Source organism: Muntiacus reevesi, chromosome 1, assembly GCF_963930625.1.
Source record: "Muntiacus reevesi chromosome 1, mMunRee1.1, whole genome shotgun sequence".
In the NCBI taxonomy this organism is placed as follows: Eukaryota; Metazoa; Chordata; class Mammalia; order Artiodactyla; family Cervidae; genus Muntiacus; species Muntiacus reevesi.
In genome coordinates this window covers 89,180,864-89,252,417 of record NC_089249.1, presented here as the reverse complement: position 1 = coordinate 89,252,417, position 71,554 = coordinate 89,180,864, and the positions used below count along the sequence as shown (strand labels likewise).

The following is a 71,554-nucleotide window of genomic DNA, read 5'->3' as shown; positions in this document are numbered from 1 at the left end:
AAAGATCCCAAGTGCACCTGGGAAGAATATGTATTCTGTGTTTTGTTGGATGGTGTGCTCTTTAGAAATCTGTTAAATTTGTTTCAAACCATGTTTATCAGCACTTGGTACTGTCAGACTTTAGAGTTTTTGCCAGTCTGATGATATGACGTAACATCTCAGTGATGCTCTATATATCTGATTCTTCTCTGATTGCTGGTCAGGTTGAACATTTATCTCCTCATATTGTTATTAGTGACTCAGGATTCCTCTTATGGGACACATGCATATCCATTGCCCTTTTTTTCTATCTTTTTATTTCTGACTTGCACTAATTCCATTAAATTCAAACAATATCCTATTTAAATTTAACCAAAAAATTTTATGGTTTCATGTGCAAAATTATTTTTCTCCCATTGCCTAACACTCTCTTCCTCTAGTTGTCAATGTGCAAAGATGTTTAGAATGATATTCCCCAAGTGTTGATCATGGTTATTCTAGATGATGGAATTTGGGAGATTTTTGTTTATGTTTTATTTCTTATTGTTTTTTTATTTTATTTTCTTATGTTTTATGTTCCTAGAGTTTGTATGTTTTTGTCTTTTTCCATGAACTTACTGAGATGTAATTATATACCATAAAGTTCACTCATTTCAAGTATATACTTCAATGCATTTTAGCCTATTGACAGAAGTGTAAACTATCACAATCTAACTTTAGAACATTTCCATCATCCTAAAAAGAAATCTTGAGCCCAATTTCCCTCTCCCACTCTGTGCAAACACCAATCTACTTTCTGTCTTTATATATTTTCATTTTTGGACTTCTCATGTAAGTGAAATCATACAATATGTAGTATTCTGTGTGTATCTTCTTTCACTGAACATGTTTTTGAGGTTCATTTATGTATGTAGCATGTACTGGTACTGGTACTTTGACTTTCTTTTTTATTTCCAAATAGTACTTCATTGTGTGGGTAGATACTGCACTATTTATCTGTTCACAAGTTCTTTAAATTAATATTTCAGATTTAATGAGGTATACTTGGCAAATAAAATAATATATACTTAAGGTGTACAATATGATGATTTAATATACATATATAGTTTACAAAATGATGGTCACAGGTTAATTAATACATTCATCATCTCACATAGTTGCCTTTTTATAAAAAAAAAATCCATTCATCAGTTGATGGACATTAGTTTGTTTCCATTTTCTGAGTATTGTTGCTATGTGTATCTTTGTAAATGATTTTTTGTGTGAAAAGATATTTTTATTTCTCTTGGATAAACTCTTAAGAGTCAAATTGCTGGGTTATATAAGTCTATTTTAAGAAACTGTCAAAATGTTTTCTCAAAGTAAGTATACATTTTTACACTTTCACCAGCAATTTATAAATGTTTAATTTTCTCTGCATTCTTAGCAACACTTGTAACTGTCTATCATTTTTATTATACCCATTCTAATGGTTTGAAGTAGTATTTCATAATTACTTTGATTTGCATTTCTTAATGACTGATGATATGGAGTCTTCTCGTGTGATTATTGGATATTTGTAAATCTTTATTTCAGTATGTATTATCTTTACAGCAAAACAAATCTTTAAAAAGATTTTGGTATCTAGCATTGAACATAATCATCCAGATAATATCTGACCAGCATAAAGTACAGTAAGTGTTGATGCCTACAGCTTACCAGTTGCACTTTGACTAAAGTAGGCAAAATGTTGGGTAACTTGTGTATAAGACACATCATATTATAGCCTTAGAGAAAGCCTGCGGTTAATGAAATACCCCAGATCCTATTCTCATTGATTACTGTAGAGCTAGATCTTTCCCACTCTCTATTTGAGTAATTGATTTTATTGAGTTTAAATGCTAGAGCTAACATTTATCACTATTGAATTTTACCTTGTCACAGTAGATCCAATGTTGCCATCTGTAAAAATTTATCTTAAGTCTGTCATCTTACTTTACCTACCTGGCAACTTCATTTCTTATGTCAAAATATCTAAAAGGAGGATTTAAAAAATCATTACATTTTTATCTTTTCAGAACCTTCCATAAGCAATACAAAGACTCAGTTACAGTGCATGAAATTTGTTTAAAAAAATAAGTACCCCCAAAATAAAACTAATATAGGAGATTAATAAAAGTCTACATTTTTGTTTTTTATAATCAATACAGGGAAATATCTCTAATATATGAAAAGCTGTTAAGAGTAAGCACTGATGTTCACCTTTGCTTCACAGTAACAGCCACTTTTAATGAATTTATGTTTTTAAAAATAAGATTGATGAGAAAGGAAAGGTATACAATGTCAGTGACATGCAAGCATTTCACTATATAGGGTATTCTATTATATTTTGAGTCTTTCTGATTTCACTCCTAGAGAGAATTTTTTTTTTTTTTTTTTTGGAAAAACTGTAAGTAATTCATTGTCATTTTATGCACTAATTACTTTACCCATGATTCATTCACATCCCACCTTTTTTTTGAAAAGTCTTTTGGGTCTTCCCAAACCACTCTAATCTTTGACTTCTCTGCACTTCCTATGCAGAACTGAATTCCTCGCTCTCCTCAGTCCAAAGTTTATCCTCCACGGATTATTTTTGCTTTATTTTCTGTGTTTCATGCTCTTCTTCATTTCTCATTTCCTCCCCTTCTCCAGTATCCACTCCGGTGCATTTAGTGTATGCCCTTCCAGTTCAACCTGCATATGTATGTTTAGGTTACTGTGTATCCATAAAACGCTGTTTATATGTCTATATCTTTAAATTACACAAATAATAGCATACTATGAATCTTTTTTTAAAGAAAAAAAGAATGTGAACTATTCTTAAAGTCTTTATTGAAATTTTATAATATTGCTTCTGTTTTATGTTTTGACTTTTGGCTGTGAGGCATGTGGGATCTTACCTCCTGGACCAGGGATTAAAATACCCCCTGCATTGGAAGGTGAAGCCTTAGCCACTGGACTACTGGGGAAGTCCCCATATTGTGCTATAAATTTTATTTTAGTTCTCACTTTAATCTTCCAACATATTTTTGAGATATAGCCATGTGTTACATGGAAATCCAGTATAACACTCCTGTCTGTTGCACACTATTCTATCAAATGCACATACAAAGTATACTTACCTGTATTCTTCATGATAGACCCTCAGGTTGCCTCCAAAATACTTGGACCTTTAATACAGCTCAATTTTTTTCCAATTAGGTCCTTTAAATTCTTTATTAGGGTAATACTGAATACTCTTTATGCTTTTATAGATTATATCATAGACATAATTTTATAAATTAATATTGTATTTTCTATTTATACTCCTGTGGTCTCTTCAAAGTTGTATTTGAGGAGATGCAGCCAATAGCTGAGGGGTGGCTCAGATGTTAAAAAATCTGCCTGCAATGTCAGAGACCTGAGTTCAATCCCTGGTTTGGGAAGATCCCCTGGAGAAGGGAATGGCAATCCACTCCAGTATTCTTGCCTGGGAAATCCCATGGACAGAAAAGCCTGGAAGTCTACAGTCCATGGGGTCAAAGAGTCAGACACGACTGAGCAACAAGCACTTTCACTTTCAACCTACTGCTTCATTGGTAACTCGTGGCCCCAGTGAGATCATAATCGTCATTGAGATAGCTACTTGCTCATTATATTTCACATTACTTTCCTCAAGATTTAGCTCAGTGCTATCCAGGTCAGGAAGTAACAGTTAAAATTGGACATGGAACAACAGACTGGTTCAAATAGGAAAAGGAGTATGTCAAGGCTGTATATTGTCACCCTGCTTATTTAAAGTCTATGCAGAGTACATCATGAGAAATGCTGGGCTGGAAGAAGCACAAGCTGGAATCAAGATTGCCAGGAGAAATATCAATAACTTCAGATATGCAGATGACACCACCCTTATGGCAGAAAGTGAAGAGGAACTAAAAAGCCTCTTGGTGAAAGTGAAAGAGGAGAGTGAAAAAGTTGACTTAAAGCTCAACATTCAGAAAACTAAGATCATGGCATCTGGTCCCATCACTTCATGGGAAATAGATGGTGAAACAGTGGAAAGTGTCTTTATTTTTATTTTAGACTTTATTTTTTTGAGCTCCAAAATCACTGCAGATGGTGACTGCAGCCATGAAATTAAAAGACACTTACTCCTTGGAAGGAAAGTTATGACCAACCTAGATAGCATATTTAAAAGAGAGACATTACTTTGCCAAGAAAGGTCCATCTAGTCAAGGCTATGGTTTTTCCAGTGGTCATGTATGGATGTGAGAGTCGGACTGGGAAGAAAGCTGAGTGCCGAAGAATTGATGCTTTTGAACTGTGGTGTTGGAGAAGACTCTTGAGAGTCCCTTGGACTGCAAGGAGATCCAACCAGTCCATCCTAAAGGAGATCAGTCCTGGGTGTTCATTGGAAGGACTGATGCTGAAGCTGAAACTCCAGTACTTTGGCTACCTCATACGAAGAGTTGACTCATTGGAAAAGACCCTGATGCTGGGAGGGATTGGGGGCAGGAGGAGAAGGGGACGACTAAGGATGAGATGGCTGGATGGCATCACCAACTTGATGGACATGAGTTTGAGTAAACTCTGGGAGTTAGTGATGGACAGGGAGGCCTGGTGTGCTGCAATTCATAGGGTCGCAAAGAGTCAGACACGACTGAGCGACTGAACTAAACTGAATGTATGTGCACATAGACAGAAGGACACATTTTCAGTCTCAGGGGCGCACTGTGGGATTGGAATTCAAAAGCTTCACTGTAGTCCTTCCTCTCTCTCTGACTTTGTACTAGTCCCTAATCCCTGAGTCTCTTCCTTCTCATTCCTAGCACATGACTAATGAAGTTATTACAAAAATTCAAAGAGGAAATAGATATAGCTTGCATAGAATATGTAGAGACAATATCTATTCTTTGAATCTAAAGGCAAAAATACTTAAATCAGCTGTAACTGAAAGAAGAGCCATGACAGGAAAGAATTGCAAACTCTAAAAACTTTACCAATGATTAACAATTCCTACCACATTTAAGCCAGACAAGGACATCAAAGACAATTTATAATCATATCTCCAGAAACCAAATGCTTTCATCAAAGTTTTTAAAATCTGTGGCTAAAAGGAGAAGCTCCCACGCCATGAAGACCACCACTGGCCCTGGGATTTCAAAAGCAGTCCAGGAAACATTAACTCTGAACATCTGGTCTTTGGAGTCTAGGAAGAAGCTGCTGTGGGTGATGAGATACTCTTCTGCAAAGAGATAGCTTGAGCAAAATCCTGTAGTTGTGCTGTGTGTGCTGTGTTTAGTCACTCAGTCATGTCCAGTTCTTTGTGACCCCATGGACTGTAGCCCTCCAGGCTCCTCTGTCCATGGGGATTCTCCAAGTAAGAATACTGGAGTGGGTTGCCGTGCCCTCCTCCAGAGAATCTTCCCAACCAGGGATTGAACCCAGGTCTCTCACATTTCAGGCAGATTCTTTACCATCTGAGCCCCCAGAGAAGCCGATGGATACTGGGGTGGGTAGCCTATCCCTTCTCTAGGGGATCTTCCCAACCCAGGAATTGAACTGGGGTCTCTTGCATTGTAGGCAGATTCTTTACTGCCTGAGCTACCAAGGTGACGTTACATGTATTTAAAGCAGAGTTGAAATGAATAAGAATCCCTCTTTGGCTTTGCTATTGTTTATCTTTTCCGTTAGGCTAGAAACCACACACCAACCGGGACTTGGTCTGTCTCGCTTGTGTGCTTAGACCAGTGCTATGCACAGAGTGGACTCTCAATGAACACTTTTTGAGTGAATGAAGGGAGCCCAGATCTATCAGAAAAGGAGCGACAGATCCTTCTTGTTTCCTCGCATCACACTTGGGCATCAGCTGACCTTTGTGGCGGAAGTGGAGTTGCTAGATGGAACTTGCTATAATAAGCAACTACTCACTGAAGTGCTATCTCAAGGAGCACTTTGAATTGATCTGCCTGGAATTCCAGTGTTAAGAAGGATGAACACAGTGGTTGGGGCTGCCCTGACTTAACCCCTTAGTTCCAGTGAATCCACACATTCCTGAGTTTATCTTTCAGATAGACTAAGTAATATGAACTATAGAGCCCAAGGCCATGGTCTTGAATAAATGAGTAATGCAACAAGTTACAAAGTCCTTAAAAGAAACTTTGAATATTTCCTTATTCTCTTGGGTTTTTCCAGCTTCTTTATTCATTGCATATGGTGGGTAACATTGGGGAGGGAGGAGGGTTAATATAAAATAATAATCAGTTGTTCTGTTTTTCCTTTGCTCCTACCCCTCTCACTTTATTTTTCAAGAGAAAGAATGAAGAAGATAGGACTGGAAAGGTGGCAGATTTCTAATTAAATCACAACTTTTTTTTTAAACGAAATGATAACACTGAAATCTTAAGTCAAACGAGTAGGGGGTATTAAAGATAAAATTACCACTCACAAGTCAATGGAAATGTAGTTAGAGGCAATTATTGCATGTTCTCTGTGTCCTTTGTGAGTGAGATGACCTTTAAAAATAAAATTGTTCTCGATTGTATTTTTTAAATCTTGTTTTCCATGATTCTGAGATTGTTTCCAATTGTTATCTGTATATTTTGTATTTTTTAAAGTGAAAGTATTGGTTGCTCAGTCGTGTCCTACTCTTTGCGACTCCGTGGACTGTAGCCTGCCAGGCTCCTCTGTCCATGGGATTTCCCAGGCAAGCATATAAGAGTGAGTTGCCATTTCCTTCTCCATCTATATTTTTTAAATCTTGAAATATACTGTTACAAATAATAGTAACCAAAATTTCTTGGATTATTAACCTTTCCTTATATTTTAAAAATATTCATATTGTATATTTCACCATGAATAAACAAATCATGCCATAAAATGGAATATTATATAGCCACTAAATAGTATTTTTTAAGGAAACTTTAAGATAAAACGGTAATGTTCATTATGAAATCTATAAAAAAAAAAAGGATAGAAAACTGTATACAGAGAATGTTCTTCATTTGTGTTTTGTTTAAAATGATTGTGAGGTTATAAGTGATACTATGGTTGAGTTTTATTTTCTTGATTATATAACTCTGTAATTTCCATATTCAGCTCAATAAATGTCACTCTTATAATCAGAAAAAATATTAAAATGCTCAGATAGCTTTTCAATAGAATTTGATTTCTCTCTAAAGTATCTTTAGAGGTAGATAGGGAATAGATGTAACTTTTCTATTTTAAAATGGATAAACTGCGAGGTGTCATGAAGTGCCTGCTTCTAATCTCATAACTCATGACAGAGAATTGGAATCTAAAAGAGAAGCCACCCTCTTGGACTTGTATAAGCTCCAGGGCTGGTCTCTCCTTGGAGCCTCTGGGTGGCTGTTCTCTCAGGGACCAGCTTCCTCACTGCACCTGGACGAGACCCTGAGGCCAAGGCAAGGCTCCACCTCCCTGCGTCACAGCCATCACCAGCCTTTTGCCAAGGGAAGGGAAAAATCCTTAAATGTATCTCTGGATTACCACAATTTCCAAATAACTGGATCTTCTGGTTGCAATCACCTTAGATACAAATGCTATCATCAGCAAAGGCCACTGTTCCATGTTTTAAATTACTTGTCTAATTTTAGAATCATTGTACTCTTTTTACCTTGAACACCTCTTAAGAACAGGTACTGCAAAAATTCTTTTCCAGAGGCTCCAAGGCAAATTCCTCATACAGAGATATAATACTCATTAACTCATCAGCCATCTGCCTTAGGACATTGTACCTTGAGGGCACTAGTTCACATTCAGACAGTAGATGCAATATGCATTGTCTTATTACCATGTGAGATGACTCACTCACCCCTGTGGGATCTCTACAGAAGCAATAAATCTTATGGTTTGCTTTTCAAGTCGTTCTTGGTTCTTTTAATTTTTTTTTTAAGTCCCAAATGACAGCTGTTTCTTTCTTTTTGTCATAGCTCTTGTTTAAAAAATAATAATAATTACCTGACCTCACCTATGAAGACTTGGCTTTGGACTTACCTGGTGGTCCAGTGGTTAAGAATTCACCTACCAATGCAGAGGAAACAGGTTCTATCCCTGGTCAGGGAAGATTCCACATGCCAAGGGTCAACTAATCCTATGAGCCACAACTACTGAGCCCACTCACCGTAAGGAATGAAGTACCACATACTCTAGAGCCTGAGTGCTGCAACTACTGAAGCCCAAGCCCTGGGGCCCATGCTATGCAACAAGTGAAGCCACTGCAATGAGAAGCCTGCATCCACAACTACAGAAAGGTCAATAATGAAGACCCAGTACAGTCATAAATACATTTTTTTAAAATGTCTATATATATATTTGGCTTTAACTTGTTACCAGTGAGATCCAGGCACTGATTTGCTTATTTTTTTAATTTTGTTTGCTAATTCTAATGCTCAGCCAGGGTTGAGAGCAACTAATTGAACATCTGAATCTTTGCTTCTATGACATATTTAGCATCTCTGATTTATCTGAGGCCAAGGCTTTGGTCAAGAATGTAACATCCAGGACTTCCTTGGTGGTCCAGTTGTTGAGACTCTGTTTCCATTTCAGGGGGCATGGGTTTGATCCCTGGTTGGAGAACTAAGATCCCTCAGGCACACTGTGTGGCTAATAAAAAAATAAAATTAAATAAAAATACTTTAAAAAAGCAACATCCAATTAAAACACAGATCCCATGGGTAAAATTAGATTTAGAATTTTCCACATGGTTTCCAGAAACATACTGCAGCAACAATCAACTATTTTTGGATATTTTATAGTTATCTAATGCCACTTAGGAGAGGCCTGTTTTCTTAAATCTATAGCTCAGTTTAGAGAGAATGACTTCTTTGCAATAGTGAGTCTTCCCAGTCCATGAACATTATTTATTCTTGCATTTATTTCAGTCTGGTATCAGTCAGGGTTCAATGGAGAGATAAAAACCAGACCAGACTTTGAATGGAAAAATTCTAATATAAAAAATTTTTTACAACTAGTAAAAAGGTGAACATTCAGAATCTTGGATATGCCTCTAGGGGGTACAGAAGGAGCCACTGTAGAAAGGACCTATGACCTCTGGGGCAGAGGAATAGTAAATGTGAAGGTACTTGGAAACTTTTTATTTTTTATTTATTTGTTTATTTTTGGCTGGGCTGGGTCTCTGTTGCTGCGTGCAAGCTTTCCCTAGCTGTGGAAAGTAGTGGCTCACTCTCTAGCTGTGGTGTGTGGACTTCTCATTGCAGTGGCTTTTTTTGTTGAAGAGCATACGCTCTAGGGTGCATAGGCTTCAGTAGATGTGGCACATGGGCTCAGCAGTTGTGTACAGGTTTAGTCACCCCGTGTCATCCTGGACCAGAGATTGAGCTTGAGTCCTCTGCATTGGCAGGCTGATTCTTAACCACTGAACCAGAGGGGAAGCCCAGATGCATGGAAACTTAAAAGAATCCCCTGAAAGGGAATGGAGATTCAGACTTCTTTGGAGGTCTGGCTGCCATAGAAACATGCAGTCCACTAGTGATGGAGAAACAGGAGGGTGTGGACCACAGCTGAGTTGTAGGAAGGAGGCGGCAGTTGCTAGAGGCACGGCTGAGCAGCTGGTCTCAGGACTTCTGTTAATGGTGGTAGAAGTGGTGGTAATGGGTAACAATCACTCATTCCCAACTTTAGGGTGAAAATGTTCAATATTTTACCAGACTTGTTTTCTTAATGTTTTTAGAGGCTGTAGGCAATGCCTAGAAAAAGCATAATGTAGTTCTTCCCCAAAAAGGCAGCATTTTATTACCAGCGGGGTATGATTTATGGTAAGAGGGGCAGCCTTAAAAAGGAAAATGAGGTTACCAAAGAAATCTCTGATCCCTGTGTTGAAAAAGGTAGGAACTTTGCCATTAACCCAGAAGCTCTTATCTCGAGGGCACTGGGGCTTATGGGTCCTCCGAGCCCTCCAGCAGAAGGATCTAGAATCGGTACTACACCGCCCACCACCACTATTCCAAAGTGTGGGGATCTGATTTTCTGTACATTAAACATGATCCAGATTCGGGCAGATGGAGTTCTTCTGATTAGAATTTTCAGAGGAGCCAGGAGAGGCTGCTCTGTGTTAAGGCATGGCTGTGGATAGATGGATGTTGCGGCAGCAGAGAGAGAAACAAGAGTGGGCGAAGGAACGAGGAGATTTGAGACACTGTCCATTTGGCAAGAAAGAGGAGAGTAATGAGACAGTAATGCTTCAGAGGCCATAATATATTACTGATTGTAGATCAATACTGAAAGAGCCGTATCAGACAGAAATTAGTTTTGAAGAGGAAATTGGAACTTAACTGCTTCTGGACAGGATATGGTGGATAAAATAATTTTATGGCACCTTTTCAAATTTAGGCAAGTGCCCCTTTATTGGATTAAGAAACGAGATCTGAGCCAGGCTGAGGGAGCAGAAGAGAGCCTGCTGGGAGTTGGACCAGGCAACTGGAGGCTACTCCAACTGCCTCAGACTCTCCCCTCCCCTGGCCCTGTTATCCGCCCAAGCCTTGCCCCAGCTCTGCTTCCAGTCCCGGCCCCCATGCTACTGCCCTCTGTGCTCTTTTTCAAATGCTCCACCATCAGCTGGCAGAAGGAAGAGAAACGTGAGGATATTGGAGCCAAGATGGCCATGGACTGAAACTGCGCACTGTCACCTAGCAGCTTGAGGAAGCCCCATACAGGTGTGATGCCAGGTCCAGGAGACGGTCCCTGAACAGAGAACAGGCTTCCCAGGAAAGAAGTGAAGGAGACTTGTCCAAAGCCTGGGACCCTTGCAAGAGATTTTAATTGAATTTTACACTGACACCATCCAAGGCTTCCTTGAATTCTCTCAAACTCAAAATAATAGTATGTGTTTTGTCTATGTGTGTGTATCTTTGTCTGTGTGAGGATTCAGATATAGCTCCCTTGATGTGAAAAGAGGTCAAGATTTTTAAGATGAACCTATGTGAGTACCCAGTGCATCATGGAAAATTCTATTTTCAAAAAGCTGGCTCTTTAAATTACATGTTTTGGATAACCCTCAGTTTTTGGTTTGGAAGCAAAACAGCTCTGTCCTTGCGTAGATGTTTTCAAGCAGTCCTAAAGCAGAGGAAACAGCATAGCGTGCTGGAATGATAAGTAACTGGGGTCTCATTTTGACATTAAGCAGGTGGTCGGTCATACTAGGAAAAGCATATGCAGACTTGATTCCTCTGTAAAGGAGGAGAACAGACCAGGTTATCTGTGCTGTAGAAGTCTCATTCCACAAGCTCAGTGTCCCTTGTAAAACATAACTGCCTGTGAGCAAGATTTCTGTCCAGTGCAGAGCTCTACTCCCAACTCTAGTATGCCATGTTGCCTGAACATGGCTCCTAATTGTACTCAGTTCTGTTATACACATTTCAGATTCAGGGAAACAGGCTTGAAGAAAAGTGTAAGAACTTACTCAAGACCACCCAAGTTCCCAGCATTCTGTATTTTTTTTATATCTCTGTCCTAGCCAACCCTCCTGCTTGACACCAGCTCTGCTGTGCTTGTAAACAGGAGGCGGGGTTACGAGTTGCATAAAAGGTACTGACTTTTCCTGGTGTGTGGGCGTCTCAGGTCAGGAAACAGGACTGCAACCCCATTCACGCTGCTTGATGGTTGCCTCCCTTTGAGGCACAGGGGTGGCAACTGAGAAGCCTGCTAAGAAAGGCAAAGCATGGCATCCGGCCCATAGACACCTGATATTCCTCCCAGGCTGCCCACCCCTCTTTCCACCATCCAAGGAACTGGAAACACTCAGCCTCCCGAAACCTCTAAGAAAGCAAGGTGATTTCACTCACACATATTTCTATGACATGGATGTCCAAACAGGGAGCCAAAGAAAACCAGCTTTTCAGTTTTTGTGTGTGTGTGTGTTTTTTTTTTTTTAAGGCAGCGTGTGACCAGGAATGGCTGAGACCAACACAACTGCTTTAATTCTAAATGTCTGCAGTCTGAGAAATCTACCATGCCTTGAGGTAACCTGATAGAACACCACTTTCGCTACTCAGAAATTAAGGTTTCTGCACTGTGCATGGACCGCGAGCCTGCATTTAGAAGTCAATGCAAGACCTCGGCTGACACTTCCATACCTGCCAGGAGCTGCTGATGAAAACCAGGTGGCCTGTTTTAAGCAGAATTCAATTACCCAGATGGCAGCTGTTTCTTAATTCAAAACTTTAACATCACCTTTTTTAATTCCCATTATGAAAAAACCAAAGGGGGAAGAGAATACATTGAGTTTGAGCACTTCTGGTTGATGAGTTTAAAGGCATGACAAGGAAGTGGATTCTTGCCCCCGCCACCCCCCACACCCCCTCTGCCTACCCCCTCACTCCCCCACCCTAAGCTCCCTGCAGCTCTAGCTGGCAGCACCGTGCCTGGCAGACTTTTACCAGGAATGGGAGTGATGGTCCTGAAACCCAGCATTCTCTTGGGTCATTCTTAGGAAGAGAAAGAACTCTGGCTTGCCAATTAGAGACTGCATTAGCAGGTGGTATCTTTCTTCCTCTCTTTCTCTTCCTCTCTCTCTTTCTCCCTGTGTGTGAAGGGGGAGGGAGGCTGTAAAAAGGAAAAAAAAAAAGAAAAACCTGTAATGGTTTTAAGTTACACTTGGACACAATGCTCTCTCTCTCCCCCTTCCCGTCCTCTGCCCACACGCCCTGACCACCCCCCCCCAACACCCCCCCCCAACCAGAGAGGTTACCCTGTATCAGCCCCTGCACTCCAGAACATGGATAATCAAGCTTCTTATTCTGAAGGTGACAATTTCTCAGTGGGGCCAGTGCTGCTGTTTCACTGCAGGGTTCATTTCCCTAGTCCTCACCTGCAGTTTGGTGATAACTAGACCAGTTCAGACAGGTGGAGTGTTACCCAACCCTTTCTCATCTAGCTCCTGCATTCTGTACTGTGGTTTCTGCTACAAAGCTGGTTTCATATACCTAGACAGGCCCGCTGTTGGATTCGGGAGGTTGCTTGGGCAAGAGAAAAACCAGCACAAAGCAGGTTCTGTTCTTAATCCCTTCTCTAGACAAATTTTTGTGGATGTCTTCATCCTTCTTTGAGCCTTGTTTCTTGCAGGCCCAGTAGGATCTTGAAATCAACAAGATCATTCCTATACTGTTTGAACAGTTACAATGTGACAGGCGATATTTCCCTAAGAGTAGCATGTCAACTGATTCTCACAGCAGCAGCCCTGGTGGTATGGTTACAGATAAAATAGGCTCAAAAGTTTGAGGAAGGAAGACTCAAATTGAGCCACCTTTTAAGGTCAGGGATTTGTATCCTAACAGATGGCTAAAATTATGTCCAAATCCCAATCTTCCACCACATCTAGCAACTTGAAAGCTTCTGTTTGGGGGAAGGAGTAGATAATCAGGATCATGACCAGGAACAAGACATACATGTAAATACACAAAAAAGGAAGAAAAAAATTAACATGCCATCTCAAGAGCTAAACATGGATATACTGAGATTCTGAATCCAATAATATGACCAGAAGAGCTTTGGTAAATGCACTGATTGTGAAAGTTTATCCCATGGGCTCTAGTTGTTGTTGTTGTTATTGTTGTTCAGTTGCTAAGTTGTGTCTGATTCTTTATGACCCCATGGACTGCAGCATGCCAGGCTTCCCTGTCTTTCACTATCTCCTGGAGTTTGCTCAAACTCATCTCCATTGAGTTGGTGATGCCATCCAAACATCTCATCCTCTGTCGTCCACTTCTCCTCCTGCCTTCAATCTTTCCCAGCATCAGGGTCTTTTCCAATGAGTCAGCTCTTCACATGAGGTTGCCAAGGTACTGGAGCTTCAGCTTCAACATCAGTCCTTATAATGAATATTCAGGTATGATTTCCTTTAGGATTGACTGGTTTGATCTCCTTGCTGTCCAAGGGACTCTCAAGAGTCTTCTCTAGGACCACAATTTAAAAGCATCTGTTCTTCAGCACTCAGCCTTCTTTGTGGTCCAACTCTCACATCTGTACATGACTACTGGAAAAACCATAGCTTTGACTACGGTTTTTTTATGAACCTTTGTCAGCAAAATGATGTGTGTTTTTTAATATGCTGTCTATCTTTCTCATAGCTTTTCTTCCAAGGAGCAAGCAAATACTACCACAGAAATCTTTCCAAAGCACAAATCTGATCATGACACCTCCCTGCTTAAAACCCTGCAGTGTCTCCCTATGGCCTACAGGATAAAGTCCAAGCCCTTAGAATGGTATCCAAGTCCTGCACAATCGACCCTGCTCACCTCTCCAGGCTTATCTCCTACTGAGTTCTTTCTCTCTGTCACACACACACAACCTATGCTGTAGTGATTTTAAACTCCTGGCCAGTCCTCCGCAACAGATTAAGTTTATTTAGGTGCCAAGGGTCTTACTCATGTGGCTGCTTTTGCTTACAACCACCCCACAGTACATAAGCAGACACGCGTGCATGCGCGCGCAAGCACACACACACACGCACCCACAAGAGGCTTCACTTCATGAACTCCCATCTATCTTTCAAGATCCAGCCAGGGAAGCCCTTTCAGCTCCACAGGCAGAATTGACCACTTCTTCCTTCATGTCCCATGATATGCTACATAGATATAGCACCTCTCACTGTGTTACTAATATCTCTTTGCCTATTTTACTTTATGCCAGATGGTGAACTATTTGAGGGTAGGTGTCTTAGTTGTCGTCATATGCCAGCATCAAGCATGATGTTAGGCTCAGAGTAGATCCCCAGTGATGGCTATTTTGGGTTTTGGGGTTTGCTTGTTTGGGTTTTTTAATTTAATTTTTGTTTGTTTGTTTTGGCATGAGCTAGCTCTTCTGTTAAACAGTGGAGAGTGCCAGAGGTAGGGGTGGGAGAAGGGATGAAAGAGAGAGAACTTCTCTAGGGGGCTATCAGTAAGAGTCCACATGTAGAGGTTACCCATCAACCACATGGCAGCCTCCAGAGTAAAACCTAAGCTGTTAAAAATGAATTGAGCTGGTTACTATTTTTGTACCTGACCTACTTTGGGGATACTTTCTTCAAAAACTCCCAGACTTTTGTAAATGGACCAAACCACTTTTTGATGATTCTGTATTCTCTCCTATTATGGTGATTTCTCACTTCAGTGAGGGGAAAATCTGCAAAGTCTCTGAAACCTCATTTTAGTGCAAAGGGATCTAAGGAAGAGTGCTGTTCTCAGTGGAACCAGCCTTCACAGAACTTTCTCAATTGTTTTTCCATGGAAGATTTAAAGGCCAAGAATAGCAGATCTATCCACCCCAATGGCAGCACTCATTTCCTCAGTGCTTATGGCTGTATTCCCCTGAGAACAAGGTGGGATTCCATGACAGCTGTCTCCTGCTTCCTCTTCTCTGCCTCCAGCTTGCCGGTGGTGGCTTGTAAGCCTGCTTGAAGCCCTGTCTCTGCTGCCTGGGTGCAGATAGGACTCTGGCAGTAGAATACTTTTAGTTCCAGACCCTTTGTTTGTTGCCATTTAATTTTTGTTTGCAATGCCCCATGGTGGTTGATTTGTAGAGAACAAAATATGCATTTTTACATGCCAGGATATTGTAACATTTAATAATGTTTTGATACTATTATCACAATAATAATCCCTGGGGTGAGGGGAGTAGCAGTGTGTTGGAAAGTGCTAGAAAAGAAGACCAGCCTGACTCTGAATTTGAGAACACAGTGTAAAACACTTGTGGGGGACAACTAAAGAGTCCTTTATCGTTGTTTTCTTTACAAAGACTGCTATTAATAAGAGCACATTGTTTAAGTGGCCGTTGTAATAACGGAGGGCTTCCCAGGTGGCTCAGATGGTAAAGAATCTGCCTGCAGTGTAGGAGACCGGGGTTTGATCCCTAGGTCGGGAAGATCCCCTGGAGAAGGGAATGGCAACCCACTCCAGAACTCTTGCCTGGAGGATTCCATGGACAGAGGAGCCTGGTGGGTTACGGTCCATGGGGTTGCAAAGAGTTGGACATGACTGAGCAACAAACACTTTATTATAAAGTGTTTATAATAAAGGAATGCTGAGGAAAAACCTGAGAAGTTGATTCTGTATGACTGATAACAGCCTCCAGGACAGGTACCAAGTAAATGTTGACTTTTCTAAATTTCCAGAGGCAAAACCTGAGGGCTTCAAAAATCATTAACAGAAGAAAATATGTTTGCAAGCATACTAAAGAGTTTTTATAGAAAAAAGAGGTGAGTGGAAAATGGAATCAGGGAGAGAAAGTTTCAGGGGTCAGAATTCTTTGGCTGACAGATTTCTGATGGTCAGTGGTCTGCCTAGAACTGTGCTTTAACAACAACAACAACAATTATTTATTTATTCATTTGGCTGTGCCATGTCTTAGTTGTGGCTTGCAGGATCTTTAGTGGAGGTATGTTGGATCTAGTTCCCTAACCAGGGATCAAACGCAGGCCCCCTGCATTAGGAGCATGGAGACTTAGCCCTGGACTACCAGGGAAGTTCCTAGAACTGTGCTTTTAAAGCAATGGGTAATAGGTCTGCTGCTAGATGGGGACAAGCAGATTTGCAGTGGTGGGATAGATATTGGCTAGGAGAAACTGAAATTGTGAGAACAACTGGCTTTAATACAGTAAATACGGTAACAGTGGCAGCTAAGTGGCTTCCTGGAGTACCAAGGAAATGGTAAAAAATAAAGATGCATGCCTAAGATTGTTTCCATGATACCTCTAGTGCAAGCTGGACCAAAGAGACTTCTATCTTTCCAGTTTCCGAGCTCATTGATCTCCCAAGTGTTTGCTTCCAATGGAAAATGCTAACTTTATTGTAGGTTCCAACTCTTTTTCTAAAGCCCTTAATTGCAATGGCATGTTTATTCATTTCAGCAAGTACTTACTCAAAGTGCTAGCACTCTTGGCTCAAAATACTGACTTGCATCATGTTTTTCAGACGTCTGCTGACTATTCACAATGACTCGGCCAACACTCCGTGGTTGTGTCAAATCCTCCTCGAAGCCATCCACATTTGGCAGCCTTGGGGCTATAAATGCTGAGTCTCTGGTTCCACCAGTTTAATTGTTTCCCAAGCTAGATGCTTAATAAGAACTGATAGTATATGAGGTAGATAGAATAGAGAGACGGAATTTGTTCCCACATTCTCTTCTGGAAGTTTCTTTATCCTCAGCACTGCTCTGGGAGTTTGAAAAGATGCCCAATAGTTTTGCCAATGTTCAGGGACTGTCCAATTCCAACCACTCCCTGAGCCTCAGTTTCTTCACATAAAATGAGGGGAATGTTTGCTTTCCAAGATTCCATTCAGAAAGCTCTCCCAAGAGGGGAAAGAGGCCTGTCCCCCCAAAATGGTATTTCCCTCTTTGGTCACCCACATCCCAAGGTATCTGTGACTTCTGCACCTCAGGTCCGTCCACAATGTATCTGTCTTAATTTTATAGGCATGCTCAGGGCTCCATTGTACAATCCAGCAGGGATTCTTTTCATCTCTCTTTCCCATAAAAAGTTTTCAGCTCTAGCTTCCTTACCATATTTTTTTTCCCTTCACCTCTTTTGTCCTCAACACCTAATGATAAACTTTATCCCTAAAAACACTCCTGAGAACTGCCCAGAAGTGCCTGGACCATATAACACTTGGCTGAGCACTTATAGAAACATCAACATTAGAGGAACAGTAGCAACAACATAACTTGTCTGATATTCTGAAATGTTTTTGTCAAATTATGTGTCTTTCAACAGGACTGAAATTAAAAAATGGATTATCAAATGACTTGAAAATGGAATGGGATACACCTTGAGAAGTGGGATTAGGTGGGTGAAAACAGGGGTAAGGGAGTGTTTGTTGATCTATAGCAAACATTTTTATAAAATGTTCTCAGCCTCATGATGATGCACACGGTAGACTGATGAAGAGTAGAAATAGGCAAAAGAGGCTCTCACCAGGGTCTTCTTGGTTATAAAAGAGGAGAGGCACATGGAAACCCTCTGTATTTGTGAGGACAGCACCATTGAAAGCAATTAGTATCCTTCTACCAAAAATTCCCTGGTGCCATATGCTCAGAGACCAAATTTTACAAGTAGGAAGATGGTTCCCATCTTGCGATTTTGACACCAGGCTCAACCATCACTAGCTGAGTGGCCTTGTTTTGAGAAAATCCTCAAACCTCCCGTCTCCCACTCTGTAAAATGCAGCTAACGCCCTTTGCCTTCCAGACTTGTGAGAATCCCAGGGAGGATTTTATATGTAAAAGTACTATGTGGAGGCAAAAGTAAATTTCAGATTTTAATACTTCTTCCTTTTATGCCTTTTCCCCAGTCTGGAATATAGCTAGAACTTTGAGGTCCTCTTGAAAGGACCTTCAGCAATCTTCAGCTGCCAAATAAACAGCAGAAAAGGCCAAGGGAAATAAATGCCTGATCTTTCAGTGTTATGTTGTTAAATGAAAATTTTAAAAGTGATAATTTTAGTTAGGGTGGAAAAGGTGATCCACCAGCAGGAGAAACCTACATCGTTTAGACTTTTGCTTTCTACATTTTGTTGTTCCTGCTGTGCTTTTTCCCGCTCAGAACAGGGCCCAAGGGATAATTAATCTCAAACAAGCTGAGAAATCTTTAGTAAGCAAAATCCTCCTACAGGTTAGCAGTAATGGGGGATATAGTGCATGAAAATAAAGCATTTTGTAGACCTTTGGAGGCAGAGCCCTGATAACACTTCATAAATTCCTTCTGTTGAATTAGCAGCATTGGGACCTCTGTTCTGGATTTGGGGGTTCTTTCCCCAGCAGGCATGAATTTGAATTTACAATTCCTCTGCTCTTCAGGGCCTGCGCTGATTTAACCAAAGCCTGAAGGTCGCTGGAGGAGGCACCAGTCCTGAACAACGCATTCTTGGGCAAGAGGAAAGAAACGGTTTCTTCTAAAAAGAACAAGACTTACTCTAATGGCCTAACTGCTAACACAGTTGCTAGTTTTTTCCCCCTTCGATTTTCTTTCTTCCTTCCCTTCTTCCCAGTTTCTTTCAAGGCTTCACCTCTTTATTTTTTCACGTTAAATTAATAGTTGAAATTAACAGGGCCAGTTTTAACTTGCTTAGGAAGTTAATGTTTTCCCTGTTGGTTGTCAGAATTCCCAGAGACACGGAGTGACTCTCTCCTGCAAACCTTGTGCTTTCCCAGAGCATGCCTGACTTCCTGAAAACATTGTTAATAATACCTTGCTTTTTAACTGCAGGAAACCTTCAGCCATTGCAGCCTCTGCAGAAGCTGTAATGGGAGGCAAGTCACACAGCGCAGCCAGGCCAGGGCCCTCCGGGGGCTTTCTGGGCTCCTCACCACAGTCCCGGCCCAGATCCCTCAGAGAACCAAAGGCTGAGGTGAGAGCGGCCAGGAGACAGGCCCTCAGACATCTTCCCCTCCGCGGAGTCTTTTGCTAAAGATATGCATTTCCTTAGGTTTCAGGTGTTCCTCCCCCACTAAAGTGAATCCCCAAACAGGACAGTTTATATTCACAGAGCAACATGAATGAATTAATCGCAGGCCCTCTGGATTATCATTTGGGGGTGTTGAAGCAAAGGAGGCGGAGGGCGCTTGGGACCTCTGGCAACGCCAACCCAGAACCTGTGGGATATAGATAACAGGGATCCCAAGACCATAAGAGGCATTCCTGAGAGCACCGAGAGGCTGGCCGCAGAGCCTGGCCGGGAAGGCCATCCGCAGGTAGGCGCGGGGCCTAGGGTCTGCAGGGACGCGCATTCCCTCCTGCAAGCGCTGGCTACAGTCTCTCCGGACTCCCCACCTCAACCTGGTGCTTCCTTTAGTCCCAGAGGAGCTCCCTGATGCCCAGAAAGGCCCCTCCGCGCGGCGATTCTGTCCCGGCTCCGCGGAGATTCGGAAGCCCAGTTCCACAGACATCCCCGCACCCACTGCGGACCTTGCGCGCTCTCCAAAGCGGGCTGGTCACGCAGGGCGGAGGGAGGAGGGACGCAGGAGCTGCATGGCCGTCGAACCCCCGCAGCCCAGCCAGCCAGGGCGCCCCGCGGAGGCGCGGTCTCGACCTCCCGGGACGTGCGCACGCGAGCCCCAGGCCCCGGCGCCCTGCTGCCTGGAGCCCTGGCCAGTCGCAGCCGGCACGGCCCCGGCCTGGGGGTGGGGTTGGGGCGGGAGGCGGAGCCAGGCCTGTGGTCGGTATCAGGTTGCTCCGGTAACGGTGACGTGAGTGGGCGGGGCTAGACGCAGGTTGAATATTTTAGGAAGTGTGGAGGAGGCACGGGCTTGAGCTGCGGCGGGGTCTGGGGCTCAGAGCAGCGGCGGGAGGAGGAGGACACGTGGCAGCAGCAGCAGTAGCAGCCCCGGCGGCGGCGGCGGCAGAAGGCATCGGCCCCAGCCGCCTGCCGTCTTCCCTCCTTCCCGCCTCGCGGCAGCCCTAACTCCTTCCTCTTCGCTCCCCCGGCCGCGCTTGCTCGGCCGGGAGCCGCTCACTTCTTTTTTCTCTCATTTTCTGAACGGAAGGACCCGGCGCGGGGCGCAGACCATCGCCGCTATGGGGAAGGGGGTGAGTTTCGGGCGAGCCAGGGGAGGGGCGCGAGGAGCCCTAGACGGGAGGCGGAGGAAGGGGAGGAAGTCTGGAGGGCGACCGCAGTCCGCGGGAGGCGGAGGAGGAAGCGGCGGGGCGCGGAATGGGTTGGCAGAGCGGCGAGGCTTAAAAGGCGACGCACTTTGGAAATGGAGGGAGTGCGGTAATGAGGGGCGGACGGGGGAAGGGAGCGCCGAGGGGCTGGAGCGCGGCGGCGCCGGGCGGTGCGCAGACCCTGGAGAGGGTCTGCGGGACCCGAGGCCGAGCGCGCCCGGGGTCCCGGGCTCCTGGAGGCGGCGCTCGGGAGCCGCCGGCCCGGGAGGAGGAGGAGGGAGCACGGCGGCCGGGCGGCCCTGGCCAGGAGCGGGCCGCCGGCGGCATCCCCAACCCGCTCCTTTCCTCCCTCCTTCCGCCCGCCCTCACCTCCCGTCTCTCGCCTTCCTTTCTCCCTCCGCCCTTCTCGCCGGGAGGAAAGACGTGCTCCTCCCCTTCCCCTGTGGGCGCTCTGCCCGGCCCCTTCCCGGGCTGCGGTTCCCGCCGCGGCTCCGGCCCGGGCCCTGGGGGGCTTGCGAGGCGGGGCCGGCCTTGGGGTCCCTAGGCGGCTCCTGGAGGCGCCAGGGTCTAGCCGGTTGCCCGCAGAGGTGGCCGCCCTCCCCCAAAGCGGGGAAAAAATTGGCTTCCCTTTAGTGTGGAGCCGGTCGGGCGGGCTGGTGCCAGAAAGGGTGTGCCTTCGCTCTAGGTTGGCCTTGAAGGTATACTTTTGAGAGCTTTGATGGGCCACTTTCCGTAAACACGGGATGCACTCGGGGCAGCCCGAGCAACAGGAGTGGTCATCTTGATGGTGGGGAGAGTGAATGTTGATTTTTTTTTTTTGAAAGAGTGAGCCTGGAAGGAGCACAGGCTGATCCACCAGTGTCTCCGGGTACTATATATACGAAAAAAGGAAGGGAAGCGAGGACAGTACAGGTTAGGAGTGTCTACGCACGGAAGAGAGATTCTAGAAGGAACGAATCTCCTCCTCCCCGGGCAGGAGAGGCGAGCACTGTGGGAATACCAGAACGACGGCTGGTTCCTGCATTTTTGTAACTCAGACAGTTAATCTATAGGTCCGAGGCCAAAGTCCAGTCGAGAAAAGTTTATACAAAATGACGATCAGAAGTATCAATTGATGGGATAAAATGACCAGGTCGTGAGAATACTGGTAGGAGAGAATCCCCTCCATTGTGTCCAGGGCTTGCACGCTGTCCGGCGCTTAGTAGGACTTTGAAGGGTCTGAGGGCTCCTCCGTGTGGAGTGAGTGATGGAGAAAGAGGGAGGAGGGTTCATGCTTTGGGGACTCTAAATGGATTTTGAAGGAGGTCATTGAAAGGTTTGGACCTGGTGGAGAAAGGAAGGAGAAGTGGGAATGCACAACTTGAATCTTTTAAAAGCACAAAATGTGGAGGGCTGCTGGCTCAGGTCAAGTAGCTTATGAGAACCGGGGTGCAGACTGGGTTAGTTAGTGGCCTGTGTTTGTACACACCGTCAAACCCTAGGTCTTTCCAGTAAACAGGCTCTTAAAAGCTCATTTCTTGGTCTCTTCTTCCTCAGAAAAATAGTTGATTTCTTGAGCCACACATTACTGATTGCAGGACTGTAGAGCCCTGTAGATATGTACCCGAGCTTGGCCTAGGAAGGTGAAGGGATTTGCTCAAGGTCAAATGGTTGGTTCGCGACACATCAGATGTCCCTGATTCGTGAGCAGCCTGTAGTGTCCAAGCCTAAATACTCACTCACTTACTCTTTAACAGTGACTTATATGCAGAACTCTATAAAGTTATTTTTCAGATGAAACTGGGGTGTTTGTTATGTTGGGTTAGTGAAAGATGTTTGAATAAATTATGTCCATAAACCTGTATGTCCCTTGGGTAACCACACAATTGCACAGTAGTGGTAAAGATAACAGCGTACCTGGGCTGTGGAGGTTCAACCTCGATGTCTGATGGATTCTAATAACATGTCAAGTGGCTAGCAGACCCAAAGTTGGAATTGTAACTGGTTAACACAGGCAGATACACTGCTTATCTGCTGGGTTGTCATTAGTATTTTGAGTACTCAGATGAATTGAACATTAGGGAGGGTATTTGTATGTATGTGTTGTGGTGGTGGTGGTAATTCTCCTGGGATAAAATAACTGCTTTTGTCCCTAGTGACTTACTCTGATAGTCCAAATGTTCAGAAGGATATTTTATGCTGAAATGTTGGGATTTTTCCACATGGGGATTAAAATGTGGGTGGAGTGGTGACTAAAGCTCTGCTGATAATTGGTTAACCAGGAAGCCTGTGCTGGCAGCTAATTTTTAAGGTCATTGTTCATTTCTTCCCCTCCTCTTCCCACTACTGTTGGGGGCCCAGGTTTTGACTGTATTTCAGGTGATTTTAGTTCTCCTTAAAAAATCGATCTCCTAAGCTTTGGGGAATGAAATGAAAGAACCAACTCCTGCTGAATCATTCCTGGATGAAATAGGATTTTGTCCTTTTTTTTTTCATACTGGCTGCTTTTGCCAGTGACTTGGCTTAAATCCGCAGCTCGGCCTACCACCCACAATTCTTTAGCAAACCAAGGATACGCAAGAAACTTTCTTTTTTCTCAAGTTTACAGAAGACCAGGGTGGGGAGGAAGGATGTCACCGGGCCTTTCACTGCAGTTCTCCATTGTTAGAACATTAACTTAGTTACCTAGAAAAGAAACCACAGCTTATAGCTTATGGGTAGGGATGTAAAGAGGAGCTGAGGGAAAGGTGCAGGTGGAGGTTACACAAGGTATACACATGTCAGCAGAAACCCTGGTTGCAGGGTAACACTATCAGCTGCCCTTTTGGAGCTCAACTTGAAAGCGACTGAATCTCCTATGGCTGCTGTGAAGCCAGTACTTTAGATTGAAAACATAGTAAGACAGAAGTTCTCAGAATGGAAAGTTGCCTGGGCCCAGCGCAAGCAAGTGGAATGGTTACCAGCGAGTGGAGTGGAGTGGTTATGGGAGGAACTGGTGACTGGCCCTGGGGACAGAGAAGAAGGTTGGGGGTTGCATCACACCCTTTGCCTGTCAAGTGTTCAGTGTACATGAGTGTGATTTTTTTTTTCCCCTGCCACCTCCTCCCCCCACCCCCCCTACCCCGCCCCTTACCCTGCTGGTGCTCTGAGAGTGTATTCTCTTTGGGTTAACTCACCCTTGGTTAATTTGTAGTTTTCTCTGCCAGTAAGTTTGTAACACTCTGGTGACTCACCTTTGGGTGGGAGGGCAGGAAAGGGGGAGGTCTGCATCATAAATCTGAGAAGATTGAGAGCCTGACAAGCCCCCCCTCCCCCAAAAGGAGGGGGAGGAATTTTTAAAAACCTAGTAGGATGTTTAGGCAGGTGAAGAGTAAAACTTAAAATATCCAGCCCCCACCTGCTGCCCAAGTGTTATTCTTAAATTGCATTTTAAAAAGAAAAAAGTGGATTCAGCATTACAAAGATCCATTCTCCACCCCAGAACCCCTTTTAGAGCATTGTTTCCTGGCTATTTTAGCAACAAGTGAATAGATTTGTGACTTTCTGTTCATCAGGCTGTGTTCTTTCACATAGTATATCCAAATTTCAGAATGACAGGGGCTTTAAAGATAATTTTCTTGAAAGGAATTTGTGTGGAAAAGTAAAAACTAGTTTATTTAAAACAAAAAAAGGTTTTTAAAGCCCCGAAGGGTCGGTTTCTCATGGGACCCTTAGCTAGAGTACTCACCCAAGTGCCATCACCTCTGCTCTGTTTAGAGTGCAGGGCTAGTGAGAGTGGCTTTGTTGGTTATTGTTGGGCTTTTGGCATTGAGAGATCAAACATGTATCAAGTATGGGTTTGTGCTGTTCACCAGTTCGTCTTTAAGCCTTTTCAAAACTAGAAAACAGTTTTTCTTTCACCTGGGGGAAAAAAATAGTGAGGGTTGGAAAGAATGGAAAGTATTAAGAATTACCCTCCCCAGGGAAGCCGAGTGAAAGTGTCAGTGGGCTCTGCTGGGATGATGGCTTTTTAAGTTCTCATCTACTTTCACTTTTCAAGTAAAACGCTTTACATTTTTAGAGTCTTGGTCAAGGTCATTTGATAAAATGGGCTTTTCAGCCCTCTGTGAGGGGTGGGAGGACGAACATTTGTGCTGTGGTGCCTCCTCCTAGCTGCCCAGGGCCCTCTGCCAGCCAGCAGGCCAGAAGAAGAAACACGAGTGTCAGATCAGATGGCCTCACAGTAATCAGAGTGACTGCTTTTGGCCAGCCCAACATTGGGCAGAATGTTTCCCCATCCCTGCCAGAGCTGTCCAATTCTGGATTCCGCTGAAATTACATGTCCAGTAAGTGATAATGTGAAGGACAGAGACTTTTAAAATTCCACTAACTATTTTCTTAAACTCATCTTCGTTTATGTATTTTTGGAAAAGGAGACGTAACCAAATCAGGCTTGAACTTTTCTCACGTTGCTATGAATCGAGTGTGTGTGAGAGGAAGTGTATTCTTTGGCTGGAGTCGAAGAGAGACTGTTCCTCTGCCTATGAGTCACCTCCTTAGTTGTGCTTAAATCTGTCATCAGGAATCCACAAGAAGTTCTTCATTTCTTTGACTGATGTTTGAGACAGCAGATTCTGTCAGAGTAGAAGCACCCCACTCCACCCCCCAACCCACCGTGCAGTTTTTCTCTCTGGTTTCACATGGATCCTGAGCCAAGGGAGTTTTGGCCAGTAGACCTCATTCCTTAGTTTCGTTGTGACTTTACAGTGAATTATATCTGAACGTTAATTAGTTCTGTATCTGGTTTTATTCAAACCCTATTTAGTAACAGCTATTAGATTTTCTTTCTGTTGGTGATCTGAAAAGTGGATCCTTGATGCTTGTGCTTTGGTCTTTGGGACCTGCATTGTTTTCGGTGTTCAGGATTCGTGGATGGGGGACTCGGCACTTAGCTTATCTCATCTCTGCCATTTGTCAGCATGATGAGGTCAGGGCCTCATGCCCCTTGGGGTGTTATCCTCTTGTGTTTTTCTTTATCCTCCATATGATGCTTCTATGGTGCCATATTGGTTTTGTTTCAACTTGGGGCATTTCTCTGGGTTATCACTGCCTTTATTCTTTTCAACCCTACAGCTATATTACTTCCCACCCTAGGCTTCGGGCTACCAATTGAGGGGAGTGACCAGGACTTTGGAAAGTAATTCAGTCTGCTTTTAATGCTTCTGCCAGTTGTTAATCCATGGTCTCTCAAACCAACAACTTCGTTTGAGTGGCACTAGCCAGAGTGGTCTGACAAAATGAGAAAAGGGGTGAGGAGGGCAGCAAGTGGGGCGAATACGCAGAATATTTTAACTCTTCACAACCCAACTACCTAGTGTAGAGGTAGAAAGTAATACCCCGTTTTTAAAACCAGGTTTGTTTTTTTTTAAACAACTGAAAAAGCACATTTTTAAAGAAGTAGTAAATCTAAAGTATACTGATTATTTAAATGCTTTAGATTTTTTTTCTTTTGAATGATCATGAATGTATACTAACTAATGCAGGTATCGTGGGCTGTCAGGCTCCTTAAATTTCACATGCAGGTAGATTGGGGAAGAAGGTTAAGCCTTGTTCATTTTGGGCTGAGGGAACTCACCGGCTAGAGCTGGAACTGTTTGCTTTGCACTCTGCTGGGTGATGGACTGCAGCCCAAGTTTGGAGGGACTGAGCTAAATTCACAAAGAGACCCACTGCTATGGCCTGGCTGCTTGGTATTCCCCAGCTCCACCGCGGTTTAGGTGAGGGAGCGAAGGACTGCGAAGGTAGGGTGGCCCCTTGGGTCACCTCCTGTTCCTCACTGCCCTAAATGCTGCTCTGGGCTGCAGAGCGGCTGTAGAATCACAGTAATGCCTGCCCTCTCCCATCCCCAGCCTCAGATCCCCGGCAGGAGAAAATTCTTTGTACATAAACTACTTAGTCATTTGGGAGTGATCAGAGCTGTAATGAAGTTGGTGTGGTAATATGTTCTGTTTTCTCTGTTTCATTTGATGATAAAATTAAGAAATGCCCAAAATGAGATTTCTTTTTTTAAGGTGATGACTTTTCATAGTCAATGAGGAATGCAAATAATATATGTTAATTAAAACCAAGTTATAATAACTTTCATGCAGTGCTATGCAGGGTACCTTCACATACACTGTTTGATAATGATACAATAATACATCATAAAGATTCCACCCCCCCCTTTATATATAAAAGAAAGATGTAGTCCACTCTAGACACTACTCCTAGGCAACCAGCAGGATCAAAGAGAGATCATCCCTTCGACTTCCCTTCCTAACTGGAATCAGAGGTGCCGTTCCTACAGTCCTCTTGGCCAGCTCTTAAATGGGCTGCATTTGGGGCAGTTACTTTTACCCTTCTTCTGGCCCCTCTTGATGGTCCAAAGCTTGCTTTGTCAGTTTTAGAAACAGTGCTGGTTTTAGGTGTTTTGTTTTTGGATTTGACAGTGGCCCCTTTGATTCATCAGACTATTGGAATGCCATCTAGAGTTTTTAGTAGTTACCCCTCAAGTGTTATTTCCATTTTGGGCAAGGAGGAAGCTGGGGCTGACTGTTCAGGATTGTCTTGCTGGCACATTGCAGAGCTAGAATGACCTGGGACTGACTTAAAAGCGCCATCCGTAGTCCTATCCCAAGGGTATAGATGTCTCTGCTCCCAAGTATCCTCCAGACTTCTGAAGTAGCAACTTCTGAAGTCTGAAGGCCTCTTACCTCCCTATTGGCCACAGGGGATTGTGCTGATAGGGTTGGAACTGTGGTCAGATGTCCACTCAGCTCAATTGAGAACATCTCCAAGGCCTGCCCTCCTGAGGGCTGGTAGAGATGGATCTGAGGGCCTCGGGGCAACTTGAGCTTATGCAGACCTCCAGTGACCCCACCTCTGGGATAGAAGCTTCTCTCCTAAACTCATTGTACCTTCTTTGTGTGCCTTTTAAAAATTTTAGGGGTAGCATGTATTTTATCAAGTGTGAAACAGATCGCCAGTCCAGGTTGGATGCATGAGACAAGTGCTCGGGGCTGGTGCACTGGGATGACCCAGAAGGATGGGATGGGGAGGGAGGTCGGAGGGGATTCAGGATGGGGAACACATGTAAATCCATGGCTGATTCATGTCAATGAATGGCAAAAACCACTACAATATTGTAAAGTAATTAGCCTCCAACTAATAAAAATAATTGGGAAAAAAAGTCACCTGCAAAAAAAAAAAAATTTAGGGATAGTTCTTGGGTCCTTTGTGGCTCAGCTGATGAAGAATCTGCCTGCAATGCAGGAGACCCCGGTCCAATCCCTGGGTCAGGAAGATCGCCTGGAGAAGGAAATGGCAACCCACTCCAGTATTCTGGCCTGGAGAATTCTGTGGACTGTGTAGTTCATGGGGTCACAGAGTCAGACACCGACTGAGTGACTTTCACCTTCACAGGGATAATTCTCCGTACCTGTCATATCTGCTTCCCACTCCTCCCCCTGTAAATTGTCAATTACTGAAGAGGAGGAAGGCGCCTCGCCAGCCCCAAGAGGTCATGCCCATTGTAAGGATTCAGTCTGTGCTTTTAAAGAAGTGAAGGTTGGGGCCTCAGCCCTGGGGCTGGAGCGCTGAGGGTGGGCACCTCCCCTGTGCTGCATACCTGCCCAGTTCTGCTCTGTGCGTAAATTCACAAACGTGAATAGATGACAAGAGAAAATGGTGTTAGAGCAGGAGGAATCAGCAACTTTGCACAGGAAGCTTTGGAAGATGTTGTTTACTGTTGTCTGCCTGCAGCTGGGACAGAATTGAACAAACAAAAGGAATTTGGTGCTTGGGGCTGTGGGGAAAGCTGCAGGTGAACTCTGTTCTCTTCTATTCGGAGAAGTCACTGAAACGAATGAAGCTCTTGCCAAGAATCCAGGGCTTGTCATCACATTTTGTTGTGAAGGTAGTTGGCTAATCAAGATGACACTCAGTAACCATTCAGAACTAGATGAGCTAATTCAGATGAAGAAGCATCTGAGAAATACATAATCTATTGAGAAGTGAAAATGAAACCTCTAAATAATTTGAAACACTTTAAATACTAAATAAGTGAACCTTACTCCAAGTTTCAGCCTTGGCTCCTCCTGTTAGGAATTTTCTTTCCGCACATCCTGAGTACCCCTTTTTCTCTACCCAGATCAAATGGTGGCAGAACTCATAGTGAACCTTTGAGAAAATGAAATCCCCTGGAAGCACAGGGTGAAGTAATGACACTTGATTTTAGACTGTGTCACACTGGGCACGCCCCTGTCCTTGTTGTGACCTTCCACTTCCTAAATTAGAAAAGGGGGAAAAAAAAGTTGACAAGTGGCCCTTTTAGGGAGGGTGTAATAGTAACCTTGAGCCTCCGTTGTACCTGTCCTATGGGGGCAGCACAGTGCTGCCCAGGGAGCCTGGTCCCTGCCTGGCCTCTGGGCATTTCCTAATTGAAAAAGTGACTCGTGTACCTGGAGGAGGGGGAAGGTCATGGGAGTAGATTGGGGAGGCCATGTTATCATTCCCCTTTCCATGACCTTTGTTTTTCCCAAATGCTTTTCAAAGAAATAATAAAATGTTATCTACCCAATTTAAGTTGTTCCCTGTTCCACCCTGCATTCCACCCTTCCACACACACAGATTTTTTTTTTTTCCTGCTTTGAAACTAGTCATTGAGATTAGTAGGGACTGGAGTAATGTTTGGTTCTCATCAAGATGAGCTAGTATTATTGTTTTACTTGTAGGGAAGAACTGAATTGTATAAGCAGCCTGGTCTCCTGGACAAACAGTGCCTAGCGAAGCAATTAAAATCTTGAAGGAAAAGAAATATCTCTTGTTAGTACTTCTCTTGTTAGTACTTCCCCTGTCTCTTTCACAAATCTGTTTTAAACTCCCCCCCCCCCCTTAGTATGCCATGAATTGATGGAGAAAGGGGAGGGTTATTAGGGAGCCTCTATTTCCAGCTACCTTAAAGCATTGAGAACTGTGAGGCTTCAGGCAAGGGGTCTGTTTTTGTAGATGGGGATAGAACTTTGGAACATATCCAAGTCTTAGCTGCTCTGATAACTCTCTCCCCCTCTTTCAGAGTGTAAAATGTTGAAAGCCAGAAGATAATCAAAGCCTACAGATGGTGAGGCAGAGGGATTTTAACTCTGATTTTCATATATTTAAATTAAATATCTTTTAATGATACTCAACTTTGCTTAGAGAATTTGTGGACCGGATTTTAAAAATCAATACAGAGTGGCCACGTGAGTCTTTGAGAGCTCCCTAGGGAGTGTGTTTAATATGAAGTTTCAGTGTGTGTGCGTCTTCATTAAATGTATCAAGGAAGTCCAGTGGTCCACGGTGAGGAGGGCGGAGGGGGCAGCCGTTTTTTTTGGTTTGTGTTGTGTGTGTGCTCCCAGGGTGTGTGATGATTTTCCATTTTAACTCTGGCATCAGGGCTCTACCAGACAGCCTCTCACCAGTGTGGTTGCTCCATAGTGGAGAGAATGTCGAGAATGTTGACTATCTTTAGCTCTGCTTCATTCTTAACAGATAAGATACAGAAGGTAAAGGACACTGAAAAAATTAATCTGCAGGGAACACTGTAAATGTAACCACACAAGTTGAACAATGTGAATACTGTACATGTCCTTATGTCTTGGCAGCACGAACTTGAAGTTATGATCTCTAGAGTCTTAAGAGGGTATTTTCAAATTCAAGTGATTATTGTATTTACAACCATATCCGCTGTAAGGTATCTGTATGTTTTGATTTTTTTATTTTCAACACAGTATAGTTTTAATCTAGACAGTGTTTCTGCTTACTGCTTTAGTAGCTGGTGTACTCCTGAAAATTAGAAATGAATAAGGGAAAGCCATGAGTGAATAGAAATTGCACCACAGAGCACCCATTGTAAGAAAATTGCTAAGATCGCCTTTCTTTGCCCTCCTTAGGAGATGATGGTGGTTGCAAACAGTTTGTGGGATGGGGGCCTCTGGAGTGAGGGGTCTTCTGCTCTGGGGACCACCCTTAGAAGCACTAGGTTCCGGCTTTGTGTAGCTGAGCGCAAGCATTTTCAACAGGAGGTGGGGGGGTGGAACAATCTAAATTTAAACTATGGAATCAACGTTTTCTCTAAAAATTGTTCCAGTTTTCAAGAGGCGTAGGTGGATCCTGTGAATTGTGTGATAATGCACATGCTTCTCCTATATCCTGCCTCTGTCAAAACATTTCCAGGGACTTTTCATTTGGGGGCTTTATTCTCAGGCTGCAGATTGGGGTGGGAACTCCCTTCTTTGTTTTTCACTTAAAGAATTTGAAGGACTCTTGGGCTGACTTCATTTTTTAAATAAGGTAAAAAAAAAAGTTAGGACTCTTAGGCAAGCCCTAAAGGTATTATATTTAAAGTTGGTATGTAATGACTTCTTTGCAAAGATAAAAATTAAACATGATAATAAAGTCATTAACATTTAGGTGTATATCATTTAGTCCTCTCAAACATCTAAGGGAATGGGCATCATTATCTCCATGCTAGGGAAGAGAATGGTGCAATTTCAGAATCAGTGATTTGCCCAAGGAGACACAGCTGTTAGGTGGTGGAGCCCAGGATTTGATGTCTGATTCAGAGGACAAGTGCATAAGTATAGTTTATTATACTCTTAAGTTAGTGATGTGAAGATAGATTTGTCTTTCAGTGGGAAAGATGAAGGGCCATGGTGTGGAAGTGTTGACAGCACAACCCTTTCCCCTGCCCCCCACCCCAGATGGAAGCAACTGGTAGGGGCTATTCTGAGTCCTGACAAGACCCAGGGCACTGGTCTTAGTGCCCTAGGGTGCAGATGGCCTGTCTTGAGCTAGAGATGGCAGTATTCTGGATAATACCGGACTGTTGTTGAGTATGCATCATCAGCACATATATTTCCATGGATATTAGCCCAATGACTCTTCAAGATGCTTGCCTAAAATTGCTGAAAATCCTTTCTCCACAACCTTTAATTTTGAGATGCTGTTCCTAATTCACAATCACATCTTTCCCTCCTTCCTCTAGGTTGGACGTGATAAATATGAACCGGCAGCTGTTTCAGAGCATGGCGACAAGAAAAAGGCTAAGAAAGAGAGGGATATGGACGAGCTGAAGAAAGAAGTTTCTATGGTAAGTACCAGCAGGGAGGGTGCTTTCTGTTCTTAAGTCTGAATTGTATCTTACATCCTTTGAGTGTGTGGTGCCCCTCCCCCCAGCCATTCTTCAATCAGATTTGCTTCATTTTCAAAATAAAGAGATTATAGCAGTCCTGCAAATGTTACTGAATCGTAGAGGTTGGTATGGAAAATTTTCATTGTGAAAGCTGTCAGTAGGTTGGACAAGTTATTCAACACTCTGTTGTAACCAAAGGTCCACAGAGGAGCAGTTGATATCTTGGGCCTTTGCTTCTGTGTTTCTGAATCATACTGAATGTAGGGAACTTCCACCTCTTCAGGCGGTGGAGGCCTCCACGGATGCAGCCTGTCTAGAATCTGCCTGGTCAGGCTGTGAAGGCACCGTCATACCGCTTGAGCCATTCTCTAGTGAAGACCACTCAGTAGGAGCTGTGTGGTCACCAAGCCATTGGCAATGGTGAGAGTATATATACAAACTTGTGTTCTGAGCCTAATGATAGTGAGGGATGACTCTGATGCTTTTTTAATTCTTTTTTTTAGTGATAAAATGTTTAATTCTTTTCCTTTTGTTTTCCCTAGGATGATCATAAACTTAGCCTTGATGAACTTCATCGCAAATATGGAACAGACTTGAGCCGAGTATGTTCTAATTTTTATTTGTTACATAGAATTCTGATCTTCCCCATCACATTTTCCCCTGGTATCACAGGCCTCACCTTGGCAACTCCAAAATATTGATAGCCACTATTCACATCATGTCTGCTTTGTGACATGCACAGAGCTTGGGCCCTTATATGCTGTTTTACTATTTTGTTTCCCCTGGAACTTTTTGAAAATCGTCATTATTTTCCCCATCTTGTAGCAAGTGACAGCCAACAAGTAGGAGCTCCAGGATTTGAAACTGAATAGATCCGAGGTCATGCTGTTGTGGTCACAGATGTTCCATTGATTCTTTGGCATTGTTAAATTGAGTTGAAAATTTCAACTAGTTGAATTCAGATTTTTGTATTTTTATCAGCTAGCTCATGGTAGTAGGTCAGAACCTTGGTTTATTCTATCATTTATGAGGAACTTTTTTTTACACAGTTCAAAGAAACTTCAGTAAAATATGTATTGTATGTCCTTGTTATCTAGTGGATTTTGATGTTAACTTTACCGCAAAAAAATACAGAAGTAAACAATCGGGGCAGGGGGGAGTTTGTTATTTTCTGGACAGTCACTAGTAAGTCCAAGGAATTGCTTGAGTGCCAGCTACGATGGAGCTGTTGTTTCAGTAAATTGCCAACAAGCCCTGAGCAGTCTGGGGCCTTACGCTCTGAGAGGAGGCCTGGCGCTAAGACCCAGCAGGCAGCTGTCCTCTGAGCAGCTCACGTGGGTTCTCTCACTGAAGTTTACACTAGGTTCCTGTGACTTGTGTTCGCCGCAACCTAGGTCACTTTCTCATGCTGTGGGGCTGTTGTCTTGTACAGTGGGGTTAATAAAAGGGCTGGATCAAGGCTGTGGTGAGAATTACAGTTAACTGGAGGTAGTGGATTCAGTGCCTGATATGCAGAGACAGCTCAGATGGCTGGTCTTCTGTCCAGGGAGCGAGTCGTGAACTTGAGGCAGAGGAAGGTCCTGAAATAAGTCCATGTGGACCCCTTAGGTGTTCTTGGCCCTTTCCCCGTATTCCCTCGTTAATTCCGATATTAAAGAAAACTTGAGAACAAAGTATATGTACATGCTTCAGGCAAACATGTGCTTTATGTCTTGTGGAAGTGACCACATTTTCCCCTCATCGTGGGAGCCGTGTGTCTCTTGTCTGCTGTCACTGCATCTTGGAACAGCAGGGCCTCAATATAGTGGGCTTTTTTTTCAGTGAATACTTTTTTTTTTAAGGTTATTTATTTTTTGGCCACTCCAAGTGGCTCATAAGATCTTAGTTCCCTAACCAGGGATCAGACCCGGGCCCTTGCAGTGAAAGCCCACGTCTTAATCACTGGACCACCGGAGAACGCCCCCAGTGAATACTTCTCAGCTGATGGGTGTCCTGGGGTTATTAGCTCAGATATTACACAAGTGTGACCCCTTCCCCACCAGACAGGTGTTTTAATTGCCATCCAAGGAATGAACTTCTGTACTGACATTTGGCAGGTAACCCAGTAACAGGGTGGATTCTGACAGATTTTTCTTTCTTCCTTTGATATTAATAGTGTTTTTTTTTTCCACTTCCTTGACAGATTCAATACACAGGAAACTCTTAAGCTTTTAATTTGCAAAACGGAATCAATAAGTTAAGGTGGATATCTTTTTGGTAAATGCAGTTTGGCATGAATTCCTTCCGTAAAACTCGAAAGAGAGCATACCAGATTCTGGTCTGTCCATGGATCACTTTTAAAAGAATTTCAGTCTTGAGTGTTGTAGGTTCCTCAGGACACCTGGGCTATTGTTTGCCTGAACCATAGGGTGATCATCAGGATTTCCTAGCTTCTTCGTTGGCCTGGGACATCTAGTTTCTCTCTGCTTCCTTCTCAGCCGTCAGGTAGCTATTAGCTTGTGAGCCCTGGAGCAATTGGTCTTACTTATATTCCTCTGTTTCTCAGGGCTTAACAACTGCTCGAGCTGCAGAGATCCTAGCCAGAGATGGACCCAACGCCCTCACACCCCCTCCCACGACCCCCGAATGGGTCAAGTTCTGTCGACAGCTATTTGGGGGGTTCTCAATGTTACTGTGGATTGGCGCAGTTCTTTGCTTCTTGGCCTATGGCATCCAAGCTGCTACAGAAGAGGAACCTCAAAATGATAATGTGAGTCCCATACTTCCTAGTGTGGATTGTTAGGTATGTGTAAAGTACCCTCTGCCATCTATTTATTTTCAGTCGCTGCTGGTTACTTGATGGTTTTAAACTCTGGGGAAAGTAACATCAGCATCGATTGCCTTCAGGGCCCATCCGTCTGCCTTCTTCACTTGAGGTTCTCTGGCTCCTTCCCTGTGTTTAGATGTTCTTCCAAGCTGGGCATCTGCCCTGCGCTGCTGCCATGAATGGGCAGCTCTGCTCAGGCCCGATGCAGGTCCTGTTGCCACTCGATGGCAGAGCTTAGTTTTTAACATTGAAACATTGCACACATCCAGAAATGTTGGGGAGCCATTCTTCAAGTCACAAGTTGTTTTGAAAATACCTTTAACAAAGCAGGAGAAGCTGGTTCATCTCCAACACTCCCCCAAGCTAGTGACCAAGTATCAGTGTGACTCCATTTCTGACTTTCTTGGACACTGTCTCTAGGAAGAAGCATGAAGGCATGAGTTTTGTATTTCTGAAGCCTTGATCTTTCTCTCTCTTTTTTTAAGTGTTTTTTGTTCAGTCAAAAATTAACCGAATGTTCCCAGTTCTTTACTAAGAGCGGTGCCATCCTAACTTGTTCGTTCTGTCCCAGCTGTATCTTGGCGTGGTGCTGTCCGCGGTTGTCATCATAACCGGCTGTTTCTCCTACTATCAAGAAGCAAAAAGCTCCAAGATCATGGAGTCCTTCAAAAACATGGTTCCTCAGGTACCTGCTGCTTTTTGTCCTTCCCCATCTGGTAACTCGACAGCACCAAGAGTGTGCACCGATGTGAGGTTAAGGCCTTCCAAGTATTCAGTGGCTCCACCAGAGAGAGAGGGACACCTTTCCCCCCACCCAAGACCAGATCTGTTTTTCTTATACCCCAGAAAGTGAGCGTCTTCCCTCTGAGCGTACCACACAATGGCAGCATGAAGACTGCTTCTTAGGTAACCTGAGCAAGCTTTTGTTAACTTGTATAAATAAAAAGCTAAATCTTGGTTGTAATGCAGATAGTTAAGATTACAGATGTATTGTAATTTTGTAATACCACTGCCTTCCCAGTGGTATCCATTTTTACCTGATGAACTGGTGTAAACTTCTCCCCTTCCAAAAGCAAGCCCTCGTGATTCGAAATGGTGAAAAGATGAGCATAAACGCGGAAGAGGTTGTCGTCGGAGATCTGGTGGAAGTGAAAGGAGGGGATCGAATTCCTGCTGATCTCAGAATCATTTCTGCGAATGGCTGCAAGGTAGGTTTAAGCAGAGCCTCCGTGCTTGGGGCAGAGGGAGTGGAGTGGTCCCCAGGTGAGGCTCATGTTGCTCACGTGACACGTTTGATTTTTCTCGCGGGCAGGTGGACAACTCCTCACTCACGGGAGAATCAGAGCCACAGACCAGGTCTCCGGATTTCACCAATGAAAATCCCCTGGAGACACGGAACATTGCCTTTTTTTCAACCAACTGTGTTGAAGGTAGGACCATTTTGAAGCACTCTTCAGCACGGTGTGGCATTTATCTTGGGTTTTAATGACAGCCACCAAAAAAAATAACCCCACGGCCACAATTTGTTCCCATTTCTGACCACCTCAGTCAGACATGGCAGAAGCAGTTGACATGCTGGCAGGAAGACCCAATAAACCTCGTGGCTGTTTTCCCTGTTTCCTCTGCCTCACATGTACCTCTTGTGTTGGCAACGCTAAGCTCAAGTAAGGTTTAGAGCTGTGGTCCTGCTAATGGAGTGAAATCCCTTTGCCAGAGTCCATATAGTTTAAAACAAACAGCATATACCACCAAGGATGTGGCTCTTAAAATTATGGGTGTTTCTTTTTTCAACCCTGCTGTGTAGTTGTGCAAATTCTGCAGCTTCACCAATAAAATCGGGTACAATTTCCCATACTCTTTTTTTTTAAGGCACTGCACGTGGCATTGTTGTGTACACCGGGGATCGAACCGTGATGGGCAGGATTGCGACTCTGGCTTCTGGGCTGGAAGGGGGCCAGACTCCCATCGCTGCAGAAATTGAACATTTTATCCACATCATCACGGGTGTGGCTGTGTTCCTGGGCGTGTCTTTCTTCATCCTTTCTCTGATCCTTGAGTACACCTGGCTGGAGGCTGTCATCTTCCTCATCGGCATCATTGTAGCCAATGTGCCGGAGGGTCTGCTGGCCACCGTCACGGTAAGAGGCTGGGGGAAGGTGATGCATGCCCACCCTGAAGGGCATGCATCCACTACACTCTCCTCGGGGGCTGCCAACTTGGTGTTTTTGTTTTTTTTTTCTTGCATGTGTCTATATGTGGGTTTTCTTCAGCACCACCTGGGTAGGGTTAGACAGTGATAAGAGTCCAGCACATTTTTATGTGGGAGATAGTAACCCAGAAGCATACATTTTTACCCCCCTTGAATTATCACATGATCCAGAACAGTGTAGCCCAGAAAGGAGAAGAACTTAGGGCTGAGTGGGAAAAACAGGATATAGTAAATCCTGACTATTTTCACTTTGCTTAATAGCCTTTTTGGAGAGGGTGGAGGAAGCCCCATGTACACATGGGCCGTTATTATTTCAATTTCTGACTTCAGAGGAAGGTTAGAGAGATTTAGTTTTAAGAAAGACTTCTATGGGGGCAGGGGTAGCCAGAGTTCCTATAGAGCGGCCGCCTGGCCATTTGAAGTATTAATAATCTGTTCCCAATGCTTTAGGTGTGCCTGACCCTGACTGCCAAGCGCATGGCCAGGAAGAACTGCTTAGTGAAGAACCTGGAGGCTGTGGAGACCTTGGGATCCACGTCCACCATCTGCTCAGACAAAACTGGAACTCTGACCCAGAACCGGATGACAGTGGCCCACATGTGGTTCGACAACCAAATCCACGAGGCGGACACGACAGAGAATCAGAGCGGTAAGGCCGGCCTGCCCCCGCAGCTCAGCCTCCCCTGCTTGCAGTCCATCGTTTGGTAGAGCGTCATGGCTTTTTGATGTTTCTGGTTTGGGGGTTTTGTTTTGTTTTGTTTTTTGCATGTCAACTCAAGCATGGTTGGAAAAATGCCTGAAACCTGACTAGTTTATGGGGAAAGGAGATGTGTCATTTCACGTCTTTATGGGACTTCAGTGCAAAGCTAAGCACATTGTTCTTGCCGCTTTTTGCCTCCATCAGGTGTTTCATTTGACAAGACTTCAGCCACCTGGCTTGCTCTCTCCAGAATTGCAGGTCTTTGTAACAGGGCCGTGTTTCAGGCTAACCAGGATAACCTGCCTATCCTGAAGGTATGCTCAGCAGTTCTGTTAAGATTGCCTTCAGGTTGTACACATGCCACACAGGAGCCACCTCCTGAGTGTTCTCTTTAAAAAGCACGTGACTTTTGGGGGTTGTAAAGTCGTCCGTTTGTTGTAAGACACTTAGAATGGCGTGTAACTCTTTGCTGTGTGTAATCTGAGTTGTACTGCCTGTAGACCCCCAAGTAGTAACAGTACCCTGTGGTCAATAAAGATCAGTAAAGGGGGACTATATGGGAAAAACCGACTAAAGTCGGGGGCGGGGGGGGCAGGCAATCCACCTAACTCATAAAATCCAGCTTGACTCCTCTTGAGTTTATATCCTAATCACCTCACCTAGTGGACAGTGAGGGCTACTTTTGTGACTCGATAATCGTATTTGCATATTAGGATACAGCAGATTCCAGTCAATCCCTTAAGCCATTTATTTTCTTAAAATAGCTCAGCTATTTCTCTTATCTTATTTGTTCTTAGCTTGCTTACTAATGATGCAAAAATAAGCTAAGCTCAGCCTCCTGGAATTCGCGTGAAATTTGCGATGACTAAGATATTACTGTGTGGCCCAGTAAAGACTCGGTCCCAGAAAGGTCATGAGCTATACGAGGTCCTTGAGGTCGAGAGGAGCTGCATGGAGCCCTTGGGGTGGCTCGCTCCCCCCGAAGCTGCCTCTGGTGTATCTGGGTAGAAACTGTGTTGTCCAAGAGAATATGACTCAGATGGAACCGAGATGACTTCTCTTGTGATGATGGGTCTCCTTTATTCTTTAAAGGAGATTCTTGGCATTGAATTGATGTTGATTTGGGGATGTTGTTCATCTTGGGATAAAGCTTGAGATGTCTGCTTCATCGTTTTCCTTACCTCAAAGTGGAAATTTTCTAGGCTTTGAGCACAGGGACTCACAAGTATCCCACGTTTTCTCATCTCAAAGCTCCAGAAAGATAGCATGAGATGTTATTTCTAAGTTATTTCAGGAGTCTGGGGCCATGTTATGTTAATGATATTATCAAAAAGAAGAGAGGCCTACAGCCCTATTCTGCTTTGATAATTGTCCTTTATTAAAGTGATCCTACTTACTTCCTGCTTCTTATGAAACCTGACCACATTTTTTATTTAACAGAACTCCTATATTTATAAGGGAGCATTAATTTGCTCATTTGCACTTGTGGTCTGGTGCGCCAAAGTTGTAAAATATTCTTCTGTGTGAAAGTTGGGTACAGCCAAAAATATTTTTTTAGTATGTCAAAATGTGTCACGGTATATAGCACACAAAATGTTAGTTACCTGAAGTGTGGGCTTTAACTAAAATGGTAGTTGATGGACATTAGTGTTGGAACTAATAATAACTTTCAATTTGCATCATTCAGGCCCAGATAATCCAGCACAATTAAATTATGTTTAGAATGTAAAGTCCTGCTTAGTCCTTGACATAGACCACTTGCCCTCCATCCTGAGAACCCAGGGCGTTTTCTTCTTAAATTGCAGGGCAGTGAAGGGGACTGTAACTATTTACATTCTCACTCTGTATTTTCTGATTCATAACTAGAAATAGGTGGTTGGGAATAATACTGTCTTTGAGACGTCTCAGCAGGCCCAGGGAAGGTTTTAAAAAAAGAAAAAAGGCTGGAGTGGGTCGGAAGAGTGTGTCATGCCTCTCCCAAGGGTCAGTGACACCTTGCACCAGTTTGGGTAGGGTGAGGAGGGCAGGCGACCAGGAAGAGTTTGGAATTTGAGAATAAGGACTGTGATGGGTGGTCACACCCCAGAATGGTGCTCTTCCTCGCCCACCTCCCCTCTCCTCCTGACAGATGGAAAGATAGTCCAAGCTTTCTCCTGGGTTTCATTGGTGTAGTGCTGAAGTGCTACAGGGTGAAGCGCTTTCAGGGTGACTAATGGAGACATCTGTTCACAGCGGGCTGTAGCAGGTGATGCATCCGAGTCTGCTCTCCTAAAGTGCATTGAGGTCTGCTGCGGTTCTGTGAAGGAGATGAGAGAGAGATATGCCAAGATCGTCGAGATCCCGTTCAACTCCACCAACAAGTACCAGGTCTGAGGATCTGGGGTCTCATTGCCAGGGGGCACGGAAAGGAAGGACATAGGCTGGAAAAAGAGCCATCCACCCTTTTGGAATCTTCCAGGTTTAAGTGCTTTCTAAAAACGAATTAGTCACACTCTTTATGAGTGCTTGAATTTGACATCTTACTCTGTGTCCATGTAGAAAATTCTAATTTATTTGACCATTAATAGGATAAATGGAGCCTCTTCTTTCTAACGTGTTATCCAGGCCCTTTTGAGTTCTCCTTTGTGAGTTGGAGTGGGTGTGGGGATGGGGGAGAGGGCTGGGCAGGGCTGCAGGTGCACATGAGTCTGGCAGTCCCTGTTCTGAATTTTCTTTGGGAAAATTGTGTACATGAACATGTGTCAGGGATGCATGAGCACCTTGCCACGCTCATTTCTTCCGTAGCATTAAAAGTGTGCTACAGGGTGTGAGACACTAAATTCAGAAATAGGGGATCGTGTATCTTTCAAAACAGTTACTCGGGACTTACCTAGTGCTCCACTGGTTAGGATGTACTTTCACTGCCAAGGGCCTGGGTTCAATCCCTAGTCAGGGAACTAAGATCCCACAAGCCACATGTTGCAGCCAAAAAAAAAAACATCTCCCTCCCTGGGCTGTCAGGCCTAGCTGTCTAACGTTTGCATCCTTACCGTTCTTCACAGTTGTCCATCCACAAGAACGCCAATGCAGGTGAGCCCCGGCATCTACTGGTGATGAAAGGTGCTCCGGAAAGGATCCTGGACCGCTGCAGCTCCATCCTCATCCATGGCAAGGAGCAGCCCCTGGACGAGGAGCTGAAGGACGCCTTTCAGAATGCCTACCTGGAGCTGGGCGGCCTCGGAGAGCGGGTACTGGGTACGCTGATAGTCCAGGAAACAATCACAAGTTACCACGTTAATCTCTGCTTCTTGTTAACTTCCCTTTATTTGCCCCCTTTGTTTGGAAAACAATAAGCGCTGAAGACACTGGGCAACAAAATCCTGCTGGTTTGCCTCTGACTCTGACTTAGACCTTTGGTCTCTGCTGGTCAGTTCTGTTTGCTCAGAATAGGAGGGGGAGAGAGTTGTTGTCTGGCTTTTGTTGCTATGTCCATGATCTGTAAACTTCATGAAATGAAAATTCATTCATTCCTAGGGCATCTAGAATAAAGCCGCTTCCCAGCTGCCACAGAATGGCTGGGAATTTACCTGGGCACTTGTGTCACCAGCTCACAGATTAGGTGAATGGTGAACTTGGAGCCTCGGATGCCACCTGTTACAGATGACACCCACTGTGTCATAGGGAAAGTGACATTTGTTATCTTTTATACAGATAAAAAATGAATTACATCATTAATGATGTGATTCCTCTGTTCTCCTTAGTTGGGTAACTTAGAACTGATTACCTGGTCCCATACTCTTGTTTCTTACCTGCTCTTCAGTCTAACTTGACGTGTCTTAGGTCTCTATTCAACTGAAAGGTCATTCTTAAGTGTTTGGTTTTTTTTTTTCCTGTTTCTGCACCTCCACCACCCCACAGTAGAAGCAGTCTCTCCTCTGAATCCACAAAGCATCTGATACCACTTTAAAGGATGTTGTACCCTCCACACAACATTGAAAGAAATGTCTTAAGTATCACGATTCTTACATTAACAACAGTAATACTAGATGATGAACCCTTTGGGCAGTGTATGTCTGATCTGCATTTATCCTCAAAGAAGCTTGGCTCCATGGCCCACACAGCTGCTTAGCAGTATACACTTTGGTTAGATGAACAGTGAGTAGAGCTATGGCCTTGGTTTTTTTCCCCAGAGAGGAGAGTAGAGACAAGTAATCACATAATGTGCCAAGTCCAAGTAACTGAGGGGGCAAGTCTCAGTTCACTTCTGTTCAATCGCTCAGTCATGTCTGACTCTGAGACCCCATGGACTGCAGCACTCCAGGCTTCCCCACCCATCACCAACTCCTGAAGCTTGCTCAAACTCCTGTCCATCGAGTCAGTGATGCCATCCAATCATCTCATCCTCTGTTGTCCCCTTCTCCCACCTTCAGTCTTTCCCAGCATCAGGGCCTTTTCCAGTGAGTCAGTTCTTCGCAGCAGGTGGCCAGAGGATTAGAGCTTCAGCTTCAGCATCCGTTCTTCCAATGAATATTCAGGACTGATTTCCTTTAGGTTTGACTGGTTTGATCTCCTTGCTGTCCAGGGGACCCTCAAGAGTCTTCTCCAACACCACAGTTCAAAAGCATCAATTCTTTGGCACTAAGCCTTCTTTATAGTCCAACTCTCACATCGATGCATGATGGAAAAATCATAGCCTTGACTATCTGGACCTTTGTCAGTAATGTCTCTGCTTTTTAATATGCTGTCTAGATTTGTCATAGCTTTTCTTCCAAGGAGCAAGGGTCTTTTTAATTTCATGGCTTCATTTAATTTCATGGCTTCAGTCACCATCTAGTGATTCTGCCGCCCAAGAAAATAAAGTCTGTCACTCTTTCCATTGTTTTCCCATCTATTTGTCATGAAGTGATGGGACCGGATGCCATGATCTTAGTTTTTGAATGTTGAGTTAAGCCAGCTTTTTCACTTTCCTCTTAAACTCATCAAGATGCTCTTTAGTTCCTCTTCGCTTTCTGCCATAAGGGTGGTGCCATCTGTGTATCTGAGGTTATTGATATTTCTCCCGGCAATCTTAATTCCAGTTTGTGCTTCATCCAGCCTGGAATTTCTCATGATGTACTCTGCATGTAAGTTAAATAAGCAGGGTGACATTATACAACCTTGAGGTACTCCTTTCCCAGTCTGGAACTGAAACTGTGGTGCTCAGACTCCCATTTCTCCACATTAAGCAGAGCCTCGTCCTCTGAGGCTTGGTGCTGGATTCTGTCTGTTGCGTGGTTTCCAGGGACTCTGTATCATTCATAAATGTTCAGTGAAACTCATTTGGTTATAAAAGTAGGATTTTTAAAAAAGCTTTTCAGACTAAACTGCTACACAACAAGCTGGTGTCCTGCCTCTTGTCACTGGAAGTCCTCACAGACTCCCTGCCCTCCTGCAGGTTTCTGCCACTTGCTGCTGCCAGATGAGCAGTTTCCTGAAGGCTTCCAGTTTGACACCGACGATGTGAACTTCCCTGTTGATAATCTCTGCTTCGTGGGGCTCATCTCCATGATTGACCCGCCACGGGCTGCTGTCCCAGATGCTGTGGGCAAATGCCGAAGTGCTGGAATCAAGGTACTGCCCCCACCCCACCTTGGCATCCCCTCTTAGCAGCTCTCTAACTTAGTGCCTCTCACGGTCCACGTGATTGTTGGTGTTTCTCACCTGGAGTATCGATTTCTTATCTCCAAAGCTTTTTAGTTACCCCCAGAGAAGGCCAAATGGTATTAAAATGTTGGTGTAAGCTGCAGATGAGGAATCAAAAAGTTAAAAAAAAAAAAAACTTTAAGAGAAATCCTTTAAGAGAAATGTAACTAAGCAAATTAAAAAGTGCTGAAGACTTGGTAAGGTTTTAAATTTTGAAATATTGTGCCTTATTCTAAATTAATACTCACCATGCAATGAATGGCCTGTCTTGTCTTCAGTTGGTTGGTTTTGAAGGGAATGTTTGGTGTACTACTCTGGGTCTGTCTGAAGTTGCAGACGGTTCAGGTGTAGGGATGCAGTGTGGTTTGTACAGTCTGCCTTGTTACCGGCTGTTTGGCTTATTTCCAATTTCTCATTCTCATGAGTAATACTGCTCTGGAAAGCTTTGTAAAAACTCTTCTCTTACCACTTTGACTGTATCCTTAATGTAATCATAGGGTCAAAAAGAACAATAATTGATTTGAATTCTTGCTACTTACTGCTTTCCCTCCAAATTGGGCCAGTTTCAGGATGCTGACCAGCAATGTGTGGGTCCTCTTACGTACCAGCATGAGATTTTCATCCTTTCTTGTTGTTGTTGGGTTTAGTAACTTTGAGTGTCTTTGTTTGATGGTGTAAAAAGAAACAGATAACTGTTTATCCTTTGTGACTGTGTGCCAAGACAAAATCTGGGTTTTGCTAGGTGTCTTCTGTGAACTGTTTGTGTTTTGGGCAAGTGCGTGTTTATCAGTTTTCTATTTGCGTTTCTTTCCCTTTGATATTGCAAGCTGAGTCATCCTTGATATTTATTCTTGCCCACTTGTAAGACCTCTCAAGGTCATTCGCTTGGCAGCTGCATTCAGCCGATTGTCCTCTCTTTTGCCACAGGTCATCATGGTCACCGGAGACCATCCCATCACTGCCAAAGCCATTGCCAAAGGTGTGGGCATCATCTCAGAAGGTAATGAGACTGTAGAAGACATTGCTGCCCGCCTCAACATCCCAGTGAGCCAGGTGAACCCCAGGTAAGGTGGGAAGGTCAGAGCACTGCTGCCTTGAATGTGATGCTGGTAGCTGGGCATCTTCAGCTTGGTTCTACCCGGGTTCCTTAGGGTTACTCTGGGTAGGAAGGCCCCTTCAGTGGCAGAAAGCAGCCTTGCTCCCAGGGAAGGTTTTCTTTTTTTTTTTTCCTTTTTTTAAAAATTTTATTTTAATTGGAGGCTAATTACTTTACAATATTGTGGTGGTTTTTGCCATACATTCACATGAATCAACCATGGGTGTACATGTGCTCCCCATCCTGACCCTCCCTCCCACCTTCCTCCCCATCCCATCCCTCAGGGTCATCCCAGTGTACCAGCCCTGAACACCTCAGAGAGGGTTTTCAGTAAGAGCAATCATTGTAAGCAACACTTAGATGGTGCTTACTGTTCCAAGCATTTGCTGCAGAGACCCACAGAGGTAGGTGGTGCTCCCAGCTTGCAGAGCAGGGAAGCTGAGGCCGAGTCACGCAGTACACTCAGCAGTCAGGCTTCTGAGTTCGTGCTGTTAACCCCTTCTTACTGCCCAGCTCCTAGCACCTTGTCATTTTCAGGTCCACACTAACTAAATGGGCAAGGCATGATGACTCGGGCCAGAAAAGAGAATTTTGCCAATAAAGTGAAATAGATAACTTGAGACAAATTAGTTTTGCTTTTTTAATGCTTTGTTAAGGCTTAGGGCTACCGCCACTGAACCCTACTTGGGGTTTGGTCTTTCATCAGCTCTGCCACTGTCTAAAACTTAGTTATGTTGTTTCCATGCATCCTGTAAACATGGGGTAAGGAAGGTGAGGGTCAGGCCTGCCTCATGGTGGTCGTGAATCTTGAATGAGATAATACCTGAGTATGCTTTGTAACCTGTAAAACACTGCACAGGTAATACCCTTTACTTAACGGAACAGTTCCCCCTGGCTTTATGGTGTTCGCTGCCCTGGTGGCTCAGACAGTGAAGAATTCATCTGCAGTGCCAGAGACCTGGGTTTGATGCCTGGGTCGGGAAGATCCCCTGGAGGAGGAAATGGCAACCCACTCCGATATTCTTGCCTGGAGAATCTCATGGACAGAGGAGCTTGGTGGGCTACAGCCCATGGGGTTGCAGAGAGCTGGATATCACTGAGCGACCAATGCATTACTGCATAGTGAAAGAACTTTTGTTCTCGGTGAAGAAGGGACGGACAGGTGACCTTTATTTGTTTTTTTCTTTTTTTTTTGGTCCTGATTGTAGGGATGCCCGGGCCTGCGTGGTGCACGGAAGCGATCTGAAGGACATGACTTCCGAGCAGCTGGATGACATTTTGAAGTACCACACAGAGATTGTGTTCGCCAGGACCTCTCCGCAGCAGAAGCTCATCATCGTGGAAGGCTGCCAGAGACAGGTCGGCACACAGCCGGGGTCAGGCTCTCTCAGGCGCTGCTGACCTCAGTGATTGCAGTTCCAGTAAAAACAAAAAAACAAGGCAACAGTGCTGGAAACCTGAGCCAGCTAGCTCCTCTCCGTCTCAGTATACACGGGCCAGTAAGAGGCTCCAGGCGTAGAGAGGATGGTGACTGGATCATGGTCCTTTAGCCAAGACACATACTCTACTGTACTGGTCTTCGCTGTGGCCCAGAGTCAGAGCTTCAGCACTCAGCACCAGAAGAGCAGTGCAGGGTCCTGGCGTCCACACTGGAGACGGGAATGCCCAGGAGGTTCATCCCGTACCTGGGAGAGACCTGGGGTGATGGCGCATAAGGGAACGGGGCTTTCCTGAGTGTCACTCACCGAGTCAGGACTTCAAGTAGACCTTGTGAACAAGGTGGGGTGTCTCCTGGATTCTGTTGTTTGGTAATAACTGTGTGCATTCCTGGCTGAGATAGTTCTAAGTCTAGATAGAGTCTCAGTGGGAAAGGAGCAGTGTCTGTAATGAGAGGCGAATGGAGGCTGCACCTCACTTACGCCCAGCCACGCAATTCCTAACCCACATCCCTCCTTCTCCTGGCAGGGTGCCATCGTGGCTGTAACTGGAGACGGTGTCAATGACTCCCCGGCTTTGAAGAAGGCAGACATTGGGGTTGCCATGGGGATTGCGGGCTCAGACGTGTCTAAGCAAGCTGCTGACATGATTCTCCTAGATGACAACTTTGCCTCAATTGTGACTGGAGTAGAGGAAGGTGAGAGTGCTGCATGAAACCTGGTCCAGATGGCTGCTGAGCAGTATCCACTTCTGCGTGTGATTTCCGGTCCTTTTCATTAAGCTCTTCATTAAAAATAATCTTGCTTTCACAGGTCGTCTGATCTTTGATAACTTGAAGAAATCCATTGCTTATACCCTCACCAGTAACATTCCTGAGATTACCCCCTTCCTGATATTTATTATTGCAAACATTCCACTCCCTCTGGGGACCGTCACCATCCTCTGCATCGACTTGGGGACGGACATGGTGAGTGACTGGCACACCTTCCACACATCGCAGTGCTCACCGGGTCCCTGTGGCCAGCATTTGGAAATGTCACTACCGAGAATTTCTTGGCCTGTGTGTGGCGGCCTCAGCATCAAAGACTCAGTGTTAATCATTCTTCAAGACAGCTGTCAATACCTATTTATCCGATAGAGCTCTTCCCTTCTGTATCATTTTGCCCTTTTTTTAAAAAAGAAGGGGGACTTGTAATATCTCGTTATGAAAAACATTTTTTTTAAGGGAGAGCAAGAATTTGAGAATGAACAAAAGAGTCACAACATGAGCTTGCTGGTTTCTGATGACTTCTCGCCCCTCCTTCCAGGTCCCTGCCATCTCCCTGGCTTACGAGCAGGCTGAGAGTGACATCATGAAGAGACAGCCCAGAAACCCCCAGACAGACAAACTCGTGAATGAGCGGCTGATCAGCATGGCCTACGGACAGATTGGTGAGCCGGCAGATTTCAAGTATCTGTAGGGGTGGTGTCTGCCTCAGACAGGGTTTCTGAGGCTTCAGAAGTTGGGTAACTTCCAAATCTAAGATGAGCCAGGATTTAGGGTAAGGCTGGAGATTTTTTTTAGATTCCCTTCCATGTGAGAAGACATCTTTTGCCATCTTCCCAGAAACCTTAGTTCTTTAGACCAGGCAGTTGGAACCGAGCTCATCTGCATTAGAACAGAGAAACGCCCCTGCTCATGGAGCCTTTTGAATGCCAGGCACTGCTCCTAAGAGCTGCAGTATTAACTCAAAGGCAGCTTTTCTGGGGAAATATAGTACTACCACTGATTGGACTCAGCAAACTCTTAACTCTGCACCCAATGGAGTTTGGAGGTTTGGCTGACTGGTCACCACCACATGGCAACTCTGCACCCCCACTCTCCCCACGCCCAGTGCTTGATTTCTGTTCCACTCGTGGAGCAGAACCAGCTAACAGGGTGGTCTAGATGGTGGACAATGAAAATGCCTTTAGCAGAACTTCATAAAGCTACCAGCAGCAACTCATTCTTCTAGACTGCATTACTGTGAACACTTGGGTAAAAATGAGACCAATCAAGTACGTTATGGAAATATGGCAAAGATTGATTTAACCATTTCTGACAACAAAGTAATTGGCTGATGGCTAGAAAGGCCTAATTTTGAAGTAGGAAAATGGTCCAGAGTATAGGATGAAATCCCATCCCGAAGAGTTGAGGGCAGTATAGTTGGAGAGAAGGATCCTGGAAGTGGGGGAAGTGGAGGAGCAGGTCAGAAAGCGCCACATTTATGATTTCCACAGCGGCTCGCAAAAAGGCCATGTGTAAAAGTTTTGAGAGATGGGACAGGAGTCGTAATCTTTTTTTCAGGAATTAAAAAAATGGGGATGTGGATTTTTACCCCTAAGGGTCATGTCCTGATAGAAGCAGATGACCAAGGAATAGAGGTGGGTGTTTTAAGAGCAAGGGCCAGGTCCCTCTTTTAAGCTCTAAAAAGTGACTCAAAGTGGAACAGGTGTGGGCGAGGAGTGTGCCCTCAGATGCTTTGTACCAGGCCCTGGCATTCAACCAGGCCTCTTTTCAACTTCTCAGGTATGATCCAGGCCCTGGGGGGCTTCTTCACGTACTTTGTGATCATGGCTGAGAACGGCTTCCTCCCAAATCACCTGCTGGGCATCCGAGTGACCTGGGATGACCGTTGGATCAACGACGTGGAGGACAGCTATGGGCAGCAGTGGGTGAGTGAGGGCTGCCCGCCTGCCAACGCCAGACAGCTCCGCTAGCACCAGAGGACAGGGCCTCACGGCCTCTGCACACGTGGGCCGAGGGCCAGGCTCATCAGTCTGCCTTGTGCATTTCAGACCTATGAGCAGAGGAAGATTGTGGAGTTCACCTGCCACACGGCCTTCTTTGTCAGCATCGTGGTGGTGCAGTGGGCTGACTTGGTCATCTGCAAGACCAGGAGGAATTCCGTCTTCCAGCAGGGGATGAAGTGAGTAGGCCGCAGTCGGGGGTCTCAACTCAAAGACAGGTCTGGCGATGGATGTCTAAACCCTGTGCTAAATAAAAAGCCTAGCACCTAACACATTGGACAGAAGTTCTAGAATCTTGTTTGGGGAGCTAATTCATGAATCAAAATGTCATTTTGTAGGTTTTTTCATCTGATCTTAGGTTCCTAAGTACAAATACATAAAGACCTGTGAAGACATCACCCTGCCACGTAAAGCATAGTAGGGATTCCCCTGGCACTCCAGTGGCTAAGATGTCACCTTCCAATTCAGGGGACGTGGGTTTGAACCCGGGTCAGGGACCTACATGCCTCATGGGCAAAAAAAGACCAAAACATGAAACAGAAGCAATAATGTAACATTGAATAAAGGCTTTAAAAATGGTCCACATTAAAAAAAAATTAAAAAACAGTGTTAGAAGATATACTTTTATTTGCAGTTTTTTAACCTCTCTCCCCTCTTTGTTTTTAGGAACAAGATCTTAATATTTGGCCTCTTCGAAGAGACAGCCCTTGCTGCTTTCCTTTCCTACTGTCCTGGAATGGGTGTCGCCCTGAGGATGTATCCCCTCAAGTAAGTCCCTCCTCTTTTACGTGTGAAAAGTTGGAAATAACCAGCATGGCTTGTTCCTCCCGTGGCACATGTTAGTAGCTGTTTTTTCCAGAGCTGTTGAGTGATAGGTACAAGAATTCCTCTGGACTGGGAAACAAAGGCTGATTCAGTGATGCAGACCAGGAATCAGCGTTGCTAGGGCCACCCAGGCTCTGACCCTTGGGCTTGCTCACCAGCCAACTGAGCTGAACGCCACAGCCTGGTTGTCTTGAGGCCAGCTGGGGGCATCCTCAGCTGTGAAGTTTGGGGTCACACGTCCAAATCTTGATTTGCTCACTCTGAGTGATGTGCATCACATCGCAAGCCCCTCATCTCTGGGGGCTGCTCTGCTCTCAGGGGAGGATGGTGGAGCCACACATCTGAGGTCTTTATAGTCAAGCACTGGTAGTGTCGAGATCATGCATAGGTAGAGACTCGGAGGAAGCCAGCCACTTGTCTTTGGTCAGAACGCGACTGGCCTTAAACATGGTGAATGACAACACCTTTGATAGGTTGAATTTTCACATGCAGAATTTGCCGCAAACTCCCAAGAGTGTTCTGAAGGATTGAGTGTGTTTGTGGTATCTGTCAACTGGTTCAGGTTAGGCAGCTGTAGCCTCATTAGAATATGCTAAGCCACAGAGAGTGGGACTTTTGATCTGAAGGTGTCTCCCCATCCTTGTTCAAACCCATCTGGACTCTATCTCTCAAGTAGCCTGTTGCCCTCACCACTTCTCCCTGTTCTCATCCCAGAAGTAACCAGACCTTGTGGGTCTCCCTGTCTTCCTGTCGGTGGTGTAAGGGTAGACTGGCATCCAGGGTCTCGTTACTGTGCCAGACGGTCTTCCTAGCCTTGTACCCATCCAGACTTACTTTAGGTGAATTGAGCACTCCTCCTCTGCCTTCATGTTTGGGAGGCTGTTCCCTTCCCACTCCATCAGCCCTGATCGTTCTTCCAGGTTGCTTCCCTTGGGGCTTGTCCCCATGTGCCCTCAGCTTCTTGGGCCCGTGCAGCTGCACCCCTCCTCTGCCATTGCACCCCATAGATTATAATCTTCAAAGCAAGGACCACAGTGTCTTTTTCTGGCTTTGTATTCCCAGCCCCCCTGCACAGAGCCGGCACATGACGGGCAAGCCTTGCCCAAGCTGAATTCCATCATCTTGGGCCATTGTTGAAGAGGAGGATAAGAGGATCAGAGCTCTCTAAAAAGGCCAAAACGAAGTCTCACAACAGACTGATGCCTCTGAGCATCTTCTGCTGTGAACTGAGAGAGAACGTGTTCCCAGTGGGTTCTACCCAGTCTGGAAGGTGGCTTAGTTACAAAGGTCCCCAAGTCAAGCGAAGTCATCTTTCAGCAGCTGTGGAGGTCACACCAGACAGGAAGAGGGGGAGATGGCAGAGTTCTGCCCTGGGACGGCCTTCTTCCTCCGGTTGCCCTGGGAAGTTGGGAGTCAGTGTCAACCTCCTCCAGAGGCTGCCCAAGGGTGCCTGTCTCCAGGCTGGGGACTATGGCAGCGGCCCCTGGGTCCCCAAAGGCCTCGGATCTCTGCTAGGACTCAGCTGCTTACTCCCCAGGTCTGGGACTCAACACACTCCTGCCTCTCCTAAACTCTACTGTCAAAGACCAGATTCAGGGGATGATTAAACCAGTCATGACCCACACTGGCAGTTCTTTTATCTTCAAATGCCAGGACATGAGACAAATGTACTTGAGTTTCTTAAATACTTGAGAAAAGGAAGAAAGGAAATATCCTGTTGGCTCTGGAATTGTCAACAAAAAAAATCTAAGCTGACCTACCGTACCAACCGGTTCTCATGGAAACCCAGCTGAAGGTGGCAATCTGCTTTCTTCTGCGCCTCTAGGCTCTGAGCGTGCAGAAGCGGGGTGTTTTTCACGGGAGTTCTGTGTGAATGCTCAGCTGTTACCCAGGACTGTGCTCGGCTTCTCCTTTGGGGCTGATTTGTTTCACTGTCCCTTTGTTGATGTGCACTTTCTTCCTTCCTTTGAGTGGTGTCCACATATAAATTGCCACCTGGTTCTACTTCCAGACCTACCTGGTGGTTCTGTGCCTTCCCCTACTCGCTCCTCATCTTCGTGTATGATGAAGTCCGAAAGCTCATCATCAGGCGACGCCCTGGCGGTAAGTGCAGGTATTAGGATTGGGTGCCTAGTTCTGGTTTCGCTCTGTGTCTTTCGAAGCGTCTGGGCTCCTCCACAATCAGCCTGATTGGCTAGGTCCACGGCACGCTGACTCACTCCAGTGACAGCCCATCCTCAGGAATGGAGGTCTCCACTGAGGTTTCAGAATTGACCAAATACAACCTGAATAGGATGTGGTAGAAACTTGGTCAGAAGTCTAAACTATCTTTCCAATTAAAACACCACTCTTAAAAACACATGCAACTGAGGGCCCCGTATTAAGTCGGGAGGGCCCCGTATTGAATTTGGGTAAACTCCCTCCGCTCCTGTAGACCGTGTTCTCCTGAGGCTCGCAGCCGCTTACCTCTGTGTCTCTGCTGCCCGCAGGCTGGGTGGAGAAGGAGACCTACTACTAGACCCCCTCCTGCACGCCGTGGAGCATCATGCCACCAACTCTGCCCCCACCCGCCCCCTCTTTGTGTACTTCAGTCTTGGAATTCGGAATTCCACCCTGGTAGGAAAGCGCCGGAGCATGTGGGGAAGCGAGCCGTCCCGGAATGAAGCATGTAGCTCTATGGGGGGGTGGGGGTGGGGGGAGGGCTGCCCGAGAAACATCCGTCTGTGGAAACGACCGTGGGGAAGGTTTTTATGTGCCTTTTTGTTTTTGTAAAATGGAAAACTCGGAAAGACTGAAAGAATACATTTTATATCTGGATTTTTACAAATAAAGATGGCTATTATAATGGAGTCCGCCTCACGCCCTCATCAGTTCTGTGGTCCAGACGTCCTCGCGAGATTGGTCTAGAGCGCGGCTTCCCAGCGCACGCGCCCCATCTGGCAGCCTCGTCGGCGTCACCTGGGGACTTGTTAGCACAGCGAAGCCACGGCCGTGGAACAAGACGCTAACCAGCAATCTGTGTAACAAGTCTCCAGGTGATGCTGATTCACATTCAAGTTTCAGAACCACAGGTTGAGGGAAACTTCTGCCCGTGCTTTTATAGTCGGAGGAGACCAACTCACCTCGTGGGCTGTACTGCAGGGGGTATGGCTGAAACCCTCCACTGCTGCCTCCACATCTGTTTCTTGATGAACATACCTGTCAGGAGAAAGATTTTCAGACCCTCAGAGAAGGCCCCCCACCCCTTCTCATCCTGGGCGCAGCCGCAGCTGTGGTCTCTAAGCACCAGGACCACTCCAGCCTCAAGTGTCTCTGTACCAAGATCTAAGAAGTAGGAAGCTACCTGTACACAGCTGGTCGGAATACATGTGCACATCACCAAGTGCTTCCCTTCCACATAACTCGTTCCTAATTTAGCATTGAATAGCTCCATTTCAGAAAGTGGTTATGTGCCAGAAGGTACTTAAGAAAAAAAGTGGAAAGATTTGTTTACTGCAGGGTCAAGTTCAAGTATACCTTCTGCTTTCATAAAGTTAGTGTAAAAAGACCCCTTCAAGTCCCATCACGCTTGATCCATCCTGAGTGCTGTTTACTAGCTGTACTTCAAGGCCATCCTTGCTTCAAGCAGACGCAATAAGTGGGGAGCCCTTAGCTCTGGCACTAGTGATCATTATCTGCCAGGTGATGATAGTATGGGTTCAAGTTTGTGGTTTTTCTCTGAAAAGCTTGATTCATTGCTCCTGCCTCTTGTGCTACTCACTTCTAAGCTATGCAGATGGGAGAGGAATAAGTGACTCGCATGTACCAACCGGGCATCGTCCCCAGCCTCTCCCACTGGGGAACTGGGAGGGCAGGGTGATCTGTGCCTTCCTAGACCAACACATCAGTTCTCCCCTTCTTTCTCCAGGATCACCTCTATGCCTGTGGGCAAGTCATTGTTAAAGAGCCACTTGTTCAGTCCAACATAAGGAAACTTAGGATAAAGCTAAGAACTAACAGAGCTCTCAGGGCTGGCAGACAAGTGATCACTGTGTCCTCCCTGAGAATACACAGCTCTGAGGACAGAAATGAGGCTGCTCACGTGCTTACACCAGCAGAGATTTCCAGAGGCTTGCTGTCTCTAATCCCCATACATCTGTTTCCTGGCACCCCTGGATAGCTGACAAGTGAACATAACCCTGATGGTCATGGCTATACCCTGATAAAGGTCATGGATATTCCCTGACTTAGAGGCATTTGAAGCAGCCTGAGACTGTAGACTTGGATGTGACCACGGATAGCTTTCTGGTCAGGGCTCCTCGCGTTCTATGCAGGCCTGGACTTGGAGGAGCATGGGGAGACAGGGGCAGAGCAACACAAGGGCTGGCTGGAACCTCCTGCCCTCTTTCCACCAGAATCTCTCTGCCCTTGTTCTACTTGACAGTTCCTTGCATAAAAAGTTTTATAGCCAAATATTTGATCTAGAGACTTCAGATACGGGGGTGGGCAAAGCTGACATCAAAGCCAGGCCTCCTAAAGGACCAGATCTTCCCAAGCCTCCTATAGGTAGCCCAGGCCTCGTCCTACCCAACACTTGGCCACTAACTTTAGCCCTGTCAGTAAGAGCTACAGTTTGCTCCAGAACAACAGAAACGGCTCCTGAACACTGACGTCAGCTACTGTCTACCCCTACAAATCTGCAACTGAGCCCTCCTGACCCCCAGCCATGCTCCCCCGCAGTGCCTCCCAAACATCCCTGGGGTGATGCCCTCTTGACACTTCTGACGACATGCCCCTTTGGCCACATCAATATCTGAGCTCTTGCCAGTCATTTTTTTTGGTGTCATTACTGGTTCCTTATCTCTTTCGCTCTCACTCTCCTTCCTTTCATGGACAGGCTTCTAAGGAGAGTACCTATCACTTCCCTCTACTGACTCATCTGCCATTATCCCCCTACCTCCTTCCACTGCCTCCCATTAACTCTGGCCCACCAGAATTGTTCGGTTGAGGCCGCCACTAACCTCCTGAGTGTCAAACCCCCTGGGTACTTCCTTGGCCTCTGCAGCATCTATGATGCCATCACATGCCTCCTGAAACCAGACGCCTTGTCTTTCTGACATCACCTCTTCCTCTCCTTACCTTTCTGCCCACATCTCCACCTGCCCCTCTGTTGCTGTTTCTTCGGGGAGGTCCCCACCCCCTTTCCCACCTGTATTCTTCCTATGTGTGTGAGTCGCTCAGTCATGTCTGACTCTTTGCTGCCCCATGGACTGTAGCCAGCCAGGCTCCTCTGTCCATGGAATCCTCCAGGCAAGAATACTGGAGTAGGTTGCCATTTCCTTCTCCAGGGGTTCTTCCCGTCCCAGGGATTGTACTCAGGTATCCTGCATCACAGGCAGATTCTTTACCCCTGAGCCACCAGGGGAACCTGAGCCCCAGACCCATAAATCCATTTTTTCTCCTGGACATCTATTCAGAGTGGAGTCTTTCCACACTGTGGAGTCTTAACCCCAGTGCCAAACCTGAATCTGAGTGAGGTCCCTCACAATGAATGTGCTCTGGGCAAAGACATCTGTCACCCTGTGGCCACTTCAGAACCCTAGAAGTCACCTGAGGCTTCTCCCCCTGATCTTGCCGTGGCCCGCTACCCCACCAGTCACCACCCACTGCTGCTTCCCGTGTGGTGGCTGCGAGCAGCGCCTTTGTGTCTCTACAGCCTGGAGCCAGTGGTCCTGTCACTAACTGACCGTGGGCATGGAATTTAGTCTCTTTGCGCTTCATTTACTCTAGAATAAGGGTGGTGTTTCAGAGTTGTTAAAAGGATTATGTGAGATTACACATAAAGAGATTAGCTCAGTGGCTGCTGCGGTAAATCCTTCTCTGCTGTCACCGCCCTTCACATCTGGATGTCCTGGCTGGTCTCTACTTTCTGCCTTCTTCTAATTCAGTGGCTCTCAAAAAGGGTCATCTCTAGACCAGCATCACCTGGGAGCTTGTTAGAAAAGTGCATGCTAATTCAAGCTATTGAATCAGAAACTGATGGGGAGAGAGAGGGAAGAGAACAGCGGTCTGTTTTATAAGCCTTACAGGTGATTCTGATGCACCATCTTCCAAGCTCTACTTGGCTGTCTCTCACCAGACCTGTCTTCACCCTTGACCTCAGCGCATAAACCCATCTCTGCTCAGCCATCCAGATTCCTGGGCAGTCCTAATGGGCTCTACATCGCTTCTGTCAGTCTGCAGTTCCCCTTGGCACCCTCCTTCCAACGTAACCTTGGATCAACCTGCATGCTCCTGGCTAATCAACTCACCTTTCCAGGTGCCTTTCAGGCCTTTGCTCTCTCGGAAAGGTTCAGTGGCCCTTCCCTTGTTCACACCGTGCTGTAGCCCCCAGATCTCTGTTTATTGGTTTATTCCCTCACCAGGGAACTAGAGTTCCCTAGAGCAGTGAACCAGGTCACACCCTCCTTAACATCTGACACATCAGTGCTTATTGAATGAATGAACACGTGCTTGTTACCAGATGTTTTTCCTGCTGCCTAAAACAGCCATATTTTTCACATTTCACCCTCATCTTGGGTCTGTTTTTGGATCAGAACTGACAGTCCCCATAGGAAATCCATGTTCAGGCTTGCCAGAAATCCATGAGTTAGGGCCTCTCCCCATCTCTCAAAACTCTGAGGCTGGAAATTAGGGATTATTAAAGATGAGTCATGGATGGAATTAGGATGGCAAGAAATGGACTGGGAGACCACGGCAAGTGACATAAGAAGATAGAGAGAAGGAGATGTACACGGAGACACCGAGACAGGCCTGCCTCAGTTCCAGAGCTTTCAAGTCACTGGGCCGCAAATAGTCTAACGAGAAACCCTTCCCACTCCCCGATTAGGTTAGAATCTCCTTTTAGGTAGTTGATTAGTACTCTGCTTCTTCCTAGAACTCACTGTTCTCACTATGTATTACTCAATTATGTAATAATGAACCTAACATCTATTTTTGCCTGCGAATCTATAAGCCCCATGAGGTCTGGGAGTTGGTCTGTTCTTTTCTGTTTTATCCCTGGTGCTCAGTTCAGCGCCTTAAAAAGAGAAGTTGGCACTTAGCACAGTGGCCAACACTATTTAAAGAGAGGGGCGGGTTCCGGCACAGGATGACAATGTAGGAAGATCCTGAATTCACCTCCTCCCACAGACGTGCCGAACCTACAGCCACACATGGAACATTTTCCTCTGAAAACGAAAACCTCTGAAAAACTAGCTGAGCAACTCCTCCACATCAGGCAAAGCACTTGGAAGACTTTACCCACTGTGCGATGACCCACAATCAGGGGGGTGTCTAAAACCAGAGTTTCTCCCTGGGGAGCAAAGGCACCCCTACTTTAAGACCTGCCCCTGAGAGGCACACCCCGCCCCCCGCAGACTTCTGGCTTTGAAAACCAATGGGCCTCGTGGCCACAAGATTCATAGCCTGCAGTGAATGGAGGAACAGCTCTTAAAGAGTTCCCGTGTTTGGGCTCATCCCAGAGACCAACACAAAGGGAGCCAATTGAAAGGTGCCCAGACCTTACATAAAACAGGCTTACTTGCATATCTTATAGCATCAGTCTGGGGGCAGACACCTAATTCAACATACATCTAGGGCCTGCAGGGTACTTTCCAGGGATGAAGCCTACCGTCAGACACCATCAAGCACTCCCCCTTGCCCCCAGCTTGTCAGGACCTCCCAGGAAGGAGCTTGTACCCCCTTCTGACACCCTGATTTTTGTCGCTGCCACTCAAGGGACACCTTGAGATCACCCGGCTCTAGTGCCCACAGAGGCTTTTATGCTCAAGGGTCACAAAACTGTAACCAAAGGAGAAAGAGTTTTCAAATAGCCAACCCCCACCCCCACCCCACTCCCCAAGGCATACAGCATGAGGCAATGGTTTCCAAGGAGCCTGGTCTTTCTATGAAAGAGGCCTATAGGCTATCTTCATAGGTGAGACCTGAGGGTTCCAATCAGACACACATCTAAGGTTCTACGGAAACCTTTCCAGAGACCTCGGAATGAGGGCACTATCTCTGTACTCTCCCTCTGCACTCGAGAGCATCAGCATCTCCTGGAGGGGAGTTTTTGCACATGCCTGGTGACCCAGGTTTTCAGTCTGGCACCCAGGAGACACTGATTGCCTGGCTATCGTGGCCAGGAGGGCTTGCATCCCTGGGTCCCACAGGCCTATGACAGATGGACCATCCCACCCCAAGGCAAAACGCAAAGAGCAGATTGAAATACACCCCTAGTCTTCCTGAGCAAGAGGCCTACTTTCTTCTCCTGAAGCTCTAGGCTGAGGGGTAGCCTTCTGGTCTGGCACACATCTAGGCACCTCCGAAGGTGCACTCCAGGGATTACGGAAGCCAAATCTGTGCACTCCTTCTGCCTCATTCCAGGTAACTGCAACCAGAACTTGAAGTTTCCAAAAAGGAACTTTCATCATCTAGCAACCCCATTTTTTTTATTGCAACAGCTACCCAGAGGACATATTCGCACTACCTGGCTCTAATGGCCTGTAAGACTTATGTTTGCAGTCCCATGGGACTGTCTACTATTTGCATACTTTAAAATCTATTGCTGAGGGTCTGGGTCCAGGCAGTCTGAATCTAGGTGCTGAAATCTTTTCCTCCGAGACACTGACAGGTCTTGGCACACCCTTAACTATGGGGTGGTGGTGGTTGTTCAGTTGCTCAGTTGTGTCTGATTCTTTGCCACCCCATGGACTGCAGCACGCCAGGCTTCCCTGTCCTTCACCATCTCCCAGAGTTTTCTCAAATTCACATCCATTGAGTCAGTGATGCCATCCAACCACCTTATCCTCTGTTGTCCCCTTTTTCTTCTACCTTTGGTCTTACCCAGAATCAGGATTTTTTCAAATGAGTCAGCTCTTTGCATCAAGTGGCCAAAGGATTGGAGCTTCAGCTTCAGCATCAGTCCTTTCGATGAATATTCAGGGTCAATTTCCTTTAAGATTGACTGGTTTGATCTTGCATCCAAGGGACTCAAGGGTCTTCTCCAGCACCACAGTTCAAAAACATCAATTCTTCAGTGCTCAGCCATCTTTATGGTCCAACTCTCACATCTGTACATGACTACTGGAAAAACCATTGCTTTAACTATATGGACTTATGTTGACAAAATGATGTCTCTGCTTTTTAATACACTGTCTAGGTTTGTCATAGCTTTTCTTTCAAGGAGCAAGTGTCTTTTAATTTCATGGCTACAGTCACCATCTTTAGTGATCTTGGGGCTCAAGAAAATAAAACCTGTCACTGTTTCCACTTTTTCCCCATCTATTTGCCATGAAGTGATGGACCAGATGCCATGATCTTTGTTGAATGCTGAGTTTTAGCCAGATTTTTCACTCTCTTCTTTCACCCGTATCAAGTGGCTCTTTAGTTCCTCTCAACTTCTACCATTTGAATAGTATCATCTGCATATCTGAGGTTATCGATATTGCTCCAGGCAACCTTTATTTCAGCATGTGATTCATCCAGCCCAGCATTTTGCATGTTGTACTCTGCGTATAAGTTAAATAAGCAGGATGACAATATACAGCTTCAGTGTACTCCTTTCCTGATTTGCAACCAGTCTGTTGTTCCATGTCCAGTTCTAAGAGTTACTTCTTGACCTGCTTTCAGGTTTGATCAGGAGACAGGTAAGATAGTCTGGTCTTCCCATCTCTTTAAGAATTTTTCACAGTTTGTTGTGATCCACACACTAAAAGGCTTTAGCGTAGTCAATGAAGCAGAAGTAGATGTTCTTCTGGAATTCCCTTGCTTTCTCTATGATCCAATAGATGTTGGTATTTGATCTCTGGCTCCCCTGCCTTTTCTAAATCCAGCTTGTAGATCTGGAAGTTCTTGGTTCATGTACTGCTGAAACCTAGCTTGAAGGATTTTGAGTATTACTTTGCTAGCATGTGAAATGAGTGCAACTGTACAGTAATTTGAACGTTCTTTGGCATTGCCCGAACTACTAAAAATAGACTGCTAAGACAATCACAAAGGTTTGAGAGACAACCAAGAGCTAGGGCAAGGTTGAACAATAAAGCTCATCTCTTACATAATGTCACTGTTTCATGACTGGGAGAGGTGGCTGTTTTATCTAATGCATAAAAATCAAAAGAGAGTCGAGGGAAATGAAATAGGGGGATATGTTCCAAATGAAAGAACAAGACAAAATCCCAGAAAAGGTCCTTAAGGACATATAAAGATAAATGATTTATCTGAAGAACTGAAAATAACGATCATAACACCCTAATTGGGAGAAAAATGGATGAGAACACTGAAAACTTCAGTAAGAAGATGTAAGAGATATATGAAAGTACCAAACAGAAGTCACAGAGCTGAAGAATACGGTAACTGAACTAACAGAGCACCAGAACAGTTCAACAGCAGACAAGATGAAGGAAAAAAAGCATCTATGAACTCCAAGACAGGACAGTGGAACCTACCCAATCAGACGGAAAAGGAAAAACACATCTTCTAGATGCTAAAAGCCCAGAGAGTTTCAAATAAGATGGAACCAAAGTGACTCACACCAAGACATGTTATAATTAAAAGAGGCCGAGACTTGTCCATAACATCACGTAGCTGAAAGCAAAGGCAAGGCCTAGCTGGTGGGTCTCCTGCTCTCTCTCCTCCTGGAGGCAGACCCAGGCGTGCAGAGCTACAAAGAGCCTCCTGGCTGGGCTCAGATGGTTTCAGGTGCTGGATTTCCTTTTTATTCCTTGTCCTTCTCAGCCTGTGTGCCCAGAGAGGAATGGTCTCAGCAATGGTGTGGGAGGTCTGTTTGCTCAGTTTGTGAAGTGGGAGATCTGGACGAAGATCTGGACTTTCTCTAAACCTCCTTTTGGGCTTCTTTGGTGGCTTAGCAGTAAAGAATGTGCCTGCCAATGCAGGAGACATGCATTCAATCCCTGGGACAGGAAGATGCCACGTGCCACGGAGCAGCTAAGCCCATGTGCCACAACTATTGAACTTGCGCTCTAGAACCCAGGAGGTGCAACTACTGAGCCCACAGGCCACAACTACTAAAGGCTGAGCGCCCTAGAGCCTGTGCTCTGCAACAAGAGAGGCGACTGCAATGAGAAGCCTGGGCAATAGGCTAGGCAACAAGAGAGTAGTCAGTCCCACCTCACCATAACTAGAGAAAACCCCCCGTAGCAACGATGACTCAGTATAGCCAAAAATAATAAATAAATAATTAAAGACAAATAAATAAACCTCTTTCTGTCTGCAAAACGGAGGCAACTGCAGATTACATGAAGAGTACCTGACTCTTCATCAGGGTTCATTAAAGGGAAACTCACTTCCCACACTCGCCCACCAGCACATCCACATAGTAACTGGGCTCCAAGTACCCCCTGAAGACAAACCTAGGAGAGCAGACATGGTGTTCCCAGAAGAGAAGTAGCTACTTGGGCCAGGCAGTGGCCTATACTACAACTAGTTTACAAATGAGGAAACTGAGGCTCAGAGAAGTGGAGTGACTTGCCTGAAGTCACACAGCTCAGGAGTGGCAGAGATGGGCGAGTCTGTCTCGAAGCCCAGACTCCTAAGACTTTGTACCTGGCCCATATCTAGCAAGCACTAGGAACACGTCAGCATCCTGGCCGAAAGCTAGTGCTGGGTCCAAGAGCTGGAGAACGGCAGTTTTTATGAAAAACAAAGGTTAGAGTTGGTGTTAAAACATAAGATCATGGAAAGTTTCTTGGAAGTTAAGCACACGGTGTTCAACAGTTACTCAAATGGATTTGCCCTCAGGAGCTGCTGGGTGACTAAACCTGCAGTTTGCGTAACTGGGCAGTGAGCGTGAAGGCGGGTGGTTGTAACCTCAAGCCAGCTCTGTGCTGCCTCTCCTCTTAGGCTGGTGGTGAATCTGCTTCCCAGAATGTCGTAGAACTATGAGTGGAAGGATGGCAGGTCCCTTACATTCTCAGGTTCTGTGTTAATGATTGCTTCTCAGTGGTCAGAAGCTCACACTGCCTTTCCCAGCTCTGCCTTCTATAGAAAGCAATGATCCCTTCCCTTCTAGTATTCCAGGCTGCCCGGTGTAGTTAATTTGTGCGCAGGAAAGCAATGTTGCTTAAAGAGGTTGTTCATTAACTCAAAGAGTCTTTTTGTAGTATAAATCATTGCTCCCTTTAAAACTAGTTGCAAGGGGCTTCCCTGATGGCTCAGATGGTAAAGAATCTGCCTGCAATTTGGGAGACCCAGGTTCAATCTTTGGGTCAGGAAGATCCCCTGGAGAAGGGAATGGCAACCCATTCCAGTATTCCTGCCTGGAGAACTCCATGGACAGAGGAGCCTGGCGGGCTACAGTCCATGGGGTCAAAAAGAGTTGGACATGGCTGGGTGACTAACACACACAAAATGAGTTGCAAGTTTTTAATTTCTTCCCAAAATGACAGACACACAAGGACATCTTGCCAAAGAAATTGTCCCAGAAATCGAGTTTCAGCCTTTACTATTAATGAGTTCTGTGGGGTATTTTCTCCCAAAGAATAGACAGCAAATTACTCCCAGCCAGAGTTTCATCGCATATTCGTGAGCTGCGGGGAGAAGCCCAGAGTCTTGGCAGGTCACCTGTTTCAGTTCCTTTATCTCTGGTGCCTGGAGAATCCCAGGACAGAGGATCCAGGTGGGCTACAGTCCACGGGGTCACAAAGAGTCAGACACAACTGAGCGGCTAAGGAAGGATCTCTGGTGCCAGCTGGGCACGGTTTTCTAAAGGAAAGGGTACTAACATTCCCTGAACATGTACTACGTGCCTTCAGCACTCTTTGGGCTTTAGGTTTATTTCACTTAATCCTCCGAAGCAGATGCAGATAGGTAGATATTGTTCCCACTTTACAGAGGAGGGAAACTGAGGCTTGGAGAGATTAGGGGCTTCCCAGGTGGCTCAGCAGTAAAGAATCTGCCTGCCAGTGCTTGCCAGTTGCAGAAATCACAGGTTCAATCCCTGGGTTGGGAAGATCCCCTGGAGAAGGAAAGGGCAACCCACTCCAGTATTCTTGCCTGGGAAATCCCATGGACAGAGGAGCCTGGTGGGCTACCTATGAAGCAAATAGGTATATATTGTTCCCACTTTACAGAGAAGGAAAACTGAGGGCTGGAGAGATTAGTAGCTCATAAAAGGTGGTTTAGGAAGGAGCACAGCTCTATAAGCCTTGAATCTTTCAACTATATCAAGATGCCTTCCTCCAGGGACATAAAAGCACCCCAGGTTACCACTGGTAGCTTTCACCCGGACTTATTCACCCTAAAGCCTTGAACTCCTGCACCCTCACATTGTCTCACAGAGACTCCTGAATCCACACTTGTGGGCATCCCTGCAGGTATGCTTGTTCCAAAGCAGCATCGAGTTATGGCAGCAACTCACTAGTTTTTCAGCAAACGATGCCCCCTTTCCTCCTGAGCTCCCAGTGAGACCACACTTCCCAATCTGCCCTGTAAGCTGCAGCTACACTCCTACAGGTCACCTGCAGGCCTGGCCCATATACCCTTCCACGGAGAAGGCCCTCACCCTCTTTCCACATCCACCTGTGGAATGCAGGAAGAGACTGATGTTGTAGCTTTCCAGGCTCCTCTGTCCATGGGAGTTCCCAGGCAAGAATACTGGAGTGAATTGCCATTTCCTTCTCCATGGGATCTTGCTGACCAGGGATCATATCCGCATCTCCTACACTGGCAGGCAGATTCTTTACCACTAGGCCACCTGGGAAGCCACAGGAAAAGATGTGTGCATGCTCATTTGCTCAATCATGTTCAACTCTGTGAACCCCCAGCCTGGAGCCCATCAGGCTCCACGGGTTTCTCCAGGCCAGAATACTGGAGTGGATTGCCATTTCTTCCTCCAGGGGATCTTCCCAACCCAGGGATCTAATCTGCATCTCCTGTATTGGCAGGCAGATTTCTTTACCACTGAGGCACCTGGGAAGCCATAGGAAGAGATAGTAAGGCCCTAAAGCAATGGTTCTCATCCTTCATCGCAAAACGAAATCAGCTCGAGAGCTTTAATGATCTCCATGGCCAGGCTGCTTCCTGGGTCAGTTAAACCAGGAGCACTTGAAGTGGAACCCAGCCAGTGGGAGTTGTCAATATTCTCCTGCTGATTCCTCTTTGCAGCCAAGGTGAAGAAGTGTTGCCCTAGAGTGGTGGTTCTCAGTATGTGTGCGTGTCCGACAGCATCAGCATCACCTGGGAATGTGTAAGAAAATGCACATCCTCCAGCCTCACCCTAGACCTGCTGAGTCAGAACTCTGGGGAATCATGTTTTCAGCTCTGCATCTGGTTCTGCTGAACACTGAAGTTTGAGAGCCACTGTCCTCGAGGAAGGAAGCCACGAGACAGCAGGAACCTGGGTCCCAAGTTGCTGTATCAGGAATACCCATGTTGGAGTATGAGTGAGAAATAAATTTTATTTTGTTAAGCCACTGGTCTGGTAGGTCAATGTTTGCAGAGCTTAAGAGAGAATAGGGAAGAGTTGAAGGTGGGACTAAGCAGTGGTGTGTGAGAGCTGGCTCCTATCAGCTCGTTTCATTGATCCATTTTTGGAAATTTTTCAAGCCAGGTGATTTCACATCAGTAGCTTGATACTGGAGGAGACTAGGATATTTACACCATGGAAAATGTCAAATGCCGCAAACCATGGCTTGTTTTCCCTGAAAGCTAGCTGTTAAACATTAACCAGCACATTGTTAGGACCAAGTATCAGCGTGAGACAGCAGCATGGTGCACCCCTCCTGAGCTATAATGAAGCATCAAAAGAAATGCCACCAATGTGTGAGGCTCCCTGGACCAAACCAGCACTCAGACTTCTCTGGACAAACTCTGTCTTGGTCAAGTCCTTGTATTTAGAGCTTCTGGAGGCTGAGAGACAGGGGGCTGCAGGAAGCAGAGGGGATGAATGGTCAAAACTTTCTTACAGATTGAGTGAGTGATAGGTTCAGAGCAGAGTTTCCCAACCTTGGCACTGTCGACATTTGGGGTCAGCACATTCTTGTTTGGGGGGCTGTCCTGTGCACTCTAGTTTGTTTAGCAATATCCCTGGCCTCTGCCCACTAGATGCCATTAGTCAGGTACTGCCAAATGTCTCCTGGAGGGCAAAGCCACCCCCAGTTCAGAAGCACTGATTAAGACCTACCTAGAAGAGAAGAGACACGTCAAGGAGTGCTACGCTCAGCATACCATCTCAGCCCCAGAGCAATTTTGAGAAGATGCTGTTGGGGTCAGTTGCAATCACATGCTGGCCTCCTGCCACTGTCCTCAACAAGCTCTCTCCCTTGGTTTCCCATCTCCTTGATCAGGCCCTTTCTTTCTCAACAATACCTGTATTCCCGGAGTCTTACCACCACCTTTAGCTCTCGGTTTAGGAGTATCTCTGCAGGTTCCATCCCTTGGTCAGGAAGATCCCCTGGAGAAGGAAATGGCAACCCACTCCAGTATTCTTGCCTGGGAAATCCCATGGACAGAGGATCCTGGCGGGTTACAGTCCATGGGATCAACTGAGCAACTAAATAATAACAAGCTGGTACTCTCAAAGTGCTGCAGATATGTTCACTTCACCTCATAACACCAGTGGCCTTGCCCTCTCCCTCAAGACAGTATGATACAGTGATTGAGTGATCGAGGTTCCAGTGGCAGATTGTCCAACTGGACCCTGCTCTGCTGAGCTTTAGCTGTGTGACTTTTGACACATTTCTTAACCTCTCTGAGCCTCCATTTCCTTGACCAAATGGGGAAAGTACTATTTCCTACTCCACAGGGTTGTTTGTGAGAATAAAATGAGACAATACTCAATAAGCCTTGGCTACTGTTGTTTAATAAGCAGAGCTTACAGACTGCACCTGGTGTGGCGGACTCTGCACCACGTGCCGGGGATGCACTGTTGCGCAAACCACAACACACAGTCCCACGCCCTGTAACTCCCAGTCTGGGAGAAAGACTGTGCAGTGGGATCTTAACATGTTCTGAAGCAGGCGCCAGGATAGGACTCTCCCCACTCCTGTGCCTGCTCCCGCACCCCTGTCACCCAGCTCCTGTGCTGCAGAAACTCACAGGAGGAGCCTAACCAAGGCTTAGCAGGCGTGGGTTGGAAGGTGGCTCCTGAAGGAAATCAATGTGGGCAACATACAGACCCTACTGTTTGCCTGCAAACATTCATTCCGTGTCCCCTCCCTGCCCTATCCTTATACGTCCCAGGCTCCACTGGGACATCCTGAGTTTTCAGGGCCTTCCTGATGGAACATAAAATATTTCCTCTATTTTCTTTTTCCTTTTATTCCCCAACTTCCATTCCTTTCGTCTGCCTTATAGGTACTGTGTAATTTTATTTCAGCATGTTCCCATAATGCTGGTGTTGTTTTTTGAGTGTTCCTTTAAACTTCAATTATGAAAAATCTCTAAGGTACACAAAAGTAATATATATATAATATATAATAAAGCTCCACACAGCCATGACCCAATTTCGACAACTACCAATATTTTGCCAATTTTGTTTCCTCTATCTTCCACCTTCCATGCTCACTTTTCCCTTCAGGAGTATTTTAAGGCAAATTCTGGACATCATATCATTTCACCCAGAAATATTAATACTTCACTATGTCTATCTCCAACAGAAAGTGATCTTTTAAAAACCTCACAACCACCAAGTAGATTTTTCCCCCAAAAAAACAGTGTTTTGAAGATACACACATGTCGCCATGGGCACCTCTGATTCATCACTTCTAACTGCTGTCAGGGCCTCTGGTGCACCCACATTTGGCCTCTTCCTTCTCTCAGTGATGGACATGGGCTTGTAAACAACTCCTCTCCAGCACAGGTAAAGTTGCAGTGAACATCCTCACCCATCTCTTGTGGCCTTTGTGAGAACTTGCTTGGGAGCGGAATTGCTGGTCACATGGGATAATGCTGTATTTACATAATCTGACCAAGACCTGCGCTCCAGGAAAGCTACAGTAGTCCTTACGCCTACCAGCAGCATGTGTGGGCTCCCGTGTCCCCACATCCTGTCAGCAACTGGAATTCCCCAGTTTTCTGTTAATCTAATGGATATAAAAATCTCAGGCTTCCCAGGTGGCTCAGTGGATAAGGAATCCACCTGCAATGCAGGAGACGCAGGAGATACCGATTCAATCCCTGGGTTGGGAAGATCCCCTGGAGGAGGGCATGGCGACCCACTCCAGTATTCTTACCTGGAAAATTCCAAGGACAGAGGAGCCTAGCAGGTTTCAGTCCACAGGGTCACAAAGAGTCGGACACGACTGAAGCAACCGGGCATGCAAGCACACAAATCTCACTTGAATACATTTCTTTAATGACATACTTAGAATATAATTAATCATTGTATTCTTTAATGATTTTGAGTATTTTGTCATATGTTTCTTAGCTTTTAGTGTTACCTCTTCTATAAATTGCATCTTCATATCTTCTGCCCATTTTTCCCTTAGGGTTGCTCTCTTTTTTCCTGGTTTGTAGGAATTTCTTGTACGGTCTAGAAATTGGTCCCATGTCAGTTTTTTATACTACAAGCACCTGTGCCCATTCTGTCACGAGAGCCAGGCTCTCCTTTCTGTGGTGTTCTCTGGCTAGGACACGGAGCTTCTGTAGCCATCTTGCTACCAGCCTGAGGATAAAGCCCTCGTGAAGGCTTGGTGTCCCTGGTGGCAAAGAGGAGCCTGAATCCAAGTGAAGTCTGTATCCTGGGGCCTTGCCCCACTTCTGGATTTCTTCTTAAGTGAAATAAGAAATATTCTTCTTGCCCACACTAGATTGAGCCAGATATAGCCTCTAAGCCAGAGTCTTTCAATTTTCTTTCTTTCTTTTTCACGACAATCACCACTATAAATTCATTTCAGACAGGTAACTGAAACAACAGGTATCTTTATTACATCAGATATACTTGGATGGTCCCTTTCTTTTAATGCTGGGTGTGACCTACTAAATTGAGTGGTGTCATGACAAGCGACTAATGGGTCATGACCTACAGCTTGAAAAATGCTGCTCTAGGGCTCAGTACTCTAAGTTAAGATGTGAAGGCAAAATAAGCATTAGTCAAGTAAGACAGGGGGCTTCCCAAGTGGTACTAGTGGTAAAGAACCTGCTTGCAAATGCAAGAGACTTGAGAGAAGCAGGTTCCATCCCCGAGTTGGGAAGATCCCCTGGAGAGGGGCTTGGCGACCCACTCCAGTATTCTTGCCTGAAGATTCCCTTGGACAGAGGAGCTGGGCAGGCTGTAGTCCGTCGGATCACAGAGTCGGTCACAACTGAGCGACTTAGCACGCACACAAGTAAGACAGTGGGCAGGGAGAGTGGCAAACAGTTTCTTCTACAAGGTGCCCAAGGGGAAGGACCCAATCAGATACCTCCCTCCCCCAAGGATGACCACAGAGTGGGTGCTTAATAAGCTTTCACTGATTAGCTGTGGCCCCTCCCGCAACTCTCCTCCCACAACTATACTGTGAGCAGATGAGGCTGGAGCTCTTATCTCACCTCTGCCTGGCCCTCAGGATGCCCCAAAGTCTGCTAATTAGAGATGGCTGGGAGGATTACCAGGGCCCGGTTCTGGCAGCTATGCCTGGCTCTAAATTCAATAACCAGTGCCTCACAGGGTAAAGGTTCACCTTGATAAGCCCCCAAGACAAAGCAGGGAGACAGACAGGGTTTGTTCTCAACAGAGCCCTCACCCTCTGAATACAGTTTTTGTTTAAGCCCCAAGGCTGGGAACATTCCATGGCCTGGCCAGCTCCCCATCTTCTCAAGGTCAGTCCTTCCTCAGCATTCCTCTTTGGAAACATCTCCCACGGCTGGCCCTGCTCCTGCCCCCTGGCTTCGGGGGCAGTTATGTAACTCTTGAGAAGACCTAGAAATGCAAGCGTACGGTGTCCTCAATTCCCGGCACAGACTGGCTGCTTCACATTTTTAGCTGCTGCCGAGAGACGGGCTTCACACACAAACGAGCATGCACGTACGCATCCCTGACTCACAACCACATTTCTGCCACAGAATTTTTTTAAAATTAAATCTAACATCTGGAGCCATGTAAAGGTGAATGCATAGGACATTTTGTCCCAATAACTGGAGTGAGAAGGGAGAAGTGAATTCACAAGAACAAGGGGGTGGAGAGGCCTCTGGGGCAGGATCCAGGGAGGCTGTATTATGGTGTCATTGCAACTGCAGAGCCAAGGGGTCTTGCACAGCTGAATTTTGCTCTGAGGACCTGGGTGGGCAGCAGGAAGTCTGCAACTGAATTCCCTAACCAAAGCCTGCTAAGCATAGTGCTGAGCTCACCAACTCAGCATGAATGCATTATGTGCTTGCAATGAATAAAAGGTTAGCGAAGGAAACTTGCTTTCATGGGATGGAGGAGAACCTAGAAAACCTGTTCTGCAAAAGACTTTATTAGAGCCCCAGAAAATGAAGACACAAAGCATTTTATTTAAAGCAGAGAATATGGGCATATATTTAGAGTAGTTGTGAAGAGCACACTGTTTATAGATCAGCCTATTTCATATTCTGGCTCTGCTGCTTTCTAGCTGTGATGCTTGACAAGTCTCTTAATCTGAGTCTCAGTTTTCCAATATGTAAAATGGACAGGACATTGGGAGAGTGATTATAAGAATTAAATGAGATCACAGAGCACTTGAAATGCCTTTCCTTTGGACAATGGAATGAAGATGTCAATTTTCTCTTCTTTCCACGCGTGCTCAGTGGCTCAGTCATGTCTAACTCTTTGCGACCTCCTGGAGTGTAGCCCACCAGGCTCCTCTGTCCATGGGATTATCCAGGCAAGAATACTGGAGTGGGTTGCCATTTCCTTTTCCAGAGGATCTTCCTAGCCCAGGGATGGAACATGGGTATCTTGTGTCTCCTACATTGGAAGACGAATTCTTTACCACTGAACCTCCTGGGTAGCCCTTTCTCTTTGCTAGTACTCTATAAATTCTGATTTACTGCAGACAGGAGCAGGGACTGACCACAGCAGGCCCTTGAGTTGACTACTGCCAAGAAGCTAACCAACCTGGAAGTTATGGGACCTTCACCTGCTGACTTTGAGGGCTACTGCCACTGACGTGTTCTGCACTCACTGTGCTCAACCAGGACAAGCTGTCCTTGTGTTCATTGCCTCAGAGAACAGGTGTGGGAACTGATGGGCGCGGCAAATACAAACAGCAGGCAAGGTGGGGCAGAGAGCAGACACTGATGAGCGTCAAGACTGCCGGCTGCCTGGGCATGGCTGGCTCCCTTCTGGCTCTCAACTCTGGCAGTATCTGCCCTCTCTCTGCCCCACTCCCACCCTCCACTCATGAGAAGCAGGTGCTAAGGGTGGGTGTTTCCAATGGTGCCACTTGTGTAGTGAAAAAAGAACTGCTACCATTTTCCAAGGGTTTCCCAGATGGCTCAGTGGTAAAGAACCCGTCAGCCAATGTGGGAGATGTGGGTTCAATCCCTGTGTTGGGAAGATCCCCCGGAGAAGGAAATGGCAACCCACTCCAGTATTCTATCTTGGAAAATCCCGTGGACAGAAAAGGAGTCTGTGCGGTTGCAAGAGTCTAACATGACTGAGTGACTAAACAACTACCATTCTCCAAGTCCTAATTAAATGCAGGTTCTGTATGTGTATTTTCTCACTTAATTCTCACAGCACACCTATTAACTCCAACTTACAAGCAAGTTATCCCCCGAGAGGCTGTTGCAGACGTCCATTTGTAAGCTGGCTGTAGCAGTAGAGGGAATAATTTATTTTAGCATCAGCCCCTGTGGCTGATGATATAATATAAACGAGATGATATAATCTCCTTTAATCTTTTTAACACTCCAGAAGCATCATCCTTATTCGAGGGTAAAGGGGTTTGGGATCTCTTTGAAGAGGTACTGGTCCCTAGCTGGTGCCAGGAGTGTTGACCAGGCACTGTCCCTAACAGGGGTACATTTGGAAACTCCCCTTTAGGCTGGATGCCCACATCGGGCTTCAGTTCAGCTCACTTCAATCGCTCAGTCGGTCCAACTCTTTGCGACCACAGGGACTGCAGCATGCCAAGCCTCCCTGTCCATCACCAACTCCCAGAGTTTACCCAAACTCATGTCCATTGAGTCGGTTATGCCATCCAACCATCTCATCCTCTGTCATCCCCTTCTCCTCCCACCTTCAATCTTTCCCAGCATGAGAGTCTTTTCAAATGAGTCAGCTCTTCGCAACAGGTGGCCAAAGTATGGAGTTTCAGCTTCAACATCGGGCTTGGGCTGCGATAAATACTCTACATGCATTACCTCATTCAGTCTTCATACGGCCCATGAGGTAGGAAGTCATTTTACAGGTGAAAAAAGCAAGGCTCTGAGGATGCACCGGAATTGCCCAGGTTGGTCCAACTGCACAGTCAGAATATCGCCGGGAGCAAGGATTCAGTTCCGCACTACGGCGGCCGCCGAGGGTCCTGCCGGCCGCTGAGCCCAGAGCTTCGCGGCGGCTCCTCCGAGCCCTGGCCGTGGCAGATGGAAGCTGACCTGAGCTCTCTAAACCCACCCCGCCTTGGCTAGAGGGGAGTGCAAAAGGTTTTTTCCGGCCAAGAGGGCTTTCCCCGCACCGGGCTCTCGCGTCCCTCGCCAGGGCTCCTGCGCCCACGGCCGCTATCTGACCTTGGTCGCGCCGCTAGAGAATCTCCCATCCGCGCTCTGGGAGACGTGCTGGAAACCGACCGACGGCAGAGTTCTGTCTACCTCTGCACCAGGCTTAAAACCGTAGTGAAACAAAGAAGCATTCCAGGCATCATAGTCTTTGAAAATACTGAGCACAATAAAATGAATTTAAGAGCTCGTATAATTCTACCACCAAGCAAATCATTGTTGCCATGGGCATATATTTTCGTTCATTCTATTTCTATAAATTTTTACATAGCTGTGATAAAATGCACCTGCAAGAATTGTTTTCGCTTTTATAACATAAATATTTTTGTTATGTTATTGCAGACTCTTTCCAACTATAATTTTTAATGAAAGGATATTTTTTCCATTGGGTGCATATGATAGTATTTACCTGAGCAATTTTCCAAATGTTTATCATTCAAGTGGTTTCCAGAGTTACATTGTTATGAATTATTTTGTGATAAACATCTTAGTGTACAAAGTCCTCTCAGTATTTAGATTACTTTCCTTAGGTTGTATGCCTGCATGCCTGTTCAGTCGCTCAGTCATGTCCAACTCTTTGCGACCCATGGACTATAGCCCACCAGGTTCCCCTATCCTTGGGATTCTCCAGGCAAGAATACTGGAGTGGGTT

At 45.7% G+C, this 71,554-nt stretch overlaps 1 protein-coding gene across 1 annotated transcript; it reads left to right on the top strand.

The window, feature by feature from the left end:
• Nucleotides 1-20,231: 20,231 nt before the first annotated feature.
• On the top strand, nt 20,232-52,112 carry ATP1A1 (ATPase Na+/K+ transporting subunit alpha 1). The gene is made up of 23 exons (XM_065906262.1): nt 20,232-20,518; nt 31,614-31,718; nt 32,303-32,362; nt 34,306-34,509; nt 35,138-35,251; nt 35,640-35,774; nt 35,879-35,996; nt 36,436-36,704; nt 37,226-37,424; nt 37,680-37,789; nt 39,708-39,842; nt 40,517-40,709; nt 42,889-43,064; nt 44,064-44,200; nt 45,441-45,591; nt 46,198-46,366; nt 46,482-46,636; nt 46,977-47,100; nt 48,218-48,363; nt 48,487-48,617; nt 49,105-49,206; nt 51,275-51,366; nt 51,753-52,112. Exons 1-23 carry the CDS (start codon nt 20,507-20,509, stop codon nt 51,779-51,781), a joined length of 3,066 nt encoding a protein of 1,021 aa, XP_065762334.1. The 5' UTR covers nt 20,232-20,506; the 3' UTR covers nt 51,782-52,112.
• Nucleotides 52,113-71,554: the final 19,442 nt, after the last annotated feature.

Excerpts from the sequence above, each read along its gene's own strand:
- ATP1A1 (XM_065906262.1), top strand. Across the intron at positions 32,363-34,305 it reads ATGGAACAGACTTGAGCCGA|GGCTTAACAACTGCTCGAGC; the intron begins GTATGTTCTAAT and ends TCTGTTTCTCAG. Across the intron at positions 46,367-46,481 it reads TGTGACTGGAGTAGAGGAAG|GTCGTCTGATCTTTGATAAC; the intron begins GTGAGAGTGCTG and ends TTGCTTTCACAG.